General features: G+C 41.3%; 6 protein-coding genes across 7 annotated transcripts in view; 5 read left to right on the top strand and 1 right to left on the bottom strand.

The window, feature by feature from the left end:
- Window positions 1–9695, top strand: part of slc24a6a (solute carrier family 24 member 6a) — a 13228-nt gene extending 3533 nt beyond the window's left edge. The window contains exons 4-17 of the mRNA XM_080415994.1: window positions 126–200; window positions 402–486; window positions 1143–1246; window positions 1765–1839; window positions 2582–2607; window positions 2901–2954; window positions 3162–3298; window positions 4014–4183; window positions 5472–5736; window positions 5859–6025; window positions 6919–7033; window positions 7533–7645; window positions 7970–8035; window positions 8759–9695. Of these exons, the coding sequence (XP_080272120.1) occupies window positions 126–200; window positions 402–486; window positions 1143–1246; window positions 1765–1839; window positions 2582–2607; window positions 2901–2954; window positions 3162–3298; window positions 4014–4183; window positions 5472–5736; window positions 5859–6025; window positions 6919–7033; window positions 7533–7645; window positions 7970–8035; window positions 8759–8869 (1563 nt within the window). The 3' untranslated portion in view covers window positions 8870–9695. The remainder of the gene's footprint in view (window positions 1–125; window positions 201–401; window positions 487–1142; window positions 1247–1764; window positions 1840–2581; window positions 2608–2900; window positions 2955–3161; window positions 3299–4013; window positions 4184–5471; window positions 5737–5858; window positions 6026–6918; window positions 7034–7532; window positions 7646–7969; window positions 8036–8758) is intronic.
- A 1574-nt stretch (window positions 9696–11269) lies between these two features.
- On the top strand, window positions 11270–18068 carry dpf2l (D4, zinc and double PHD fingers family 2, like). The gene is made up of 11 exons (XM_080415837.1): window positions 11270–11321; window positions 12490–12650; window positions 13262–13369; window positions 13977–14173; window positions 14974–15066; window positions 15283–15367; window positions 15948–16082; window positions 16654–16785; window positions 16990–17102; window positions 17471–17552; window positions 17682–18068. The coding sequence occupies exons 1-11, from the start codon at window positions 11290–11292 to the stop codon at window positions 17765–17767; spliced, it is 1224 nt and encodes a 407-aa protein (XP_080271963.1). The 5' UTR covers window positions 11270–11289; the 3' UTR covers window positions 17768–18068.
- Window positions 18069–31737: 13669 nt separating this feature from the next.
- On the top strand, window positions 31738–38506 carry LOC308075492 (high affinity choline transporter 1-like). The gene is made up of 8 exons (XM_080415400.1): window positions 31738–31962; window positions 32346–32459; window positions 32671–32826; window positions 33346–33494; window positions 33935–34078; window positions 34348–34501; window positions 35273–35490; window positions 36060–38506. The coding sequence occupies exons 1-8, from the start codon at window positions 31779–31781 to the stop codon at window positions 36561–36563; spliced, it is 1623 nt and encodes a 540-aa protein (XP_080271526.1). The 5' UTR covers window positions 31738–31778; the 3' UTR covers window positions 36564–38506.
- Window positions 38507–38939: 433 nt separating this feature from the next.
- LOC308075877 (uncharacterized protein) lies at window positions 38940–53356 on the top strand. The gene is made up of 4 exons (XM_080415858.1): window positions 38940–39590; window positions 47875–48094; window positions 49993–50223; window positions 50446–53356. Exons 1-4 carry the CDS (start codon window positions 39330–39332, stop codon window positions 53067–53069), a joined length of 3336 nt encoding a protein of 1111 aa, XP_080271984.1. The 5' UTR covers window positions 38940–39329; the 3' UTR covers window positions 53070–53356.
- Window positions 53357–53559: 203 nt separating this feature from the next.
- Window positions 53560–59286, bottom strand: ttc9c (tetratricopeptide repeat domain 9C). 2 transcript variants are annotated; one of them, XM_080416046.1, is made up of 4 exons: window positions 59198–59286; window positions 56116–56457; window positions 55451–55633; window positions 53560–55263 (listed from the first exon to the last, which is right to left on the bottom strand). In XM_080416046.1, the coding sequence occupies exons 2-4, from the start codon at window positions 56435–56437 to the stop codon at window positions 55061–55063; spliced, it is 708 nt and encodes a 235-aa protein (XP_080272172.1). In that variant the 5' UTR covers window positions 56438–56457; window positions 59198–59286; the 3' UTR covers window positions 53560–55060. The 2 variants fall into 2 exon arrangements, with proteins under 2 accessions (XP_080272172.1, XP_080272173.1); XM_080416047.1 differs by having other exon boundaries at window positions 56116–56442; window positions 59198–59282.
- Window positions 59287–66122: 6836 nt separating this feature from the next.
- On the top strand, window positions 66123–68738 carry map1lc3cl (microtubule-associated protein 1 light chain 3 gamma, like). The gene is made up of 4 exons (XM_080416198.1): window positions 66123–66299; window positions 66498–66553; window positions 66644–66750; window positions 67109–68738. The coding sequence occupies exons 1-4, from the start codon at window positions 66242–66244 to the stop codon at window positions 67293–67295; spliced, it is 408 nt and encodes a 135-aa protein (XP_080272324.1). The 5' UTR covers window positions 66123–66241; the 3' UTR covers window positions 67296–68738.
- The last annotated feature ends 2054 nt before the right edge of the window (window positions 68739–70792 follow it).

Genomic DNA, 70792 nt, shown 5'->3' with positions numbered 1-70792 from the left:
CACACACACACACACACACACACACACACACACACACACACACACACACACACACCCACTTGCACAAAGAGCCAGAGTCAAATACACAGCCCTTTTGATAAAAATCTGTCTTCTGTATATCCTAGGCCGTCTACATGTTCTACGCCCTGGCCATTGTGTGTGATGTGTACTTTGTGCCGTCCCTGGAAAAGATATCAGAGGTAAGGACCCCAGGAGGAATCATAAGATAGTGCCAATGATGGCAATAAAACTTTAAAATTTCCAGTAGTTTCTGAATCTAAACAACACACTTTTTGTCCTTAAAATTGTGTCATAAAATAAGTACCAAGTATTTAACAAACCACAATTATTTACATCAATCTCAATTGTAATCCTATGACTGCCCTCACTGCCCTTTACAGAACCTTCAACTCAGCGAGGATGTTGCCGGGGCAACCTTCATGGCAGCCGGGAGCTCTGCTCCTGAGCTCTTCACCTCCCTGATTGGTCAGTATGATGAATGTGTAATCATCGATACGGTTTGATTCCAGTGCATTGATCAAAACTACAATCATCTGCAATCATATCGCTCTTCATCTGATTGGGACTCAAAGCTCCAATCACCTGCAATCACATTGATCTTCATCTGAATAGGACTAAAAAAAAGTAAATGTTCCTGCTGACTCAAAGAGTGGGCTTGTTTTGTGATTTGTGTGCCTGATTTTGTTTGAGAGTAATGCTGTGATCAACTTTAGAAATTGGCTTAGTTCATAACTGTAGTCCCAGGTTTCCAGAAGGTGGCAATGGCATACCCGTTTCCTATTCCAGTTCAGTTTCCCATAGCTAGTGATTTGATTTGCCTGCCAGCAGATTTGAACAGGAATCATTTGTGTTCCCTGTTCAAATCTTCTGCCAAGCCAATCAAACAAGCTATGAGACAGTGAACCGGTACAGGAAACGGGTATGCCACATTCTGGAAACCAGGGACTACGGCGACGATCATTGATTTAGGACTACCACTAGGTAAGAAATGGTTATGGTGCCTTTATGGTCTCCTAAGCAGGCAGCAAAAATAGCTTTTGGTAAAGAAAAAACCTTTACGTTTGAATGCGATATTTTTTATGATAATTCGTAGCACTTGGTCTCTTTCTCTGTTCCTTCAGGAGTGTTTATCACAAAGGGAGACCTGGGAGTGGGAACCATTATAGGATCAGCTGTGTTTAACATCCTAGTCATCATTGGCATTTGTGGCATCTTTGCTGGCCAGGTAATTTAAATGTCCACACTGGAAACTTTACTGTTGAGGCTCACTCTTCTAAGTCTTTCGATCAAATTAAAGAAGTAAATTGGTGTGATATTGATTCGAATTAGAATACGTTTTCATGATATATTAATAATATATAAATTAACAGATTCCAATTATTGGTACAGAATACAGATTGTTTCTTTATTGTAGAAATATATGTTTGATGTTCTGTAACAATAGTCTACTCTGCACTGCCAACGTTTTTGGTGATTTATTGGTGCACACCACAAAGATGCTGAAGAAGGCTTTCGGCTGAAGCGTGTTCATCCTTGAATACTGGCGTGCACCAATAATAAATCATCAACCAAAGGCTAAGTGAGTGTGGACTGTTGTTTTTGAGTCTGCATCTGTTACATAATACAATACTATGAAGTTGAGCATGCCGTTCCATTTATTCTGATTCACCTTTCTATTGCTGTAATGTTTCTGTGTGGATATGTGTGCGTGTGTGTGTGTGTATATTATAATCACTTTCTTAGCCCATTACTCTGAGCTGGTGGCCACTGTTCCGTGATGCTATCTTCTACATCCTATCCATCCTTGTGCTTATTCTGGTGAGAACCTACAGTTAAACCATGGAGCATAATTACTTTGTGAAATGGATTCAATACTCCAGTGGTTCTCAAAGGAACCCCAAATGTATATATATTTGGCCACGGACCCCCATCTGAAAATGTTTTGTGCCAGGGACCCCCAGAAGATTTGTGTTAAGTAATTCAAATGTATGCAATACTTTCAAGATTATTATTTCTTATATTCAAAAATAGAAGATGTGCAAGCTCGCAGTGAGCTTGTATATCTGCTATTTTTAGCTAGGGACCCCCTGGGACCCCCCAAGGACCCCTGCGGGTCCCCGGACCCCACTTTAAGAACCACTGAAATACTCCACTTGATTTCTGGAATTGATTCTGATGCAACTGGCACTTCACATTCAGCTCTATACTTGAAATGGCTGCGGTTAAAAACTATGATGTTTTGCATAGAGTGCACCACAAGACCGTAAAATTAATATTGTCTCCTATCTGATCAACCGCTCGAAAAATATATTGAAAAACAAATTTAAGTGGGGAAATGGAACTGTCCATCACTTGCACTAGGAAGATTAAAGTGCTTAGAGTAATCATAGAAATTGAGAGGATTTTAATGGGAGAAAAGTAAAACCAACATTTGATACTGTGTTTGTAACTATTGACTACTAAGGTGTTGTTGCTGGTGGCATTTGCCATTTCGAACATTTGATTATAGTGTTTTGGGGATTTTTGGTGTTATTAACATATATTAAAAATGTAATTGCAGGTGATCTACGATGAGAAAGTCATGTGGTAAGAAAAACACAATTATAACATAAGCAGCTGTTGCTAGGATACTAGATTAAATTTGAAGCCAAGGTTATCTTTGACGTGACAAACGTTTTGCAACATAATTCCATATAGTTAGTTTCTGTGTGTGTGTGTGTGTGTGTGTGTGTGTGTGTGTGTGTGTGTGTGTGTGTGCGTGTGCGTGCGTGCGTGCGTGCGTGCGTGCGTGCGTGCGTGCGTGCGTGCGTGCGTGCGTGCGTGCGTGCGTGCGTGCGTGCGTGCGTGCGTGCGTGCGTGCGTGCGTTGGTTTGTTTCAGGTGGGAGACCATAATTCTGATTTCTATGTATGGAATCTACATTGTCATCATGAAGTGAGTAGCGAGCAGACTGAGCACTGTTGGAAGAATGGAAACGCATGTCTGCATATTGGTTTTCTGTTTTCCTCTCTTTCTTGTCTTTTTCCTACCTCTATCTATGGTTTCTTAAGAAAGGTCTACTCTGATTGTGTGTTTGCATGTGTGCGTGCGTGCGTGCGTGCGTGCGTGTGTGTGTGTGTGCATGCGTGCATGCGTTTGTAGGTTCAACGGACCACTTCGTGGTTGGGTGGAGAGGCACTGCCGCAGAGGAGGCCAGCCTTGTCTGAGCGGTCTGCGACGGACCACCGCTGTTGGACACGTTGGAGAATGTGACACTGATATGGTGCCGCTAAAGCCAGGTGTGTGAGAGTGAGTGTGTTTGTGTAAGAGAGAAAGAGAGAAGGCCACCTTCTGTCTAATTCTAGGGACTAGCTGCTGCTGGAATGGCTTTGCTGTTGCCTGAAACCAACTAGAAACATGATACATAAAGAATGCACCTGGGGGTGTGAACCCTGCCTTCACCAACATCTTGTCTTGTCCCGTTCCTGAGATACGGCCGATTATATAATTCTAACCTTGATGGTGACCTTGACCTCTGACCTTTTTGACACAAAAGTTGAATATCTCTTTGGGGGAGACTACACTGATCACTCCCACCAAGTTTCATGAAAAGAAGCCCATCCGTTCTTGAGTTAGAAACATGGTTTCTTACCATCAAATGAAACAACACATAAAATGATACAAACATCATCTTATGGTCATGGTCTCTTTTTAGTGCCATATGTGGGATGGGAAACTCTAGTTTTTAAAACAGACCCAGTGACACAATTCAGACTGCCAATGAAAGCTAATTCTATTCTCCTGTGGATACAACCAAATGGAAGTAGTCCACATCAATTTATGAGTGTTTCTTGTCTCACTATCTACAACCCATTTTCTAACGACTTTTCTCTCTTTTCTGTAACTTCTCCATTTACTTAATCTGAGTCTTCTTTATCGCACTTTCTTTCCCTTCTTCTGCCGTCTCCTCATCCTGTACCCTCTGTCCTTCCCATCAATCAACAACACTCCTAGATGCGTGTGCAATGGCTGGTCAGGATTCGGGGGTGGTGATGGTAGATGAGCTACTGAGTCTACACCCTCATCAGCTCACCTTCTCAGAGGCAAGCCTCCGCCTTCTCATCACCCCGCATTTCTCCCCCTACACCCGCCTGCGCATGGCAGGACGCATGGTCATCAACGAGGTACACCGCATGCTGGCAAACCCGAGGTCAGCCTGTTCACTCATGACATAACATCAGAAAACCAGGGTTTTGCTCCAGGATTTAGGTAGGTGGTTAGGAATGTAAGTACAGGGAGGCATGAACAGTAGGTGATATAGAGGGTAGGTACAGTAGGGAGGCAGGTGGGAGCTTAGAAAGGTAGGTACAATAGGGAGGCTGGTACTGCAAGAGGTTGGGAAAGTAGGTACAAGCCGAATCATGGATATGTAATACCATCTCCTGGAAACAACAGTTATCAGATTCTAGTCTACTCACCAAAGGGCCTCAGGTTGGCGCAGGGGTAAAGTTCCTGCCCAGCACGGAGACTGGGGTTCCAGTCCTCCACGGTGCCTCAGGCGGGGCGCTCCAACGAACACAATAGGCCGTGTTCGCGTGTTAGAAGCCGGTTGTGGATTGCGATCTTCTGCATCTAGAGTAGTGACTCCTACAGTACAGGTTGGTCAGGGCGCCTATTCAGCAGAGAGTGGAACTGGGGAAGATAGTGTGTTCCTCCGCACACGTCCTGCATCTTCCCAGTGAAACTCCTCACTGTCAGTTGAAAAGAAGCGGTTTGCGATGTCACGTGTATCGGAGGACACACATGGTTGTCTACACCCTCCCCACGACCAAGTCGAAGGAGTCAGCAGTGACAGGAACTATACATTGGCATAACAACTAAATTGGGAGATTTTTTTAAACTGGAAAATAAAGAAGACAAAAGTCTACTCACCACAAAATACACACACTCATGTGCACTCACACAGAGAGACATAGTCCAGTGCATGGCAAAATGCATGTTAATAATGATGCAGGAGTCACCCTGGCCTCTGACACTATCCTTCAATCTTGCACTCCACTTCCTTGGCTCTGTGCTTTTGCATGCTGATCCCAACTGCAAGTAAACATGTCAGTGCCATCCCTCATCTGCAGCCATGCCTCTGTGCTATATGGTATGGATATTGACAAAATGCCTCCCTCCAGGTGTATTTGAAGACATGCCCGGCTGACACAGCTTCCCTTGATTCAGTGTTCATGTTCCTATGATGTCTGTATGATGTTCCTGCATTGCTATGCTATTCTTATGCTGTTACTATGATGTTTGGTGGTCATCCAATTTCCTACTAACGGTTGAATCCTTTTGTTTTGTTCCGTCTTCTTTTTCTTCTTTCTTATACTCCAACCTGTCTTTTGTTCCTACTTTAATTTGATTGTCTTTCTTTCTTTCCCGCTCCGCCCTCCACCCTTTTCCCTCTTCTCCTCCCGACCACAGAGGCAGAGGTTAATCCGTGCTCGGGGCCTAGAGGAAGGCGGAGCCAGCACAGGGGAGGAGGGGTCAGGCGGCGGCGGCCCATGGGGGAGGGAAAACGGGGCGGCGGCAGAGGGAGACAGGTCATCCCTGGAGGGAGAGAGAGAGAGGGACAGGGAGAAAAGGATGGCTGGAGAGGAGATCCAATGTAAAGAGGATGTGGAGGAAGAGGAGGAGCAAGACGAAGATGAAGAGGACATAGTCCCATTCAGACCCTTCACCATGCCAGGTGAGTGGGACACAAACATAAAACACACACACACACGCACGCACGCACACACACACACACACACACACACACACACACACACACACACGCACACACACACACAATCGTATGTGTCTCTGCAGATACGTGGTGTGACCGTTTCAAGTGGCTTGTATCGTGGCCTGTGAGCATACTGCTCCACTGCAGCATTCCTAACTGTGCACTTCCACGATGGGAGCGCTGGTACCTGCTCACCTTCCTGGCCTCTACCCTGTGGATAGCCCTCTTCTCCTACCTCATGGTCTGGATGGTATGAAACACACACACACACACACACACACACACACACACACACACACACACACACGCGCAGAAATGCTACTGTATGCTCACTCACAATGTCAACATTCACATATAGATACGCTCTGGAGCATTCGTGTGGTGCAGGGGTGAAGTTCCTGCCCACCACTGCGGTTCGAATCCACCACTCCGTGACTCCAATAGGTTGGTCGAGGCACCTGTTCAACAGGGCGCGGAACTGGGAAGAATTGCATGATTATGCCTTATGCTGTCTTAGTGAAACTTATCACTGTCAGGTTAAAAGAAGGCAACGTCACCTGTACTGGAGGACAGACTTGGTTGTCTACACCCTCACCAAGAGCAACCAGTAGGGGTCAGCATTGACAAGGACTATTTTTTTGCATATGACTATATTATCAGATTTGATTGTTTTTACATACAGATACACTGAAAACGTGCATTCACAGGCACACATTCCTGCATTCACACATAACGTAGGTATATGTAATACTTGCACACTCACTTCTCATTTTCTTCTCTATCTATTTTATGTCAACTTCAAACAAATGGCACGGGGACACAACTATGAAACAAAATAATAAGCTGTCAGTCTCTGTTAATCCTCATGCTGAATCATGTTAAAACACACACACACACACACACACACACACACACACACACGCACACGTCACGCACACGCACACGCACACACACACACACACACACACACACACACACACACACACACACACACACACACACACACACACACACACACACACACACACATGAATGTCAACACTGCTATGTTATGCAAAAATATTTATGAAAATGTGTGTTCACCACAGAACAAATGACATGTCAGTGAGGAACACAAAGTCACATGCAGCCTGCTTCCTCCAGGTGACCATAATCAGCTACACTCTGGGAATCCCTGACGTCATCATGGGCATCACCTTCCTAGCGGCTGGCACCAGTGTCCCGGACTGTATGGCCAGCCTCATTGTCGCCCGTCGGGGTATGTGCGTGTGCATGCCCATTGCCCAACCTTGTGTCCACCTACATACAGTAGTACACTGGTTCTCAACCTTTTCAGGCCGTGACCCCCCAAAATAATCATATTTGAACTGGGGACCCCCCACAGTAATCATATTTGAACTGGGGACCCCCCACCCTGACAAGCACTTGGAATTTTCCTCTTGCCTCTTTCTTGTATTATTTGACAATTTGACCAATGTTTGGCCAGTTTTTATAGTATAGTTTGTTGATTACTTTTGATGCAGTAATGGTCTTCTTTTTTGTTTTTTGGTATTAAAAGGTCTTAAAAGCCCCCTCCCCAAAATCATGTGGGGACCCCCCTGGGGGTCCCGACCACAGGTTGAGAACCACTGCAGATTCTAGCATATTCAGTAGATAACCATGTTGTTATGTAGACATTGTACATGGTCACCGTGTGTGTTATTATGACAATAGCTTTGCTCTGTGTTTGTATTCTTGAATGTGTATCTGTGTTGTAGGCATGGGGGATATGGCGGTGTCCAACTCCGTTGGCAGTAATATCTTTGATGTACTGCTGGGCCTGGGTTTCCCCTGGGCACTGAGGACACTCATAGTCAACTATGGATCTGTGGTAAAAAATCTGCTATTCCATATATCATATCACACAGTGTAAGCAACATAAAGTGAAAATACATCAATTGATTCAAGACACAATATGATTATTGCCAACACTATTTTTAAGTGGGGTTTATAGCTCACTCTCTGTGATGCTTTACTTATCGAGACATCTCCTTAGGATGAAACAGGAAAAGAAAGACATTTTCCTTCAATTGATGAATACACAAGATCAGATGAACCATTGCATTGTGGCGCATTGTGAGCTTGTAGATCGGCTATTTGTATAGGACTCATGGGAATACGGTCAACTAAAGTCTTTGCTCCATATGCTTTACAGGTGTATATCAACAGTAAAGGGCTGCTGTATTCTGTGATTCTGCTTTTGGCTTCAGTCATGCTCACTGTGAGTACTACTACCTAACTGTACCGAACCACCTTTTCACATGTAGAATAAAAAAAAAACAGCAAACATGTTCAAACTGTATTGGTAAATAGTTGTGTACTATAGAGCGTCGCAGTTCCCGCCCACTTCCTGTTTTTTTTGGTGCCGGAAGAAAAAACTCAATGCATTTTTCCATTGACATTTCCAAAAATATTTATATCTATTAATTTAAGCCTCGAATCAAGCCATCATGACATGACATGAATCATGACCATAAAACGTTTGATTCTGTGATAAAAAAAAATTGAAAACGGCAAAACAAAGGGTATTTATTAAATATAGTATATCATATAATTAAATATAAAATTTAAAAAAATCACAGAAAAAAACGTTTTATGGTCATGATTCATGTCATCTCATGATGGCTTGATTCGAGGCTTAAATTAATAGATATAAATATTTTTGGAAATGTCAATGGAAAAATGCATTGAGTTTTTTCTTCCGGCACCAAAAAAAACAGGAAGTGGGCGGGAACTGCGACGCTCTATTTACACTGCAAACACCTGAGTCTTCATTTAACTCTTAAGGTGCACAAAGGGAGTCTTAAGGGTATATCTTTACACATAGTAAATAATTGTTTCATTTGTGTGCGTGTGCGTGTGCGTGTGCGTGTGTGTGTGTGTGTGTGTGTGTGTGTGTGTGTGTGTGTGTGTGTGTGTGTGTGTGTGTGTGTGTGTGTGTCAGGTTCTAAGTGTCCATCTGAATAGGTGGAGGTTGGACCGCAAACTGGGGCTCTGTCTCTTGTCTCTCTATGCCGTCTTCCTGCTCTGCGCCATTGGCTTTGAAAGGCTGTAGTGGACATGCACCCACCCACACACACACACACACACACACACACACACACACACACACACACACACACACACACACACACACACACACACACACACACACACACACACACACACACACACAGGCACAAGAGTCAGATGACAGGAATACATACAGAGACCCAGTGGACCCCAATAAATACTGTGATTGTTTCTACATTCACAGCTGCCGCCGTTATTGGTCAAGTCTATGGATGGAATGCATTGAGCAGCATTACTACTACTAGTGGTGGGCCAAAAACTGTATGTTTTATCTTTGATATCTGAATATTTTACATAGTTTTATACCAGGCACCTCCAGTCCACGTTTTGAGATTTTAACCTGCCGTCAAACACGATAATGCACTATGACTATGTCACACAACAAATGTATGTGTTGTATTTATATATAGTACTGTACCTACACTTTCTGTGAACTACTTTATGACTGCCACAGCTAAACCTCAATGATCAAACTATCGTCATTATGTTTATTCAGCGTATGGCTGCTTCTCAGTCAGTGTGCGGTTATTTTATGTAGAGTTTTATTGTATAGCTCTCTGACATAGCATGGCTGACCCACATCTCCTACCTAGATGATTGCACTAAGCCACTGTTGACTTTACCATGATAAATAATACCTCTCTCTGTCCTAAAAGCTTCTTAGCACAAAGATTGTGTTTCTGTAATGACTCACTGAGTCAGCACAAACACAATGTAATTACAAAGATAATTTTATGCTAAAGTGTTTTAAGGACACACCCGCCCTTGCATTGAATGCTTTTGTTTGGAGAGAAAACTGAGTGTTTGTAGAGTGCAATAAAATCCTGTGTTCTGTCTATGTGATACATTTGTTCTACTTGTCGTATTTTTACTGTAACATATTGTGTTCAGTTTTTGAGAATGTAAACCATAGCTTCCATTACTTTAATGCAAGCTGTATGGAAGCAGACCACGCCTTAAATAAAACATATAGACAATGACTAAAGCCCAATTTATATACTTTGCTGCATGATGGTGCCACTCACCGCAAATAACTGATTTTCCAGGCCAACAAAGTGACACACTGATTGGATGCATCGCTTTAAAATATTAAATATTCAGCGAGCGACACAGTTGTATTGTGCAATAAAGTATAAATTAAGCCTAATTTAGGCGACGTCGCATGATTGTGAGATGCACCGAAAATAGAACATCTACAAGCATTTCCAAAAACTACAAGCTCGGCTTGAAGAAAGAAGGCACTGGAGCAAACTCAGACAAATGAAGCCTTTCTTTTATTGACAGGGTGCAATAAAAGAAAGGCTCATGACCTTCGTCAGGTCATGACTACAAGCTCAGCTGTTAGCCTATTACTATTTTTTTTAAAAGTGGTTTGATGCATGATAAGCAGGATTATTGAATGAAGGCAGTGAGAGGATGCAATCATAATTTTCTTCTTATAAATTATAGAATCATAACTGGTCAACATTTTCCAGCGCATAGGCCTACATAAATGTTGCAGCAACAAGTCTCGTTTTTAATTTGTTTATGGGATGGGCACATTTTCATTCAACTTTGAGGGATTGATCAGTATACTTCTCCAAAGAGATCATTAACTCTTGGATTGAAAAGGTCAAGGCCAAAATCATATGACAGATTTTCATGAATTTGGGTGGGACCTATCAGTCCCATACCTGCATTGGTTGAAAAGGTCAAATGTCAAGGTCACAAGCAAGAGATGTTGGTGCTGGCAGGGTTTGCATCCCCTGGGACATTTAATTTGTATTTTATTTTTGTGTTTATTGGTTTATCAAGATAACTTTAGAATCTAAGTGCAGATTTTCATATCATTTTGGAGGGAATGATAATAGGCATCCCCAAAGAGATAGTTCACTTTTCAGTTGAAATGGTCAAAGGTTAACCTTACAATTAAGGTCACGAATTTCACGATCAACATCAAGAACAGATAGGCAGATTTGTATTAAACTTTGGTGGGAATTGTTATTGTAGTTACTCCACTGCGCCCTCTACAGATTGACCAGATCTGTAGAAGGCGCAGAGTACATACAATAATTTCCAGCTGGTGGACATATATTGTATTTTCTGCCCCAAAAAAGTGTATCATACAGCATAAGGTGGGGTCTCGAGAGGCTTTCCACCCTGGAGAATAGTCTTTCAACAACACAAAACTGCCTTTGTTTCGCTGAGTAGCAAAATAGTTTGGTTTATTTTTTACTAAGACGGAGACCTCGCACGGCAGTGGAATGTTCGGTCTATGAGCAGAGCAGTGTGCCTGGCAGTGGAACAGCGTTAGAGAGAACTCACTCACTTAACGCTCTGGACCAGGGCTAGAGTGGAACGTGATAATAGTAGTATGCGCATTGCGCAGGCGCCGTGGCACTCACACAACTGCATCAAGCAAACATGGCGGCGGCCGTCGACAGTGTTGTGAAAGTGTAAGTTTACCCTTTTTTATTGGACAACAACAAACACAACACCGACACAGTTACACGTGCAGGTTAAAAGAACAAGAGCCCAAGCGGCCAGAAAAACGCAAATGCCGCATTCATGGTCTTAAGAAGACAGTTAAAATGCTCCCCAGAGGGTAACGTTAGCTAACTGTGCTAACTGTGCTAGCCGTGGTCAGCAATGTATTGAATGATGCTACCACTGAGTAGCTCTTTTCTCTTGCCTCGGGTTAACTAATTATAGCCAGGCAGTGAAGTGCTTTGGTGGGTTAAAACATCACATTATTACGCGTTGATAGCTTAAACATAAAGGAATGTTAGTTGTTTGTCAGTCTGGCAGTCGCATTTTGGAGATGAGAGGGGCTGCTAATAAGCCACCTTTTGTTCTGAATATCGTCTTCCACCGCTGCGCCACTTATGACAATGGAAACAGACCTAACAACTGATTTAGTTGTTGGATCTAAAAAGGTGTGACTCTTTGGTGTCGTTTATACCAGTGGTTTTCAACCCTTTTCATATCAAGGTCCATTATTTATTCGGTAATTCAGCCATGGAACTTAGAGTATTTTGTCATCGTTGGATACGATTTTGTCTTCTACATTCTAATTGCGCAGACTTCTTGTAAATTAAGTAATGCAGATGTTTAACAATCATTTAACTCTTGAGATTGTAAAATGAAACTATTTAGTCTCATTTTACACTCTCAAGAGTTAAAGATCCATAAGGGTCCATTTGATTACCAACTCTCTATCATTTCGCTGGGGGCCACCTGGAGCTGGAACCCCCTCAACTAGGACCACTGGTTGAGAACCACTGAGTTATCACAACGAGGGAAATGTAAAATGTCTAGAACAGAACGTACACCAGCATTTTAATGGTATGGGCATTTCTGGTATGTTGTGGTAAATGTCTTTTTTTTTAGGTACAACCAACGTAAGTGTAATAAAAAAAATTACCCACTTTTAAGTGCTAATGTGATGCGTTGTGAGCGTTGTGGAATCTAGATCTACTATTTCCCTCTATCACCCTCACCCAGCCCAACTTATTATGAACTCTACCTCCAATAACATCTGTTCATCACTGACACTGATTATCTATTTCTTCTGACTGTGTTGCTATTTGACGTGTCAGTGACTGTCCATCTTCCGCATTTCAGGCTGGGAGAGCAGTATTACAAAGATGCTATGGAGCAGTGTCATAGCTACAATGCCCGTCTATGTGCAGAGCGCAGCATCCTTATGCCTTTCCTGGACTCCCAGACCGGTGTGGCCCAATCCAACTGCTACATCTGGATGGAGAAGAGGCACCGAAGTGCAGGTCAGTGTTGCGAGAGAGAAATAAGCATCTATGGAAATGAGTCCAGAAGAAGCGACTATAATAGGCCACATGAGCACTTTAAACCTATACATACATCGGCTATTTGAAAATAGATCTATCGCGACGCGTTGTGAGCTTGTAGATCTGCTATTTTCAAAAAAATCTTGAAAAAAAGTGACATGGAATATTTTTGAAACATTTTAACAACTCAAATCTGGTATGGGGGTCCCTGGCATAAAATATTTTCAGATGGGGGGGGTCCGCGGTCCGCAGACAAATGCATATTAATTTGGGTGTCCTAAGCATGAACATGTTTGAGAACCATTGATTGCCCAAAAAAACGCAACCCGCAACTACCAATATTTGGAGGAAAGGAACTTAACAGAAAAACAAGCCCAAAGTCGCTTATAATAAGCGGACATGGTAACACTGGTGCAGGTGTGGACAATTGTAGATTTAAATGAGTAGAGCGTTTGGCAAAAATACACACTGCGACACCTTGTGAGCTTATGGATCAGCTATTTTTGATGAAGAGATTTGGTGTAGACAAAAAAAACTCAGGTCTGTTTTGCTAAGAATAGAGGGTTTAAGTGGACAATTTATTTTAACAGGTGTGGCTCCAGGGCAGCTCTATACCTACCCAGCACGCCGCTGGAGAAAGAAGAGACGTGCCCACCCTCCTGAGGATCCACGGCTGGCCTTCCCACCTCTTAAAACAGGTATTTGAAACATTCAGCTATACTTCCTGGCTAGCAACAATTTTTGTCCCCTCACAAATTTTGTTGTGGGTATATAACTGTCTTCTGTAGTTATATAGTGCCAAATAACTACAGAAGTATTCAAGCCTTTTGCTCCAAAAAGTTTGACTAGTAACTACGACTTTTTGAGTACTTCTTTCAGGGGTTTGATAGAATGTATAATCATTTACGAACAACATCAAGCAACGTGCCACCAATCCAATAGAGAAGTAAATCTGTGAAGAAAAAAAAGTTGAATATTAGGTTTACAAATATGGTTTAGTAATGTATATTGATGATTGCTAATAATTGACATTTCATAACACCTTTTTAAGTTGTTTACTGTCTAGCTAACAGTAAACAACTAGCTGTAAGTACCCCCTCTCCCCACCTGTGGCCAATCACTCAAATCACTGCACGAGATGTACTGTATATCCCCAATTAGCTCAGAGCATCAAATGTTAGCCTAACGTAATGATACGAAGATGCATGATAGTTGTCAGTCTCCGTCTCTTTGATTCTGTCAGTGTGTGTGTTTGTGTTGGTCTATTCGTATTTTTGTCTCTTCTTTTGTGCTTGTCCACAGCTGATGTGGAGCTGGGTCTGAAGCGTGATGCCTTGGGTGCAGTGGATGGCAGCAGCCTGGAGGCCTTGCTGAAGGGGGAGCCGCTGGAAAGGAGAGGGGGTTTGACAGATCCCCGTGGCCCTGAGGATGACCAGGCCGTAGCCGAGCCTGCTGCCGCGGCCTCTGCATCCACTCACACTTCCTCTGGACGCATCCGCAAGGTCAGGATATGGGGTCCAACTGGGCACCCCCATGAGTTTCTATGGTTCCTTTGAGTTGGGTTGATTGGTCCTTTATGGTTCTGTAGGTTTTGAGTCAGTGCTGAGGCCAAATTATTTGTTTTGAAGGTAAGTTCATACATAATGTGCCTCTTGCATACCTGTAGTACAGGAAATATAACGACTCACGTGTGTTTTATCCACTTTTATGGCATTAAATGTAGCTAAGCTAAGGAGGAGTGAGCCATCTCTCTTCCCTTACAATCTGCTGAGAGTTGCACATGCGCAATAGCAACCGTGAAGCACAATTTAGCACATAATAATGGCGGCGCCGTTTGCAGAAACACACGCATCAAAAAACATCTAAAGTCTTACAGCATTTCACCCTAAACATCGTAAAGAAAATAATTACCTGCAATATTTGTAAGATGGATGTATTTTGCTGCTTGTTAGCAGCAATTGGCTATAAAAAAGAACTCGTCGGTTTTGCAAACAGCTGACTCTGTCTGGAAGTCAATATTCTCTGCCAGTACTACAGGTGCTGTATTTAAGAGGCACATTTATGTAAAATCACATAACTTAACCAACCAGCTGTCTCCTTAGATGTACTACATTTCTCTAAGATATACACACGGGTCATGATACAGCTAAATACGAAGTAAATCATTTTAGGGCTCTGTAGCGCCCAAGGGGTTTGCATTTTCAGAAACATGGAAGTGTTCATATGTGACAGAAGGCTAGAATAAAATGTCAGTGTGCTTCGATCACTAATCTTGATTCCCCCTTTTGCTGCCTCTTTGCAGAGAGTCTTGGACCATGATGACTACCTGGATGACTTGGATGACGAGGACTTTGAGGATGAGACTCCCAAGAGGCGAGGCAAGAGCAAGTCCAAGGTGAATTTCATGTACTGTATCTTGTGCCCTTAGCAGTATCAGTTTGTTGCACATGTTGTGGTTTAAAAATGCAGCATTTAGGGTTATTATATTGGTATTATATTGTACTGTATTGGTTATTGTATTGTATTGTCAAGCCCAGATGACAAGTGCTATTTGATTTAGTTTATTGTCTTTGCCAAATCTATTATTCACTTCAACTCCTGGGTTCGGCAGAGTCGCAGTGAGAGGAACGGCAAGAAGAAAACAGAAGCAGCTGCTGCAGCTCTGGAAGAGAGGGACAAACCTTATGCCTGTGACAGTAAGAAGAGCCTTTCTGTGTTAATGTTCCTGCTTGTGTGTGTGTGTGTGTGTGTGTGTGTGTGCGCGCATGTGTGTGCACGTATGTGCATGTCAGAGAGGGGCAGTTTTGTGTGCTCCTTTTTGTTACGTTTTTTTGTGTGTCAAAAAGCAAGACGCATATCCGTAAAAGAACAGCCTGCTGCGATGCATGCTTTGACCTGAAAGAGCTCATCAGGAAATGCTACAAGTTCAACAACATAGGAATTGGAGCAGCCACAGGATATTTGTGTTCTGCTTTTCGTTTGTTCTGCTTTTCGTTTTTTCAATTCTTCAAAGTTTTAATTTTTTTTACTACTACATGTGGGTATGTCATAGCTTGCACAGACTGCACCACTCAATGTATAAGCTGCAAACAGAGTGTCAGGGAAAGTTAATCATAAAACCTTAAAAATAAACAAATATAGCCGACTTTGGTTTTTGAGGCAGTGATTGTCGTTGTTCTTTTCTTCCGCCTTTTTGCCGGTGTCTTAACTACAGCCGCTACCGTAACTGCTATATCACTGTGTGTGTGTGTGTGTGTGTTTGTGTGTGTGTGTCAGTTTGTGGGAAGCGCTACAAGAACCGTCCGGGCCTGAGCTACCACTACACACACTCTCACCTGGCCGAGGAGGAGGGCGAGGACCGAGAGGAGATCGAGGCACCACCCACTCCTCGCCAGCCTGAAGAACCGAAGAGTGAGTCGCACTCAATGTCGAGAGAGAGGGAAGGGGTTATACAGTATGTGTATGTGTGCAAGCGTTTGTGCGCTTGCACAGGGGCAGACTTGATGTTATACCCTCTTGTTTTCATGAATGAAAAAAGCTGTAGGATTAGGGTTCCTAGACTTCCCAAATCTTTGAACACTATACTCCGTTTGTCAACAAAGCTGTTGCATTACATCTATTATCTTTGGTGTATTCAATGCTGTGGTAGTAAGTGCAAAGAATATGAGAAATGTCCCAGATTAGCCCCAAAAAAAGCAGTGCATTTGGCTGACATGGCATGCAAGAGGTTGGTAAAACAAATGTACTCTCATGAAGCTGTTGATTGTAGGCTACACTAGACTACATTTTAGATGTAGGACGTCCCTGCTATAGCTGCAAGCAGTGCACGTTGTCCTATTTGCAATGGTTGCAATAGGAAATATAAAAGGAGGAAAGGAATTGATAGATCAGATATCCTTTGATTACATTTTTAGATGATGAGACCGATAGCCATATAGTGTAGTGAATTGTGTGTGTGTTTTCTTTTCACCCTTGTTCTCAGCACCTAAAAAGGGTCCAAATGGACTGGCCCTACCAAACGACTACTGTGACTTCTGCCTGGGAGACTCCACCCTAAACCAGAAGACTGGTCAATCAGAGGAGCTTGTGTCCTGCTCTGATTGTGGACGCTCGGGTATGGACCAATATGTACTCCCCCTTTGTTTGCCTGCTGCGCTTACCTTGTACCATAATTTTCTATTACCCATTCATTATCAGGGAAGCCAAACGGTGCTATTAAACCATGATGTTTTTTAATCAAGTTTAGTCATGTTTCATTGTTTTTGCTGCATCTCCTTGTGTTCTGAACATGTCTCTCTATCCCCACCCCAACCACCAGGACACCCAACATGCCTACAGTTCACAGCAGTGATGATGGCTGCAGTGAAGACCTACCGCTGGCAGTGTATCGAGTGCAAGTGCTGCAATGTCTGTGGCACCTCTGAGAATGATGTGAGCACATCTGCCTTTCTTACTGCTGCACCTTTCCAGTGTTATGCACATAATCAGCTGTACTTGATCACAATGGCAGTAAAGTTGCCACTACTGCTAGAGATGGTGCAAAAGAGAGTTGCAAGAGTTTTCATTATAACGGGGAATTCATGTTAATAATCATAAAATGCATTACTGCAAATAGATGTAGTACATGTAATAATGAGCTTTGAACTAAAACCAGCGAATTACAGTTAAATGACATGACCAGCTCCACTTAAACTAATCCCATATGGACAGGGCGTTTAGATCCCTTTTGATTGTAAACTGTATTGCCCAATAAAGTTTTTAAATGTTTAGACCCTATCTCATGCCGTCTCTGTTTACAGGATCAACTGTTGTTCTGTGATGACTGTGACAGAGGCTACCACATGTACTGTCTCGCCCCCCCTATGACCGAGCCCCCAGAGGGTAAGTTTTGAAACTGAAATTACATGTTTGGACCGATAAGTAGTAGAAGTATGAAATTCTGGCACTATACTTAATGTTTAATTACGTGTGTGTGTGTGTGTGTGTGTGTGTGTGTGTTTTCGTTTTCAGGGAGCTGGAGTTGCCACCTCTGCCTGGCTTTGCTGAAGGACAAGGCCTCCATATACCAGCAGAACCAGAGCTCTGCCCCCGAGTGAATGTCACTACAACAAGGTTCACCCTCGGCAATGGGAACCCATTCCTCCTAGTCCGCTGCTGCAGGGGCTCCGTCCAGATATGGCCTCGCCTCATAAGAATCAACTACAGAAGCATTGTTTTTATCTACTGCTTCAAATGGGGTGGGGGATCATTCCAACATAGACCAACAAACAGGGGGAAACTTAATTTATCAACATTATTGCCCTGTCAGCAAGGTGTGCTTTCATACAATTAACACAGTCATATACACACAAGTGTGTGCGCCCGCATATATATATGTACTGTATATGTATATATGTGTGTGTGTGTGTGTGTGTGTGTGTGTATATATATATATATATATATATATATATGTATGTGTGTTATATATATATTATATATGTGTGTGTGTGTGTGTGTGTGTGTGTGTGTGCGCACACACACACACACACACACACACACACACACACCATATGTGTGTGTGTTTTATATATATATATATATATATATATATATATATACACACGCACACATACATATACACATATATATATATACACACACACACTGTATATGAGAACTGTGCATGAGGTTGAATAATGAAGGCATCAACGAATGCCGGGCGATGATTTGATCACATACCCGTAGCCATATTTATTCACCAAGGCAATGAGAAAATAGCATTTGATTAACAAGCAAGGTGGACTGCTAACGGTTTGTTTTGTTGCCAAATATCTATTTTTACTCACTGGATGGGGACGAAAGAAGACCATCAAACAAATGGGTTTTCAATATAGATCCCATTTACAAGGGATATTGTTATTACTAGTGGACTTTTGTAGTGGCGTTTGTCTGCGTACTTCTGTTAAAGCGTTTCTATATTGGAGAGGTCTTCTCTGTGGGGAACCTGTTGGTGCCAAGGTACCTAGTCTGAAATACTCATTGTCATCACTTCATTATATCACTCTGCTGCTCTGGATGGTTATTCTCAAAAGCATTTTTGGTCATCTATATTTTATTCAGAATCAATGAGACAGAGATTACTTAAATATGCCTTTGGATAAAGCAGTTCCCTATTCTTGGGGCTAAACTCTAGTTTGAGCTAATCATGTGGACTCTTCCTCAACAAAGATGCAGCTGGTCAGACAACTTTTGTCAATGGCAGTGCTTGAGTGTATTGCCATAATAATCCACTTGGCTCAATAGTGTCACTTAATGACCTTGTTGTTTAGTAATGTTTTTGTTTTTTTGCCAATTATTAACCTATCCACTTTTTACATTTTTGCCATTATGGTTGAAAAGGCCAAAAGCCAGGTCAGTTCGTTTTGATTTGTGTCTAGTTACCTGAAGCTCTTGATATCAGACTTTAGTGTCAACAAACTTCTCTGGCACTGAAACCCCTTTCAAGAAATCATCCAATCATGTGAACCAAGCATCAATCCCATAACTTTATATATATATATATAAAGACCTTGAGAAATCCATTGCTGTCAGACTGGTGACTCTAGACTGAATGGTCACATCGTGTTTATTATGTAACTGCTTTTTATCATTTCCTTGTCCCACTGAGGTAGATTTGCATGCAAATCACACCCATATGAATGCACACAGACACTCAGACTATTATTTTTATTTTATTTTTTACATTTTGTATACCGTATATTACTTGATATTCCATTGGTATTGGGAGTTTTTTCTAGTAGAATTTTGTAAAGTATACAGTATAGTTAACGGCATCAATTGGGGGGGCGGGGGGGGACTAATGCATTGTATGTATTGTATTGACTTTTTCTATTTTGTTATGACGGTGACATGTCTGAATTTTTTTTTGTGGTTCTGATTCCATAATATGAGTATTTGTACTGGTAAAATGTACTTTGTCGTACTTTTATTTTTTACATTTCTTTTGGTATTGAAACTGATTTAGCGCTACTAAAATAAAAATATCCATGTATCTGAATTACAAGTGATTTTTACATTTTTGTTTGTTTGTTGTTTTAATTCAACTTCAATGCATTTCATCACACTACTGGCTCCAGTTTGCCTCTCAGTGGCAGGTGAATCTGCCAGCTGGAATAGCCGGACCAAGAAAGTTACAGGGTCTGTCTGTCCCTATTTTCTAACTATGGTCTGTCCTTCTGGTCTCTTTCTGTTCTGCTTCTACCTGTCAGTGGTTCTCAACCTTTTCAGGCCGTGACCCCCCAAAATATTGCACTGGGAACCCCCCACCCTGACAAGCACTTGGAATGTAGGAGTTGAGGCATTACATTTTGTTTGACTATGTTCCACAGATAAATATTGTGAAAATAGCATATCTACAAGCTCATAATGCCTCATTCTGCATGTGTTGTGAGCTTGTAGATCGACTATTTTCAAAATTGTTGCGTCTTATAGGCCTATTATTTGGCCAATGTTTGTTCATTTATTATAGTACAGGCCTAGTTTGTTTATTACTTTTGATGCAGTAATATTCTGAGCTAGGCCTATTAAAAAGGTCTTAAAAGTCCTTAAATCGCGACTTCACTGTCATCTGGGGATCCCGACCCACAGGTTGAGAACCACTACTTCAGATGTACCCAGCTGTTTCCTTGTCGGTGTCTTCCTGCACCTGTGTTGATTGTTCATTGTGTTCATTTGCGTCTTCTTATCCCATGTGTTTGTATAATACATGCCTTGCCCATTGATAATCTGATCGTCACATGTTGATTATACTGTAAATAAGCCTGTTGAATTCTAGTGTGTGTGCTCTTGGGTGTTATTGATGTATGCTGCCTGTACCAACAACCATGCCAGTCTCTCTCCGAGGTCCGTCCAGGTGGCGAGCAAACTAGGAATCTATTAAAAATGCATAGCCTTTATTTCCACGCGACTTGTCATGGAAGCTAGCCCTGAAACATGACTGTCATGTTATACCATGACAAACTTGTGACAGAGGACCGTAATGTGAACCATGGCTATCATGGAAGCATGCCCAACCCGACACCAGCAGTAGTTAAGCTAATTCACCAAGAAAAATGAAGATTGGATTATGTTCAATGGATATTGCTTCAACACTTTTGGAGCAGCTATAGAATAGAGGTAGGTTGTCAAAATATAGCCGAACTATTGTTGATTATCATAATTCTATATTTATTTTTCACACTATCTTGCTGCTGATCAAAGATCAAGTAGCCAGACCGCCAATCACTGATAATGATACTAAAAATCTATGTTTTCTAAATAGGCTACAGTTTAGGTGGGGTCTGGTTAAGGGTAAAACATTTTACTTAAGTAAAAGTATCAATACTGCAATGTAGATATACGCTGTTTCAAGTGGAAGTCCCGTATTCAAAATGTACTTGAGTAAAAGTACAAAAGTATCGGCATCAAAATATACTTAAAAGTACCAAAAGTAAAAGTTGTCATTGTGCAGAATGTGCCATTTCATAATGTTCATAATGTATACTTTTGAAAATAGCCGATCTACAAGCTCACAATGAGCTTCTAGCTCTGTCATTTTCAAATGGCCGAAATATTGGGCTGAAGTGGTTAATGTATGTTTTGTAATAATAATCTAAATCTACAAAGTTATGAACTAAAATGTTCATATAGTGGAGTAAAAAAATATATATTTTATTATAAAGTATTGAAAATTGGAAATACTCCAGTAAAGTAAAAGTCCTTCAAAAGTGTACTTAAGTACAGTACTTGAGTAAATGTACTTAGTTACTTTCCATAGGGCCAGTTACAGGCAGGTGCCCTGACCCCACACTGAGTCACAATGCTGTGGTTTTAGTGAATTCTGACAGATAGCCTATTCACATAACTAAACCCTTTGTAAATGACCAGTGGTTCCCAAACTGGGGGTTGGGGTCCCCAAATTATTTTGGGGGTTTCCCAGATGATTTTAGCTTGTTTTCTCACTGAAAAACCAACATTTCTAAAGTTACAATTTAATGGCTATTAAGACATTTTAATGCCAAATTGGCCAAATGTATTTTCATAATATTTATCTGTGGAACAGAGTCAAACTAAATGTAATACCTACAATTCCAAGTGCTTGTCAGGGTGGGGGGTCCCCAGTTCAAATATGATTACGGTCATGGCCTGAAAAGTTTGGGACCCTTTGCACTAGACTATTGGAGGTATGCTTTTTCACATCGGTTGGCATAAAGCATCTGGTATTAAGTCAGATTCATGGAAAATTAAATGTTAATTGTATAGCATATAGCTACTGCATATTTCAAATGAGAATTTGCCCAGAATGCCCACATTTACCTTCCTAAACCTTGATGAATATGAGTTTGGTCCTGCACACTGTCTGGAACTTGGGGGAAAAAACTCTTTATTAAGTCACAATGGAAACGAGCCCCCAGTCTTTTTGTGTTATGCTTTTAACAATCTTTGTAAACCGTATCTCTGTACAATCTGCAAACTGTTAATAAAGTATTCAATCAGTCAACCTTTCGGTCGTTATACCTTCATCAGGACAATTTTGTTTTTTAAATCTATAGGCCTACCTTTGTTAACATTTCATGTTCGTCCTACACATCTGACCTGTCACCTTTTGAGGTGTGCACCAGCCTTCTTTTCTCTTTGAGTTTGGTGAAGTGCAATAAAAAACAGACAGACAAGCCAGCACAAAACTTTACACTTTAAACATCAACACATTTTTGTAGGCTTAGGCTACCTACGTAGACTAATATTTAATCAGTTTTCATTGCAGAGATATCAGTTGGTCAAACATTAGAAAAGGGTAGGCATATAAATGGAGATGATGACAACTTGAATAAATCAGTCAGACAGACAGACAGAAGCTAATCTATTGATAGTTAAACTGGAACTTCCAGTTTAACCATAATAAAATAAAATAAAATAAAAGTCATACACAATGTTTCATTGTTGGTTTGCGTTTCACTTTTCAGAACTTTCAGATTTTTTTTCCACCAGCACCTTTTACAGTAAGCACTATTACAAACATCCTGACTTTTTATTTGCATAACCTTTTATAATTTTATGCATTTTGCTGGCTGCCTTCCTTGCCATCACTAGCTATATGCTTGTGTCTGTGACAGACTCAAGTACTCACAAATCACACTGGAGTTCATTGGAGATATTTCACATCAGTTGGCCAGATTTACATCTGGTGTTTAAGGGATATTTCATTTTCAAGCATGTTTGGGGTTATTTTAACATCTGCTTGGGCTTTTGTCAGCACCCCAGACAATTCTTAAGTTGCTTGATTCTCTATTTAGATATTTGATATTCATTTTTATCAGACACACCCCCTTCCTATACAAACCCATTGTAACTTCAAACTCAATGTTAGCCATCTTAGATTTATAGAAACACCCATCCTTGGTTCTGGTGACTGATATTGTCCTTCTAATACGGGGGGAGGGGGGTTCAAACCTGGAGAAGATCAGTCGAGCAAAGACAACCGGGCTGATGTTGGCCCAGATGAAGAAAACTGCCCAAAACAGAAGAGCCTGTACTTTACTTACTTACTGTAGCAGGAAGAAGTCAAAGTTTCAGAGCTATACATTCTGAGTTCACTGAACGCAAACAGTGAAGCTTGCTGGTGATGAGCATCATCTCCATTAGCCTGGCCCTGGTCACACTGTATACATACTATGTCTATGCAATCAAATCCAAATATATTTATGAAACACAAAAAAATAGCAATGTTGACCAAAATGCTGTAAAATCAGAAAATAAACCATAAAACGACAATAAAAAGCAAAGACTAGTTTAAAAGACAAAAAGACAATACAATAATAAAAGCAATACAACCAAAAAGAAAAAGAAAGCCAACTCTCATACTGTATTAAAAGCTAATGAATACAGATGTTTTAAGACAGGATTTAAAAACGGGTACTGTAGGGGTCAGTCTAACAGGATTGTAGGGCATCCTGTTTGGGGCTACAAATGCAAAGGCAGTATGCTCAACCTTGACTTTGGGACAACCAGTAGAAACTGGTCAGTGGACCTGAGTGACCTTGCTGGGAGGTACTAATGGTCATAAAAGGCCCAGAGAGATAGGTTGGAGCTACTAGCCCATTTAAAGATTTGTAAGCAAACAATAAAATCTTAAAATCAATCCTAAAACATACAGGGAGCCAGTGAGCCAGTGAGTCCAGTAGGGGGCAATTGTTCTCTCGTTAGCTTTTTCAAGATGAACTGCAGCATTCTGGACCAACTGCACGAGTGCACGTGTGAGAGGGAAGACTAGCAACATGAAGGGCATTACAGTAGTCAAGTCGGGTCGAGATAAAAGCATGTATAGCTCTTTCATACTAATTAAATGATAAAAAGAACTTGACCTTAGATAAGAACCTTTAGAAAGAGGCTTCTTAAATAAGGTGCCAGTTTGTTTATTTAAGATAAGGTCTGGGAAAGTGGATTCAAATATTGCTGTATCCGATACGGAACAAATGGCTGACTTGTTATAATTTCTGGCAATTACATTTTAATGCATTTATTTATTTATTATCGCTAGCCTATATAAGACAGATAAACTGTTAGATGTTCATGACATTCAGTAGCTGCTGTCTGAAGGATGTATGACCCACGGCCACAGAGTAGAACTGACCCGGTGTTGATGTTTTAATGTGACACTGATTTGTGTAATGGTGCTGCCCAAAGCTACCGCTATTTTGTTTGTGTGCAATGTGGTAATCACTTACAGCACCTTACCACGGCTTCATTTTGATAAAACTTTTTGCAGTGTCATTTCATCAAATGAGAAGTGGTGGCAAAAGTTGTGTTCGTATATTTTCATGTCTCTCTCCATGGTGCTGAAAAAGCACCAAGCTTATAGAAATTCTATCATATAATACTGAAAGATTTGTCTCTCTTTTTGAACTCGATGTAAGTGCCAGTGGGGAGCGGTATATCTAGGGTTGGCCCTCGGCAAACCCTTGTATGAAGCTCCCGGCAGCGGCACTTGCTTTGAGCACACAGGACATAGGGGGGGTCAGATTTGACAAATCAATTAATAAAGAATATGACGTAGCTGTAGTAGTGCCTGCATAGACGCAAGCATTTCTTGGGTTCTGTGACTGGAGGTGCTGAGTGCTGACTGGACCGGCTAACTGCTGGTGCAAGTTGCGCAAGTGGTGTTTCTGGGCTGGCATGTATCCTAAAAGGGAGAAAATAATGATACATGTCAACAATGTAAACAACCATGAGACTAAAGTAAAGGCAGTGTATGTTCTGACATTGGAACGTGTGTACATGTCAGTCTTTTCACACACAACAGACACAAGTAAGACGCGTGAACGCGGGAAGCGAACGCAAACAAATTTAAATAAATATGAAAAAAAATATTTAAAAAAAAGTAACCAATAAAGAAATACAAAAAAAATCTGCGTTAAAATGAGCATCTTAGAAAAATAGAAATTCACAAAAAAAAAACTTTTAATGTTTTTGAACAATTCAACAAAGTGTTTGAAGTGCCTGTTTCACCCACTTCCGGGGGGCGGAGCCAAAATCCGAGCCCGAAGTATTTGTTCGTAGACCCCCACTTAGGGGGGGTAGAAAAAGTTTCGGAGCGATTCGGGCACTTTTCATTTAACATGGGGTTTCAATGGGGAGTTTTTAGGAGCCTTCTCCGGGGCGTGGCTTCCGGGGGAAGGGGCGGGCTTAAACCTTGACAGGTGTGTTCAGTTTTCAAAGACCTTTCATTTGATGTATGGTACGTCTAAATTGGACATTTACTTATCTCAGAGGAGCTGCACGCAGGCAGTGCACACAGAGACACAGACAGAGACACAGTGCACACAGAGACACAGAGACACAACCCGAGCACGGTTTCATAGTAAGCTCCACTTGCGCGGCGCGCCTCCTTCCGCTGCGTTCGCAACCACTACATTCCTTTGAATCCTGCCATGCTCTTCATAACTCATCATGTAGCCTATTTAAAATCTTAAAACACACCTCCTGTACGCATGGAATCACAGTCATTTTAACTATTGAAGTTTGCCAACCTTGAAAAAGAAAAAAAATTGTTTAGTTATTAGAACTTGACCTCCACCTGCCCTCAAGTAACGGTGTTCTCCACAAAGCCAGCAATCTATATAATGACCATATAACAAAGATGTTTCACGTTGTTTATTTGTGTGTAACGACCTTCAATGACCTTCAGTTTGAAATAATATACAGTTATAGATACAATTATACTACTATACTTAAGGATGATTGATACAATAATTAAATGTTTTATTAGTCCTCTTAAGTGCTCACTATGCTTTAGTACTCAGTTTTCTCCTAAGCCCAGCCTTTGTTTTAGAGCCTAGGTCACACATGTATTCATATGCGCAGGCAAGTTGACTCCTCTAAAGGTTAGGGGAGAAAAAAGGTTAAAGCATGGCACATTGAGAAAAAGGTTAAAGCATGGCACAATGATAAAATCCCAAGTGCTGGACAGAAGAACAAACTACAACACCCAGGCTCATTCTCCCACTGTGAGTTGTAATAAATGACCAACGTGAGTGACGTTTCAAGCATCTGAGCCTTTCCTCAGGATAGACAAAGGACGACTGAGCAGAGACACACCTTTAAATAGCAGCTGGTCTAGTCACCAGACAGATGAATTGACGCATGCAATGAAAAGATGATTAAACTAGAAAAAGTGCTCCTCGGAGCACAGGTCTCCACCAGGTCAGGTACGTTATTGTGGCCTCCTGGTGGCGCTATAATAGGCCAATGTGAAAAGGGTGCCATTTATTCTTAGGTCGTTCACACCAATCGGACACTACATTCATGATTTGAGGCATTTTGTTCCAAAAATGTGTTTTGCTAAATTAGACCTGCAGGTGGCGCTATAACAGGCCAATGTGAAAAGGGTGGCATTTTCTTCCTTGGCCTAGTGGGAATGTGCGTGTGAAATTTCACAGCAATCGCAAGCTGCGTTCATGATTTGAGGCATTTTGTTCAAAACGGACCAATCCTGCAAACTTTGGAAGCCAACCTTAGCCAATGAGGATGGAATATGGGAAATCGGACAGATCCGTGTTGATCACATGACTATAGAGATACTGTGTACCGATTTGCATGACGTTTGGATATTTTTTTTGCACAAATTGGCCTCCTGGTGGCGCTATAACAGGCCCATTTTGCATTTGAGGCAGAGGTTCTGAATTGGCATCCAGGGAGTGTGTGTGCACAGTTTTGCAGCGACCGGGCCAACGGTGCCGGATATTAGCTGCTAATGGACGGACAGGACACACGGACGGACGGACGGACGGACGGACGGACGGACGGACAGGGTGCAAAACATACTCTCTCGCCAATTAAATCATACAGATGATTGTAACACAATGCAAACAGTAAAATGCAATGCAGCCCGAATGTATGAAAGCGAAGGTGACACCATACTCTGTAATGCATAATACAATGCACATACAAAATAAATCTTATATATACACTCAAGAGTTGTATACTGTACAAGGCCTAATTGCACCCTAAAAAGGGATGTATTCACCTATCAGGTCATAGACCTTGTATAGTACATAGAGTCGATCACAGAGCAACTTGTAAATTATGTGACTAGAGCACCTGGTACTATATACACCATCATAAATGTCAGGCAATAACTAGAAGAAAACTAGAGGAAATTTTTAACCTATCCTATTAAGAGCTGCCTCCGCTAGTCTATAATTAGGTGGTATTAGAAAGGAACGAAAGGAATTATGCCATAGCAATAGAAATAAAAGTGCTGAAGGTTATATGACCCACAAGCTGAACAATGTCAACAATGTTGACATTGTTGACAATGTCAATGTCAACAAAGGCACAGTGCAATGTATATCCTATACAGCAGGGTTGGCAAGTAAGTTTGGTCTAAGCCATTACATGGTGGGCCAGAAGATGTAGCCTGGTAAACCCTCCCTCCGGAAATCTCAATTCCATTTCATTTCAGGAGTGAAATGGAATTGAGATTTCCGGAGGGAGGGTTTACCAGGCTACAGAAGATGATCAATGGCTAATTTAAGAACTGAAACCTGCAGCAGACCAACAGACCATCTAATATAGTGCTATAAAAGTCAATAAATAAATATGTGTGCGTTATAACTGCATATTGATAGATAGGAACTACAGGGTGGCCGTAGCTGAGTGGGTAGAGAGGCCGCCTGGGAAACAGAAGGTCCTCGGCTCGCTGAGAAAGAACTTAACCCCTAACACTGCTCCCACTGCTGCTAATAGGAAGGGTTAAATGCAGATACCACATTTCATACTCCTTTTCGGACAGAGATACGAATAACAAGAGCTCTTTCATAGATCAGGAGCTCAAGGTCTCTTCTTATAGATATGGAGAGAAACAGTGTATTGTTTAAGGCATGTGAAACGCCTCCCTATCTTTCTCCCTCCACATGGATATACTGTATATGTGGGACAGACAGATATTGTAAATGATTTACAAAATAATTTGCCAGTGCAGGTGTTTTCACTGGCGGGCCAGTTCTGGCCCACGGTCTGCATGTTGCTTACCACTGCTATACAGAATATGCAATATACAATATACAAAATATTCAAAAAAGAGAGAACACTTAACACTTAGGGACCAGTCGAAATGTACAGAGGGGGGTCCCTGGAGGAAAATAGGGGAGGGTCATGCCTTTCTAATTTTAGTCCAAGGGAGGGTCAGCCAATTCTACTTTGAATCCAAGGGAGGGTCATGCAATTTTGAATTGATAAAATAGTCCGTTTTTTATATACCTTTTTAGTACAGCAAAACAGTGGTCAACAGTGGGGAAAAAGAGTGGGAGTGAAACCCGTTTTTATTTAGAACTTAATATATATTTACATTAACTTAAATAGACTTTAACGCGTGTGTGCGGGCAGGGGTGATGGCCTCCATAAGAAGAATTTGAGGGCGGAACACACACGTGTTGCATGATGAACTACATGTAAAAACGTCAGAGGCTTGACATGTTTGACATTTCAAATCTGTTTCAATATGCAAATAAATCGATCTGTATTGTTAGAAGGGTACATTCCAGATCATTTAAAGGAGTGCTGCATACTGTACATCCCTAGGTATGTGCAGAAACCGGTTTATAATTTCATGGTACAGAAAGTAAATGACGTGAATATGCGTGCAAAATGCACATGCAACGGCCACGTGAATGGCAATGACGTGCAGTACAGCACGTTAAGTTACATTTCTTTAATAAGACTTTCAGAGGTCCTCTCTCTCTCTCTCTCTCTCTATTCCAGGAGATAATAAAACACCTTTTCATTAATATTAATATATAATAGTTTTGTTTTAAATGTTCTAGCCTTGATGACCATGCAGTCTTATGCAAACGTTAAAATGTAATTTAGATAGCATTTTATTTAGACAGATGCCAGGTCATTGTTGACCTGGCATCCTAAGTGTGTGAATAGTTTCAATGTACATACTTTATTTTTATTTTTATATATCATTATAATGTTTAGACTGATGATAGGTTATTGGTTTATCTATGATCCTAGATTACTGAGTTTATCTTGCTTACTGTAAATCACGTCTGCTAAATGCCAAAATTGTAAATTGTAATTTGGCTTTTGTAATTTACACGGTGTCCTAGTTATTTGTGTTTGTGAAATAGCCTTATTTATTATTAAATAATAGGCTATGGGGGGGGGGCACCAGGTAAAATGCTGCCTATATAGGCATCAAATTCCTCAGGGCCAGCTCTGACTACTCTTACCAAATACTCAACTTTCTTCAATCTGAACAGGATTCAATGGGTTTCCCACATCGAAGTTGAGAACACTATCCATTCTGCTACCACTACTACAGATACTACACTGTGCATTTAGCAAGACTGACTACAGTAATGTGGAAAGCAAAACATCGGACGGGATGATGGGGAGGGTTAGGGGTGTCAAGATACACTAATTTCACGATACAATACATGATGTTGGGCATATGATATCGATATGATACATTATTAATGTTCTTTTCTCATGTATCATCAACATTGGCCATCATCTTTAGTTTAAACTAACTTTATAAAGCACTTTAAAAAACAATTACAAAGTGCTTTGTACACACAAATAAATACATTTGTGCAAGCTTAAGGGAGAAGTGAAGTTCTCACTAACTATAAACCCATTGTTTCAGAGGACAGATAGACTAATATAACATATAATATAATATAACAATGCATGACTATAAATTCCACAAACCTCATATTCTTGTCATCTGGACTTTACCAACCAAGTGCAGCCTAGTTATTTCCAACAGCTCAAAAAAATCTATAATACCAGATACAGTATAATACCATGTAAACCATCTTAGATTAGATGTAGGCCTATTTGAGAGTGCAGAGGCATAATTGCTTTGATTAACGAGCGTCAACGAGCATCAGCTGACCCACAACACCTCCTCTCAGCAGTGCTTTAAACTGAAAGTGACTGGAGTCTGTTTCTCCAAAATACCTTGAATATGATGGAAGACATGATTAATAATTACTGTGATTATGATAAGCTTTACATTTCATATCATACACCATACAGTAAGAACTCCTATAACTTTCATAGGCAAAAAAAAAAAGGAAAGTGTTTTAATAACAAACAAAAAAATTACGATACAGTATGACATCATGACAATACCTATCGTCACATTTAAAACTAGGCTATATCGTGGGACAATATATCGTGACACTCCTAGGCGGGGAGGGTTCATCTTTTTTTTTTAATCACTTGGGGAAGGTCATTGATTTGTTTTTTTTGTCAAAGGGAGGGTCATGCCATTTTAGATCAGGGTACATATGGTACCCTTCTTTAAAAATCGACCTGTCCCTTAAAATAGAGAAAACTGATCCAGCATAGAATCTACTTAAGACAGTAACTATGAAAACGGTCACAATCAAAGTCTTTTGACTTTGATTGTGTCAAAGTTTGTAGATCTGCTATTTTCAATATTTAGTTTTTTGAATATTTCTGGAAAATCTTTGTTTTCGGGGAAATGTCAAAATTTCAATACAGCTATATATATATATATTTTTTTTTTAATGTTTTTTTCCCCCCACTCTTTTCTTTTTACCCCTGGGCACTGTGAATGTTGTACGTGGTCTATGTAGATTTGTCTAACAGGGTGGGATTGTGTTGCTGGTGGGAAGGGGTTTATGTAGGATAAATGTGGTGCTATGTATTGTCAAGGAAAAAATCAAAACAAATATTTAAACATACATTTCAATACAGCAATGCATTGATATTAAAAGAAAATGTACATTGTAATTTGTACTTTCGAATACTTAAGTATTTGTAAAAGAATGTACTTTTGAATACTATTTTTTAAGCAAGTACTTTAACTGTAGTACAAATTTGAATGAGCAACTTTCACTTGTAGTTGAGTAACATTTGACCACGAGTATCTACACTTTGACTCAAGTATTGGGATTGAGTACTTTGTCCACCACTGGTTGTATGTATCCGACTGTTCAGAAGCCACCTTTGGGCCACCTGGGTCCTCCTCAGTGCCTTGAATGACAGGAGCAGTAGGATTGCCACTGAATTTAAGTCAGTAAGAATTAGTGCAAATGAACAATGGTGTCAGAATCTTGGCGATGTGTAGTGGCAACACATGCATGTGTGTCAGACAATGTTTTGCTGGATAAAGTAATCACATTTTGTACTTGTGACTGTGAGTCTGATAAGGATCCCTTGTGGGAGGAGAACCGGTCCTGGTGGAGATCTGGGTGCAAACCCAAACCTGCGCTTACACTGCATAACAGCAATAGAGATGGAGAGAGATGGTGTGTGTACGCAAGTGAGAGAGAGTGAGAGAGAGTGAGAGAGAAAGCGAGGGAGAGAGATAATCATATCGCAATTACGCAGCCAGTCACTGAGTAGGTAGCCTATCTCTAGAAAGACAAAATTGTCGCAAACTTGTATATCTATATCTATCTTAAACAAACTATCAACACAACAAAAGTTGGGTGCGTTACAAATCGTTACAAAGCCGTGTTAGGCACCCTTTAACAGGGTGGTTACTGGAACACACTCTGCGCCTTGAGATATCTTATCTATTCTTTTCAGGCAGGTCACAAGAAGGGCAAGATGGACTTCAACGTTCCAGGATTGATTGTAATGATATTCTTCTACTTGTTGGTGCTTGGAACCGGTATTTGGGCCTCTGGAAAGTCCAAACGAATGGAGAAGAGTTCCCCAGGAAATCTAACCGAAGTACTACTCTTGGCAAGTCGAAGAATCAACGTGTTAGTGGGTATCTTCACTATGACAGGTGAGTGCTATTCAAAGTGTGCACATTTTAGATCAGTTATAGGGTCTATGGATTAAAATGTGCTTAATATATACTGTCTATTGGTTAATAAGAGTACAGAGTAGGCTATATTTAAAATGTTATTTCAGTTGCATTTGAAATAAGTGAGGTGGCCTTTTTAACAACAGTGTAGGTAACAATACTGAAATACTATGGAATTTTGCTGGCAATGTGAATTTGCAGAAACGTGTGTGTGTGTGTGTGTGTGTGTGTGTGTGTGTGTGTGTGTGTGTGTGTGTGTGTGTGTGTGTGTGTGTGTGTGTGTGTGTGTGTGTGTGTGTGTGTGTGTGTGTGTGTGTGTGTGTGTGTGTGTGTGTGCGTGTGTGCGTGTGTGCGCCCTACAGCTACATTTGTTGGAGGTGGCTTCATTGTCGGAATAACAGAGGCAACGTACAACCCTACCATGGGACTGATTTGGAGTGTCATGCCGTTAACTGGAGCCCTGTCATTTATTATTGGCAAGTTTTTCTTCTAATCATGACCAGAACTGTTTGATATCATGTTGCAGGTTCACTGAACCCACTCATTCTCTACTATATGGAGTGATCATAGGATACATTATATCAAGAACGGCTAGAACCAAACAATGTACTGTGCATGCTTTTGTCATAATAATAGTTCATAATAGTCACTGCATGCATATCCCTCTTTCTCTTTACTTTGATAAAGGTGGACTTTTCTTTGTCGAGCCAATGAGAAGCCAAATGTATGTAACAATGATGGACCCATTTCAAATCAAGTATGGGAAAGTAATAAGTGGAATACTGTCTTTCGCTTCACTTACATCCGATATTATCTGGGTGACTGGAACTCTTATAGGCTTAGGTAAGTGACAATAGAGTCAACTTTGAAAAGGGTTTACACTGTATCATATATTTGAAATTGAAATTGTTGCATGTTAAAGGGATACTTCACTTTCACATAAAATAAACATTTAAAAAATATATTAAAAATAAATGAAAAAAGTAATGGAAAAATCACGACCCCCTCACGCATTAGAGTGTCCTACTAATGTGTGAGGGGGCCTTTATTTTGCCATAACTTCTTTCATTTTTTTTTAATATTTTTTTTTAATGTTTATTTTATGTGAAAGTGAAGTATCCCTTTAAGTAATGGACATTTGAATGTTGTTAATATGTGGTGACTTTGCTCTGGGGGTTTACACTGGCTAATATTTTGTCTCATAGTGTGAATATAATTTGAACAATCTTGTTTACTAAGCTAAATTAATTTTCACACTTGAATTTGAATATACTGTACTAATTGACTGTGTGTATTTATATACACTATGCCTATTAAATGTATGCATGTGTACATGTGTTGTGTTCTGGGTTTATTTTGTAGGCGCAACCATGAAAGTGATTCTAGATTTGCCCTATGCTGTCTGTATCTGCATATCTGCTGCAGTGGCCATCATCTACACACTCCTGGGAGGCTTCTACTCTGTAGCATACACAGACATCATACAACTCATTCTCATGTTCGTCAGTCTGGTGAGCGCCTGCAATGTGTTCACCAACAGATTAAAGCAACACTTATCGTAATACATTCTACATTATCTCTATATATCTGTTGATAAGGTATTGTTCCATTAGTCAAACTGAGCAGTCTTCAGTGTGTCTCACAGAGGTTGTGCTGAAAGGTTTAAACTATGAATGTGAACAGTGAACACTACAACACTTACGTCCTGGTGTTTAGCCGATAACCACTGTGGCCATGATATTAAGGCAGAATAGTGACCTTGCCTTAAGGAAATTAATTGGATTGATGTGTATGGTTGCCATAAAGGTATGGGCATGCCAGAATAGTGCTTGACCATAAAATGCATCAGCCAGTATGGAGTATGGTAAATATTGTTGTTTCAATATGACTTTCAAAGACTTTGATCAGATATGATAATATCTCAACATGTCAATCCTTGTGTTCTATGTAGTGGCTGTGTGTTCCCTTCGTCATGATGAACCCTACATCAGTTGACATCACCAAGACAGCTCTCAATGCTACTTTCCAGGCCCCCTGGGTTGGCAGTCTGGATGGAGAAACAGCATGGAGATGGATTGATAATTTCTTATTGTTGGTAAAAGAGTGTAGTAAATATTTAGGAATCCGGATCGACAAGAAACTTAATTTTAGATTTCATACTGAAAGTTATGATCAAATCTATGGACAAAACTCTGCTTTCTATGTAGAAATAAGAGTTGTTTTGCCATGCGCTACAGAAAGAAAATAGCTGAATCAGTGTTGATGTATGAAGAATTTTGGAGGGCAAAGTTGATAGTGATGTTATGTGATGCAAGATTCCGAGTAAGGAATTTATGAGATTGGTTTCTACTGTTCTTTCTAAAGACTTTTGGCAACCTGGGCTATCAAGTTTTCCACCAGAGGACGCTGTCTGCCCGCTCTGCAGCCACTGCTAAAAGGACCTGCTTCTGTGCAGCTGTCCTAATCTGCATCTTTGGGATCCCTTCTGTGCTGATTGGAGCGGTAGCTGCATCAACAGGTACATAATAGTGCATTGGATTGGATTGGATACAACATAATGTTAAAATAGAACAGATCGCCGTCACCCCTCCATTCTCACCTTTTGAATCTTCTTATCAATTGATATTTGTATAATATAGAATAACATATGAGTAAGTAAGTAGGAGCCATGTGGCCTGAAACATCTCTTGTTTCTGTAGCATGAGGCAGCTTGATGTACAAGTACATCTCCTGGCTATTTGTACACCCCCTGGACATGACGCTATGGTATGTCGCAGGGACTTGCCCCCAATCCAACCCGTGCCAAGCAGGAAGGCATTGGGTACCCTTTTATAGTCTTTGGTATGACTCAGCCAGGGATGAACTCCGACCTCCCAATCTCAGGGCGGACACTCTAATCACAAGGCCACTGAGCTGGTAAGAATAAGATGTAGTGTTATGTAAACCCTATAGATCCCTCTGGGTTCTATTGTAAACCTGTCTCCACCCATTCACCCAGCCCTTTGCAGCTGTCCCCATACCACCATGGATTCATTATGTCCCTTTTTTACACAGTGCCCACTGTCATTCCAAACTGTGCATTTTTAAGTATGCTCCCCAGTGGTGACTAGTAAGTAGCCTAACTTAAAACAGGATTTGATTCTCGTTGACTTACTCTTTTGTTGTTTAAATCCAGTGGACAATATTGATAGTGAAGTAACATCCCCATGCTATGCTCATACCCTCCTAAAAGCCCTTGACAATGACTGACCACTTTGTCCAACATCCCATTTATCTGTGTAAATCTCAGACTGGAACCTGACCTCATACGGTTCACCCTCTCCATATGAGCGTGGGGAGGCAGGCATGATTCTGCCCATCAGCCTGCAGTATCTGGTCCCTTCTTACATCTCCATTTTCGGCATCGGGGCTGTGGCTGCCGCTGTGATGTCTTCAGTTGACTCGGCTCTGCTCTCAGCCGCCGCCATCTTTGCCTCCAACATCTACAAGAACATCCTGAGGAGCCAGGTGAGGTGTAGAGAAGAGGGTGAGGAAATGAGAGAGAAGTCAAGACAAGGAAATGTAGAGCAAGGGAAGTGAGACGGGTTCTATATGAACCCATTTAAACAGCCAATAGGAAAAAGATATATTCTTGGGGTGAAATATCAAGCTATTTTAGCAAATAAAGTTGCTGTTGGGCGTAAATGATACACGATCAGTTAAGCCATTTTTATAATTGGTAGTTGTAGTATAGGTTGCAGTGAATGGATTGAACATTCTAAACGAGCTGAGAGTGTGAAGATGGTGAGGATGAAGAGAGGGACACGTGAGCAGAGAGCAGTTTAACCACTTGAGCCCCAGCATCTATATTCTGTGGGTAACGTTAGCCAAAAATAGCAGATCTTCAAGCTCACAACACGTTGTGAGGTCGACAATTTTTTGGCAAAGAGATTTGATGTAGACGGAAAAAAGCGTTTGGTCCAGTTTACTAAGTCTAGAGTGATTAACAAAGGCAGAGAGATGTGAGAGAAGGGGAGAGAAAAGCCCAACCTCCTTCAGCTTCTGCCATCTGAATTCCTTTTTCTTTTCCCCTCCAGGCCTCATCAAGAGAGCTCCAGTGGGTGATCCGTATCACTGTGGTAGTGGTGGGCATGGCCGGTACAGCGCTCACCTTTCTGGACAATAGCATCATGGTGTTCTGGTTCCTTGGAGCAGACATAGCCTACAACATCCTCTTCCCTCAACTTGTCTGTGTCCTCTTCTTCAGTGTCTCGAATGGCTACGGTTCTATTATGGGTTTACTGGTAGGAGTGTCACTGAGGTTGTTGTGTGGGGAGCCGTCAATTGGGTTACCGGCTGCCTTTCACTTCCCGGGCTGTACTGTGGAGGATGGCGTTTACATTCAGTGTGCTCCCATCAGGACAATCTCCATGCTGTCTGGCATCGTTGCCACTTTGTTGTTCTCTTACCTGACTTCATTCCTTTTGAACAGAGGGTTGTTTCCCGAGAGGTGGGACGTATTCCAAGTGAAGGCCCAGCGGTTGCAGCAGATGTTACATTTAACAACCGATATAGCCGAAGCTGACAAGTTGACAAACTGAATGACAAGTCTGAAATCCAAAATGAGTGTTGCAGAATTGATGCTGAGAATCCAACTGTAAAACACAATCCTCTCAATCTAGGTAGTGTTGGAGTAGGTTGGTATTGTAAATATGAATATTTTTTTTTTTGTAACTTTGTAAAACCAAACCGAATGGTTTGTTTCTTGAGGGTGGGGCTGTTACGGATGTAAGTGTAGGGATCGGGAATCAGTGGGTCGTAACATACATAATATAGCATATGCTGGAGTACTTGTTAAAGCAAGTACTCCAGTAGACTACTTTTTAACTCAAGCACCAATTTGACAGAGCAACTTGCACTTGTAGTGGATGTAGTGGATTTGACCAGAAGAATCAATTTTTTTACCCAAGTAGGCTACTGGGGTTGAGTAGGCTACTTTGTCCACCACTGATGAAGACACAAACTGAAGAATGGAGAGGTGTTTTGTTTTAGCATTCAAGGTCTAGGTCAGGCTATCCAGTAGGCCAGGCAAACATCGCCCTCTGCTGGTTTAACACTACATTTAGAGTTGTGTGTACTTAGCCAAGGGGGGTGATTATAGGCAGTGTTGGCATTTTCACTATTATTAACCTAACACATATAATCAGCACTCCAGACAGCAGTTTCAGGAGCCACAAACTTTAAAAGGAAACAATATTTAGAGCACTCGTCATAATACTTTGTATTATAGGTCTATTACACCCGATTTTGTTCATGTGTCAGATTATACATTTAGGTTTCCTGCATTCACATCCTTTAATGTTTAGGTATGCACAGGGCCCTGCAGACTGGCCCGTCTTCCTGAGTCCATGGGCCCCTGGGCCTGAGACTGCCTCAGTCCCCTCCCTCCCCCCCACACATGCACTGTGTATAACGCTCTCTTTTTATCTTTTTGTCATAATTTTTCTCCGATAGAGGAAAGAAAAGACAAGTTGTGTCAAAATATGATATAGTTTCATAAACTGTGCAGACATGCTGGGGCCCTTTAGTTTTTAGGGTCATCGGCATGCTGGTTTGTGGTGGACATTGTTTTAAAAATTCTATTTTTGCCATGGACATACAAAATGAGTAGACAAACACATAAAGAGCTAGCCCTAAATGACCATTAATGGTCTGTAACTCTGAGAGTGTACAAATGGAACACGCTCTCAGTGTACAAATGGAACACACTCTCAGAGTTATGGGGGTCCTTCAAAATAAAACGTTTGAGAACCGCTGTCCTAGTGGACTCCTTGTGCCATACATGTGTGTCATAGCAAATCAGTGTCATACATATTCTGAATAAAACCTAGACTGACATTCAGTATTTGGGTCATGTGAATAAGATCACATTATAATGGTGTGTAAAAACAAAATCTAGAATTTGCCACGGTCGAGGCCAAGTCTTGCCACGGACTCATTTGTCGTGTACGGACATATTGATTTGATAGACTGACTGATCAGCTGATTGATGTGCTTTCACTACTTTACTATGTCGTTATTGTGGGCCAGAAACCTCATCTCCTTCTACTTTGTACTTCTACTTCCGACAGTGTACGATATATAACAGTAACATATATGATAATTGAAATAGTGAGGCAGATTTTTGTTTCCAGTCTGCCCCGAGTAGTGGGCCCCCCTGACCTTTGGGCTCCTGGGTCTGGGCCTAGCATGTCCGTTCAGGGACCCACCTCTCTGTGACTGGGTATTATGTTGTCGTAAATAATGAATTTGTACATCATATGCAGTCCCAACTCTTAAAAATACTATCTTGAAGTTGTCCCATATATAAGCTAGCTAGATATAAAAGTTGCATTTATATATATTGTAATTCATAAAATGGAGAGGATTGTGTAAAAATGTCCTCCACCATGACTTCATGGCCCCTGGATTGTTTGACTGTATATCTTGTTTCAGTTGTTTGATTATTAAGTTGGATGTATACATTTTTCTTCAATTCTTCTTATTATTAGGCTACTTCTTCATGTATGATTGATTGATTGATTGACTTAATAATACTTTATTAGCAGTTTGCAAAGTTTTTTTTGTGTGCCAACAGGAAAACTACAAGTAAAAAGTAATTCTAATTGAGCAGTTTAGTCACTGCTGTGTAGACCAGGAATAATAAATATAGGCTACAAGTCCCCGATATTCAAAGTTGAGCAGTTTTCATGATGCACCCATTCGAAAAACTTCCCTAGCCATTGTAGCCAATCACATCGAGGCTCTGGTGCATTGGCTCCTCCTCACCACACACTTTTTTCCCCCTGATCCCACATGTAACGTTATCTATCTGGCATTGTTGCAAGGACTACCAATGATCTGCTGTGAACCGCACGCACAACTCCTAGGATCATGGATAGGGATTTTTTTTTCCCTAAATAAAAAGAAAGACACGCAATCTGAACGGATTAATACATGGATGGTTCGTTATCCTTCCTAGTCTAGCTACATGTGGATTTATAAATCAAAATTGCATGCAGTCAGCAAAATTGACGGTTGAAAGGCAGTGCACTAGGATGCGATGGTGATTGGTGAGCCGCGTATTTAGCCAAATATTGTATTGATTCGAGATGCAAGTCGTGTCTACAATGTTGCTATTGTCGATTGTGCGAACATATGCTGCACTGGCTGCTGCTGCTGGACCGTAGCCCATTCATTCATCCATTCATTCCACCGTAACCGAGCGACGGCCAGTGAAGAGGAGCGGAGCGGCACAGCAGTGCATTAAGCCCCCACGCACACACACACACACACACTACACCACACCACACCACACTAGAAGAAGAATGGCCGGGCGCCGCAGCTGTGTGAATTCTCTCTGGTCCGGAACCGAGCGCGTCCGGATCGACGAGCGTCTCAAAGCGACGCTGGCGGGGGTGCTGGAGCTGGAGATGCTCAGGTGCAAGCACCTGGAGATGGTGGACGCCGTCCTGGCGGACAGATCCCGATCCACCGGCTCCGTCGTGGTGGTGGACACGGTAAAACTCGAGAGCGCTGCCCCCCCCGACACCGATCAGGTTCCTGCGACAACCCGCCACCGGCAACAGGTCAGTCAGTCCGTCTGTCTAGCTTATTATTCTAGCCCGGATCTATCTATCTCCACTTGACACAATGATTAAATATGAATGCAGGGATGATGGTGATCCTGCCAACAAGCCATTTTCCATGCAGCTCAGCTGTCGCTGGCCAGGCTGCAGCACATGGCTGTGCCTCTGAATGCCCAATTGATTCAGATGGTGACAGACAGAGACCTAACCGACCATGCAGCATGATAATTATACAACAGTATTTGACCGTCACGTTTAAGTAATGTCATTCGGGTCAGAGATACAGTGCCACATACTATACTGCATGAAGTTATGTGATTTATGGGTAATCTGATACATGTATTGGAATGAATAGGACCAACAACAAAAAACACCAAACCATGACATCTTCACATGGCTGCATCATGGTACTGTCTATGTTACTTCTAAAGGTCACTTTGGTATTCTGCTTGTGGTCCTGTATCTCCATATACAATTTCCTGGTACCATCTCGCCAGCACTCATTTTTAAGCCATCTGTTACTGTAAGTGTTTGACCAAAATCTCTGATGGTTTTATAATCCAGCCCCCGGCTTATAATCTCAATTTATATTTAAACATGAATAGCTTAATAGTGACACAGGCTGTCACATTGGTACTATCACTTTATGACTCTAGTGTGAATTCTGGCAATATATTATACATACATGACTGTGAATATACTGTTACTCTATTTGACTGTGGATATACTCCATTCCCACACATTCAATACATACTTGATAACTGCTGCCAAGTAATGTCTCTTACTTTCACAAGAGACTAAGGAACTCTGCCTTATTACTATTTTATTTTTTAGTACAGACCTTATGTATATTTGATATGGTTGTTTTCTCTATTTGACATTTTCCTTTCCTCATTATTATATTCTGAAACTGCAATTTGTGGGAGCTTGTGCACAAAATAATTTCACCTACTCTTTTGCTCTTGTAAACCTGTGATGTGACAATGAACTTGAAGTTAGAATGTAGCCTACACTGTAGGCTATATTCTAACTACCATCTCCCCGGCACTCATTGGCTCATAGGTCAGCTAAGCAATGACACAATGACTGGCAATATGAGTCATTGTTTACTGGTGGAACACACTGGTCTGAACTCTGAAGACGCCGTCACTCTCTTACTGAATTGTGTATTTAATTGTAATTCTGAGTCTGACCCTGTGATCCTCTTTCTCTGGACCAAAAATGCAGGTTTTCAGTAGTCAGATGAGATAAGTCAGGGGACTGTTCAAATATCCACATGGGAGTGGGCTCTCTCGTGTAAGTACGTGTGTGACACACACACACAGGTGATAATACAATCCCTGTTCTCCCCTTTTTGCATTAACACAAACCAGCACATGCTAACACACACACATAGTATATGCACATGCTTGCTCGCCGTGCACGCACACGCGCGCACACACACACACGCTTTTGACCCCTTTCCCAACCTTGTGGTGAAAATGATCTACAGGTCTTATTGTGCTGAGAATGTGGAGAATGTGGGTTGATATATAATACACAAAGACAAGGTCTGAAAGAAGACATCCTGAACCTTCTCTGTGAGGATAGTCTGCTGTTTGTATGACCTCCATTCAGTGTGTGTGAACCTGAACCACTCTCCTCAAACCTGAACCCAGCGAATTAAGAACCTGTGATGTCACCAAGATGAAGAATTTGATCTGCTCCATAGAGACGGAATTAGGAAAACATAGCAATGGTGATTGTGAGAGCACCCAGTGGGAAGTTTCTCACGGTAAGGGTGCTTTATCCAGGTTATTTGGGTCCACGAATGACGTCAGTAAATCAGTTCTCCATTTGCTGTCTGTAGATTACCTAGACACATTGGTGAGTAATATTAACACAAAGTGTTAGTAATATTAATCTAGAAATATGAGTTGGGGTGACCTATATTAATATCATAATAAACATGATTTTATTTTCTTGGGCGGGTAAGCTTTATTTCAGAGAGGTCAGTGTAGAGACAAGGACAGAGAGATAGGAGAGGCTTGCGATACAAGAATGGAGTCAGATTCAAACACAGGTCCTTGCGCTCACTAGGAGCATACAATGTGTGCTGAGCCACCAGAAACCCCATAAACAAAATTATAATTGATTTTTAATAGTATTCCTCTTAATATGAAGCTGTGCTACTCAACACAGTAATATTGCTGTGGGTGGGTGTGAGACATCACTGAATGTTGTCATTGCCCACAGTAGGTAAATCAACATAATATGTGTGTGTGTTCCACTAGCTATGTTTAAATCAGACCTTTGTAGAACAGTGTATTCTGTTCACAGAACAATGTGAAACAAACCCATATAGGATACAACATGAAAAGGTAATGAAATGGGACAAATTACAATAACATAAAAAACAGTTTCCCTGGTGCAGTGAAATGAATCGCCTTCATTTTGAAATAAGGGCATCCAGGCAATGGCCATAATGTGCAGCCTGCCTTTCACCAACACCACCCACCTATCTTCATCTCCAGTGTGGACCACTGTGGCTTTGAGGCATCCTACAGTGAGGCAGAACAACATTAGTCATCGTCACCTCCGAAGGGAGCCGGTAATGTAGCAGAGTTGGCTGGCACGCTGCCCTCTGTCCAAGCTGGAACTTCGCCAACGCTAGCATACATTTTGCGTAAATGGAGATGAGTTATCTGTGTTGTTCTCGTTTCTGTTGTTGCCAACATGACCGTATCACCCTCTGACCAAGGTTGTGTCTGGAGTCTGGATAGAAGACATACAAAAAGTGGTATTGTTTGTGTATATGGCCAGGCTGAGGTGTATCTACATTAATGGGAGAAAATTTGAAAAAAAATTAAATATATCGCTCATAGAGCGCAAATCTCAAATTATCTCTTCCTCTCTCTACTGTCTCTCTCATATACTTTGTCTACCGTCCTCCCTCTCTGTCATACATTCATTGGGCCGATTCACTAAGCAATTTACGCCCATATTTTGAACGTACCGGCATTTATGAAAAGTTGTCTGATTCACTAATATTTAATTGTCGGTGACTTTCGCGATCCGCTCTTTCTCATGTCTGCTCGGAGGCTGACTTACATGGAACCAAAGCTTGCGTATATGTCATTACAATGCCTTATTCCAGCCAAATCCAACAGTGCCAAACCTTGTTATAAGCTTATAAATTATAAGCTTGTAGATCTGTCCCTTTTAACAGGAGAGGAAACAGTGTGCATCTGTGCGAGTGAGCATCTCCTGGTTGTGTGCGTACTTACAGGAGTTTTCTTCTGCAGTTACTGCTGTTGGCAACTTGTGAGTGCGATGTGGGGCGATTTCAACAAACAAGATGAAAAAACAGTGCAGTACAAAATATGCAGCTTAAAGTTTGTATATCATAAAAAATTACATAATTGTCATCGACCGATTTGTAAAATATTCAGGAATTGAGGTCCTTGGCTTACTGTCACCATGCACAAGAAGATATGCTGATCGGTTTAGTAGTCTGCGTTATTAGCTGCTGACACACAGACACACACACACACACACACACACACACACACGGCTGAAGGCATGATCTCCTGGCGATAATGAAACACAGCAGGTTGCTTCACCAGTTTGGTTTAGCTGGGAATTTGATACCAGTACTGGGTGTGATATCTGTAAAACAGCACTGTTGTCTGTACCTCTTGTCTGTACCTTTCTTTTGTTGGACAAACCAGTGGTACACTGTTAAGTGTTGGTTTTTCATACCCTGTTGAATGAACAAAACTCTGCCAAGCTCCAGCATTTGTTCTTTGGAAACTGAATTCTTCAAGTTAGACTGGGCTGCTTGCCTCAGAGGTGTGTGTGTGTGTGTGTGTGTGTGTGTGTGTGTGTGTGTGTGTGTGTGTGTGTGTGTGTGTGTGTGTGTGTGTGTGTGTGTGTGTGTGTGTGTGTGTGTGTGTGTGTGTGTGTGTGTGTACGTGTGCGTTTGCGTGTCTCTCTCTACCCTTACTGCCACAAAGCTGAACTCTTCCTGAGACCACATGAGTCTGTCTTAGAATTAGCTTTGGGATTTGAAAGCATCGTCTTACAAGGAAAGCTATTACATTGATCTCTGGAATGAAACTGCTATTGTCTCTGGCTTGCTGCAGGACTGTTCTGAGCTCAGTGAAAACATTATCTACTACATTTATGTTTCATTCAATCATTATGCAAATCACATTTTGTGCCCGATTGGTGTTCAAATGCATTATAACCACCTGAAATAGTGAAAGTTTAAGAAGCATGGGATGTCATGTCATGTTCTTTTATCTTTAATACAGCCTCATTAATTATGTATAAATGGCCAAATTCCGCACCATGTGCTACGAGAAAGTAAATCTCTAAATATGCTGTTTCCATCCTTTAGTTCTGCCAAACTAACAGACTTATCAGCCACATTTCCTTTCTTTCTAAAAAATAAAACGTGTGGGTGAATTGTATCACTTAATGCAGGTACGCATTCCTGTTGTATTATCATATCGGCCTATGCATTTTGTACATATTGTTCCGGTGGGGGAAATGGCTGTGCTTTCCCCTCACAGAGAGGGATATCATATTACAGCAGAGCTCTGTGCAGACCCCCACCTGCCTGTCTGTTAGCCTCTATGATTTGATCACATGCTCCTCTCCATGTAATATTATACGTCAAAACGTGCATTGCATTATGTTGCTAAGGGATAACATTGATGTGCATTGTGCAGGAAAATCATCTTTAAAATGAGGTCCTTCTCTTGAGTGGCTAATATTCTAGAGTGGTTGTAGGTACGGTAATTTGGCTTAAGTTGTGGTTAGGATAAGCGTGAAGGTTAGCCATGTGTTGGTGAGGGTTGAAGTCGGGGGTTAAAGGTTCAAAGGGTAGATGTAACTATCTGAGACTCAAGACTTTCATGGATTTTTTTTAACAAGATGCGAGAGTGAAAGAATATAGAGAGACAGCATTTGTGTCAAGGAGACAAAGATATCCATCTGAATTGAAGTGACAACATGATAAGTATGCGTTGTCAGAAATGTTAGTGGTCCAGGATGGGTTAAATATTTCACTGGGCCTGTTGTGGTGTTTTAGTTCTGTGTGGGAGGAGAGGAGAGAGAGAGAGAGAGGGTGCACCAGAGAACAGCTGTAGCTATGGTGAAGAGGGGGTGGCTGCCTAGAAGAATATTATAGAAGAGTGTGTGTGTGTGTGTGTGTGTGTGTGTGTGTGTGTGTGTGTGTGTGTGTGTGTGTGTGTGTGTGTGTGTGTGTGTGTGTGTGTGTGTGTGTGTGTGTGTGTGTGTGTGTGTGTGTGTGTGTGTGTGTGTGTGTGTGTGGTGGCGGCGGGTGTTATTTATCTAGCGGGGGTGGGATGGGGGGGTCCTTCAAGATGCCCTTCTGTCTTTACCCGGCAACCACCCCCTCCCAACCCCACACACACAGCTCCTTCACATTAGTGAGTCACTCCTTTCTTTTTCATTCTCTCCCTCTCTATCTTGCTCTCTCTCTCGTGACGTGCACTCACCCACTCAACCCTGGCTCTCATGACTGTAAACGCACAAAGTGTCAAAAAATACAAACTTCAAGTTAATGGGGACTCAAATGCTGTGACATTCCCTGAGAGGGGTGAGAGGAGAGGAGATAAGCTTAAGACAGGTTAAAGTCTAACACGCTTTCTTCCTGGCTGCCCCTTCCTCCATCCCCCTGCATCCCCTTCCCTTCTGTCACTCCTGCTGGTCTTTGTTACGTCATCTGTCTTTTGCCATTATCCTCCAAATCCACTCCTCTCTACTTCCTCTACCCCCTTGCTGTCTCTCTTCTTTAAGCTCAGCAGTGAGTCGCTATACCTGTATTGTCTCTTCAGTAGTAAGGGGATTGATCAACACCAACCGCCACACTGACAATGTTTTTGTTGTCCCAACTCAATCAGTCTAATCCAGGGGGGTCCCCAAATGTTTTTTGGGGCGGGTTCACAGATGATTTGCAACATTGTTTTCTCACTCAACACAGTAAACAAACCAACATACAGAAGTGTATATATAGGGTATCTTGTAATACAAAAAAATAAAAAACTTAAAAAACAAGACCATTATCTTCGGGGGTCGCGGACTTAAAGGTTGGTCAAGCATGTTCATGCTTGACCAAGCCCACACTAATCTGGGAAATGGTATTACTCACCTAATCAAGTAGCTAAATGGCTGCTGTTCTTGCTGTTGTTTGGGCCTCAGCAGTGGTGGAAAAACCTTGTGTACAAAGAGAGATATGCATTTATAATGTTACCTTGTTTTTGTCCTATTTACTGTTTTGCTGTTTTGTTCCGTGTAAACATAACATTAAAAAGTATCTCACTAGAAAGTGATTCTGGTAAAAGTGAAAGTCACCCTGTAGAATAACACTTGAGTAAAAGTCATAACGTATCTGATAACTACTATGTAAGTATCAAAAGTAAAAGTAAAGGCTGTTAAGGAAAGAATATCAGCCAGACTTTTCTCTCTTTGAGCTGTATGAAGTTTATTCTGTATGCTACTGTCTGTATGCTAGTTTAAATGAACAAAATTCAATTCCCTCATGGCAGACAAATACAACATTTCAGCCTATAAGAGGTCCTCTTTACTTGAATTAATTTTAACGTGATGATACCGTACATCTCTATGGCCATGGGTGATGATTGTTGCATCTACTGTTGCCAACTTCCTTGGAAGCAATAGCATATACTCACCTGAACACTATTGTTTCATTGGCTTAGAATGCCAATGTAACAAGTTCTTTGAGGGGCATGGGTATTGGAGTAATGTCTTCTTTCAAATAGTAGTAGTGTAAAAAATGAAAGTAGACACAAATGAAATTAAATACTCACATACATACTCACGTAAAGTAGATCCTCAGAAAAAAGTACTTAAAGGAGGAGTTCACCCAAAAAATGACTTATTTTCTATCAATTGCACACCCCATGAAGCCTTGAATCCATGGATTTCTTTTTGTTTTTGTCGCATTCCTAAGCTAATAATTTGATTCCCGTCTCCTACCGGCTAATGTATCCGGTAGGAGACACAAAGTAGATTCTTTGTGTCTCCTACCGGATACACACCCGGTCATCAAATTATTGTCTTAGGAATGCCACAATAACTAAAATAAATCCATGAATTCAAGGCTTCATGGGGTGTGCAATTGATAGAAAATAAGTCATTTTTTGGGTGAACTCCTCCTTTAAAGTGCAAAGTTGCAAAGTAGTTTTACTTAATTACCACCTCTGGGTCTCAGTGGTGACTTCACTGGTATTTGTGTGTATGGATGGCAATATGATGGACTCCAAACCTATACTTCTGTTCCCAATGGGCTCTAATTACGTCAAGGCCTATGAAGACATGCTGCAGACTAGCTCTGTCTGAAGCAAAGGTGCTGCTCTGTCACATTTCTTCACCTGCACTATAGTGAAGGCATGACAGACCTAACTCTTGCACTTATAAAGTGACAGGTCTTTTCGTATTTGCATGTTCTATCAAAGAAGTCCATAAAAGCTTGGGAGTCCTTGGTTTCAACATTGTCTGCCCTGGGGTTCGGCTGTCATCAGTCACCATTCAGGTTTTCATCGCCAGCTTTAAGTGCAAACAGGCTAAATTCTTTCTTGATGAAGTCATTCTTGAAGCATGGTTGGGGACATAATTAAATAACGTTTACATCTTTTAGGCGCGCATAGGTATTTGGGGGCGTGGCCGAGTCTGACATTGTCTTGGCGGTGCAAACAAATCTTTCGTAGCCTGGTTCCATACCATAGACCCCGCCCACTCTCTGAGTGGACTGCCTCTTGGTCTGGTGTCGTAAATGTGAACCTAGGACTTCTCCGGTACAAACATTTATTGTCCAATGAGAGTCGGAGGTGGGTGTGGGGATCAGACTGAAGCTCCACGCAGCTTTACATTTTCAGTCCTAGCACAAAATTATGCTTAAGTATCATAGTGCAACATGAACATTTAAGACAGTACATCCAAATATTTGTTTTTCAAGCTCCTGGGCCACAAAAAGGAGCCAAATCCACGTTAGAAGTACCTTTGTCTGCACCTCCAACACACTTGCGTGATGTCAATTCCCTCGCCTATTCACACGGGTGTGACGTCACTGTTGCACCTAGACAGTTTTAATGTGATTTTTGTTCAAGTTCAAATGATTACGTTAAAGAAGAATCACTGCATATATACCAAAGAATTATATGAACTGACTGTACAAAATTAATTGAGACTAGTCAAATCATGCTTTCTTTCAACAAAGCCTCACTTTGGTTTGTTTGTTTTTTTTCCCTCTCAGGATCTCTCTCCCTCAGATACTGTGGTTCCACCCTGTCAGACCACCCAATTGGACAGTGGAGAGAGCACAGGGGAGGGGCAAGTCAATTCCAGAAGTAGTGGGACTATTAATTCAAGATGGTCTACTTTGTCCTGGGATGCAGCCTCTGATCTGCTCTCTCCCCCAACTCCAGACCAAAGTGGTACAGCTCAAGTGGACAGTGACTCCAGACCTAGCTCAGGTACAGTAGTTATTTAGTTGGCGTTTGTCCAGTCCGTATTGAGGGTTGGGGTTTCAATATGATTTTTGCCAAATAAGAATCTACAGTAAATGTGATCCACTTATCAAATCCGAAACATCTCAAACACTTTGTCAAACATCTGGGCTAAATTGTTAGACCAGAGTCGGCAACAACGATTTCTTTGAACCCCAACCCTGTCCCTGTGTGTGTGTGTGTGTGTGTGTGTGTGTGTGTGTGTGTGTGTGTGTGTGTGTGTGTGTGTGTGTGTGTGTGTGTGTGTGTGTGTGTGTGTGTGTGTGTGTGTGTGTGTGTGTGTGTGTGTGTGTGTGTGTGTGTGTGTGCATGTGACCGTGATACACATTGTACATCTACATATCGATGTTGGTATCGATCTGTAATCTCAAAACGCGTCATGATGCAACAAAAATATTTGCCTATAATGACATGCCTAAAACGGGGGTGCGAGGTTGAAAGTGGTTTGGTCTGTCTGTGGGTTTCATAAATATTTAACCAATGAACAGTATTAACAAGAGCTTGTGCCTAAATAATAACTACAGTGGATGCATTGGAACACAGGTTCTTTTCTCAGTTTCCTGAAAATTAACGGTTTTGGAAATTAAAGTTTTCCGCCTGACAGCGACGAAATGATAGCCAATACTTTCTGTTGTTGTTTCTTGAAAGTAGCTCACCTTGGGTGGTGTGATAGGTCCCATTAAATATTAACCCAAACCTTTTCTGCCGTGTTTACTCCTCTCACCCTGTCTCAAATGTGTGCTCAGTCATTCATCTTCCTTTATTATTTTACTGTCAATGTTGCACTTAAGGTTCCAATTTGTAAATTGACATCGATTTACCCACTTAAGCCCTATATACTTAGACATATTACCCAATCTAAAAGCTCACAACATGTTTTGTCATGACACTTGAGCTTGTAGATCTGCTATTTTCACTATTTAAAAAAAGTTAAAAACACTTTAAATCCTTTAATTTTCTATTGTTTAAACTTTGCCCAAAATAGGGACGCCATGGTTAAGATGGTGCACATACAGTATATTTTATCAAATAATTATAATTATTTATTTTTGATAATTATAAAATTATCAAAAATAAATATCAAACATATCAGTCAGTTTACGTTTCCCTAAAAACATATCCCCACCTGTAATAAAACTGAACTGGACTAGCAGAGTCATGGATTTCCTCCCCAATCCCCACCAGCAAATCCAACCGTGGTTGCAGTCCTTGTTGCTCACCTCATAGCCATTCCCACTTCTATTCTTGTCTCATGTTATCTCTAGTACGCCCAAACACAACATTTGCTTTCTCTATTACATACAGTACACAGTAGATGCCAATACTCCCTTTAATTTCTTGGAAGCTTCTTAGGCTCTTAGTTCAGTTACTTTCAACACATTTGAGTGTTTTAAGTTTTTGTCATTGCTATAGGTCATAAGCACCCACTTCCTTGTTCATAGCCACCTACTTTGCAGGGGGATCCAATGACACTTATTTCTATGTATAACATAACCAACGCATCTTCATATATATCACATATAATGTACGCGTCTTGGAGGCCCCCATGCATTACTTCCTTTCCATGTTTGACACGGAAGTACAGCATTGTTGTGCCTGGAAATGTCTCTACATTTATTTCTATGGTTTTTTAAATGTCAGAATATAGCAGAAAAAAAGTCTTGCACACCATTCATAATAATCGATAATCTCAGATTTTTGCATATGAGAGTTTTTCCTGCTATGTTTGTGGCCCTAGTTCGGTCCCCTCTTATGCACCCGTCGGTGTGCCAAAGGCTCGTTTCTACTAAATGTCAGAACGAAAAGTTCGAAAATGAAACTTACGTAACATGCATGTTTATTAATTAATTTTGCCCTCCATCCAGGTTTCTACTCAGTGAGTGGGAGCTCTCTGTCAGACTCCTGCTACTCGGTGTCCAGCGAGGCCGCTCAAGGAGGCTCTGTGCCACTGGCCAAACCCTTGAAGTTGTGGGAGCAGAGGCCTCTGTCTGGTGACCACAGTGACACTCAGTGGTCAGAAGCCACAGGGCAGCAGCAGCCTGCAGGGCAGGGCAGCCAGGGAGAAGCAAACACAAGAGAAGGGAGACCAGCGTCAGGTGAGCTGGTAGAAGACTCCTGACATTTCCTTCAAACTGCCTCCTAGTTCTCTTAAAAGCACTTGCCACTGCCACGGTTCTTTAATATTGATGTGGAGCTACTACTTCTGAGCAGTGTACTTGGAACTATTGTTTGCACTTAGCATTATTTTCATTGGTTCATTTCAGTTGAATTGTTATGAATTGAAAAGACATGCCAATTCCTTTTTCTCTTGTCCCCAGTCTTAGGTGACCTGGAAGGTTCGAGCTTTTTGTCTGACCACTGCTCCAGCCTCAGTGACCCTCATCTTTCTTCCCTTCTCTCTCTCCTCGACCCCACCACTTCCTCCTCCACCTACTCCCGTCATTCAAGACCTCCGTTGGACCCACGCTACTGTATGGACCTGGTGTCCCGTCGGACCAAGGAGTTGTATCCTTACCCTAGCCCCTTACACGCTGTGGCCCTCCAGAGCCCTCTCTACAACTCACATGGTCAGGAACCGTCAGTCTCCAGCACTCCTGAAGGCCCCCTTCTTGATGAACCACCTGTCACCACGACCACACCAAGCCTGGCCCTTCCATCTCACCAGCCTCCTCCCCCTGCTTCTCTCACCCAGCTAGAGCAGTACATCTCAAGGTTGGCTCGCCAATACCGCAGTCGGGTGGGTTCCTCCACATCTGACCTGACTCTGGCAACCACGCCAGGCTCAGTCCACCACAGGTGCCTCCGAACACCTGGGAGAGGTCATGGCTCCACACAGTCACTGTACGCCTTCGAGAGCCGAGTTACACCTTCCGCCCTGCTGGGGGGCAGCATCACACCCTGCAAGTCCCTGCTGGGGAACGCAGCCCGGATGAATCTGAGTACTAGTGGAAAAAAAGCCAGCAGAAACTCCATCAACCTGGGAAACCTTCCGTCCGCAACTGGGGAAGATGTGAATATAAGTCTGCATCTCAACCTCAACTTAAACCTGACTCCTGGTTTAAATGCAAGTCAAGGTTTGGTGGACAGCTCCAGAAATGGAAGTTGTGCTGCTTTGAAAGGTGACTTTGCTTCCGCTTCCTCAACAGTCTCGTCTACTTCTCTGTCCTCCTCTACCCAGACCCCTGCTCCTAGAGCCCGGCCTCGCATCTCCACCTGTCCCTCAACCCTGAGCCAAAGGAGTCTGGAAGTTGCTTCAGGCCAGTCGGCCTTCTCTCGTTCTATGGATTGGAGCAGTGATGCTGCATCAGGGCCTGGAATGTCAGTGGTTGGTACCAACTCAGAGTCAGCTCCTGGATCTCAGCGTAGTAGCATGGTCCAAGAGCCCAGTTCTAGCCCCAAGCTGAGTGAGGACTCGCATATGGTGGGGGAGATCTCCCGCGTCTCTGGCCTGTCTAGAGCTGTGGTGGTGGGGCTGATGGAGCAAGGCGTAGAGCTGGACATTGACTGCTTCCAGACTGACACTGCAGAGGAGGGCAAGGGCCAAAGGCCACGGTCAGAGATCATCCGATGCAACTTGCCGCCCCAGAAGGAGCAGTCACATGACTACTCTAGAGTGCACCTCCTCAGTGCATCCTTAGACACCGACTTAAATCCACAGAGACCCATACAGTTGTCCCTCAGCGTCACCCATTCTCCACAGTCCCACTCCGGCCTCACCCCTCCTCTGTCACACTCCCCCCAGTCTCAGTCTAGTCCCACGCCTCCTCTCTTACACTCCCCGCTGTCGCATTCAAGCAGCCCTGTACACCCATATCACTCCGCTTATGCTCCAGCTCTCCACTATAGTGCTTCACACTGCCACTACCAACACACTCCGTCTACATCAGACCCTCCCTCCTCTGCTGCCTCCTCCCCCGCTTACCGCCCACAACACAGGGGGCGTTCCCCGCCACGCCCTCTCCAGCCTTCCCCCCTCGGTCCCACACCTCTCTCTGTGTTTCGGCGGGACGCTCCCACCCAGTGTTCCCTGCCACGGCTCCGGACTGAAGGCTCACCACTGGATCAACAAGGCATACGGCCGCGTGGAGGATCACTCCGACAAGGCAGCGGAAGCACAGGTGGTGGTTGGAGGAGGGCGGAGGGAGGGGGTCTCTACAAAGGGAAGCACATGACCCGTGAGTTGATCAGAGCCTCTACGGTTAGCAGCTTCACCAGCAACAGAGAAAACTATGCTTCTACCTGGGACAATGATGGAGAGGCAGAGGAACAAACAGCAGCCCCAACGCCCAGGAAATCCTCCAAAAAACTCTGGAGGGGCTTGGAGGGTCGCTTCCGGGGGAAAGAAGTGGGGAGCGAAAAGGAGGAGATCGACAGAGCAGAATATGGATATGGATGGAGGCGGAGAAATAGCAGTGGAAGCTGGAGGAAAGACCATCAAAGGGCGAAGGCCATGTCCAGTGGAAAAGACAAGAGACTCAAAGTAGAAGGCTCCCCCAGCTCCGCGAACAAGACAGAGAAGACCGGCTGGGAGAAGCACAGTTCCAGCTTCAGGCTAACCAGAAGGGCTCTGTTCCGGAGCGAGTCCCAGGGAATGCTAGAGCCTCGTATCCAGAGAGAAGTGCCCCTGAGGGGGGTACACTGGGTGTCTTCCCTAGATGTGGGGCGTGGTGGTCTGGAATTCACTTTGGAGGAAGGGGTGAGACCGTTAGGAGGAAGGAGGGAGGACAATCATGACTCCACGGCCAGTCTCTTCAACCTCTCTCATTCTCAGAGCCTTGAGGGCAGCTGCCAATCCCTCTCTCCGCCTCTTTCCTCGCCTTCCTTCTCTCCATCCCCTCCAAGGATGCCCCTACGGCGCTCTCGCTCGCTGAGGGACCTGGGAAGGAGAATGTTTGGCTCCATGAGGTCGCTGAGTCTCAAACGCAAATCGACCAAGAAGTGAAACATTTCGAATGAATGCATAACTCAGTTCTTTTTCAAATGTTACAATCAATTAACGTGTATCTTATTCAAAGGGAGTGCCACTACTTTCCTTTTAAGTATTTGCAGTTCGTGGCTCTAAGATGTGTAGGAGTGTGTATGTGTGTGCGCACGCTCTTCTCTGCATGCTGCTCCGTGACTTTGTTCAGTGACAATAGCTTTGTGAGAATGTGAGCTTCCTCTTTGTTTTGATGGAATTACTGCCTTTGAAGTACAATCATAATGGCCAAATAATGGCCAAAATCAAGCAAATACTCCAACTTGAAACAGTGCTCAGGATTTTGCAATGTGTAATATAAAAAAATAATTGTGACAAATGTGGCTTTTTGTGGCATATAATAAAAGAAACATTTAATGTCTGTATTGTGTTTACTGTATCTTTTATCCGATACCGTTATTTGCAATCCAAGGCTTTATTTATGATCAAATAATTTAAATAGGACATCCAAGAATTGACATAACTTTAAAAAATATTTATTTCAACTAAGTGAGCACATGAAAGGAACATTCACACAGAAATGTATACAATCACAATTTTTGAAGGCATGAGAGGGCTTTGAGCAGTGCACTAAACAGTCTTTTCAGAAAGTCCATGTAATGTTTGACCCTTGATTTTAATTTTTTCCATCTTTCAAAAATCATCTTTTCTGCCCTGTTGCTAGGCAACCAGATATCTTGTATGCCCTTTCTGAGCCATCTTCAGCAGCACCATCTTCTCCACTCTACCTGTCCCAATATCCTCCAGAACTCCCTTGAGTGTAAACCTCCTTCAGCTCAGATACAAAACTCTCTTCATGCACACCTCAAGGCTGTAGGAAGGTGTTAACTCATTCAGTGCCCGGCTTATTTATGGCAGTTTGGCTCTGAGTGCCACAGCCAAAATTCATTGTAAAAAATAAGTGCTTAGGAGCCGATACAGCCTTTTTCAGTAAGAAGCTAAACAAAGAGTGAATGGAGCAGAATATTTTCAAATCATGATATCTTGGGTTCTGAACATTTTTGGGCGGTGTAGCCGCCCCTATAAGTGGGGTTGGGACACCTCATTAGTATACCCTTCACTGTACTGTGATTGGCTCATAATTAGTACACCCCTAGCATTAGTACACCTCTAGCTGTACTGTGATTGGCTGACTCTATTCAGCACTGTGATTGGCTAGCGAGACACATGGGGCGCGTTCGAAAATTACGCACCGGAGCACACTCGCCTATTAGTTTGTATTGGCCAGTGCGCTCAGTGCTGTATTTTCGAACGCACCCAATATGAAATGAATAACCTATAAATAGGACTATGCGCTTAAAAAAGTGAGCTTCCATCACTGTGATGACCACACCGCCCACTTCACACTGGGTGTGATTATATATATTTTTTGACGTCTTAGACGTCCAGTGGCACTCAGGGCTTATATTAGCGGACGTCCAGTGGCACTGAATGAGTTAGGCAAAGATTTGTTGTGCGACATGTCACTAAATCACAAAATGTGAAGGAAAAGAAAATGGCACTGCGACTCATGTCAATGTTTTTGTTGAAAAAGTACTAGCTGGTCTGAGACCTTCACAGATAATATGCAACATTTGCAGGGTTAATGCAGTTTGATCCACCCATCCCTCACTGTATCTGTCTGTAGAAGGCAGATGGATCACATTTTCTCCCAACTGAGTGGTAAGCCGGATGCACCAGATTCAAACCCCAAGTCTCGACGGTAGTGGGCAGAAACTTTATCCACACACCTTGCAGACGCAGAGGTCAAGAAGTTTAAGAAGAAATCAACAGGGTGCTCAAATACCAGTACATCAAGCTGTCTAGCGACATGTTGCACAACACTTCGCTAAAGCATAAATTAGCCTTTAGCAAGCTGGGACAAGTCATAACAATATCACAGTCTTGTTTTGTGTGATCTGCTGTATCAAACAGTCTCTCTCTCTCTCTCTCTCTCTCTGAGAGGGAGGCTTGTTTTACTTGTTTGCGACATTTAACTGGCAGACCCCCGTCACCAGCTGGCAGACTCCCTCACCAGTCCCATTGCTCTGGTTGACCCCTTCTGCTAAGCTGGTCCTTGAGCTGGAGGAGAACATGCCTTGATACATTGCCTTCTCCTTCACCAAATCCTGGTTCAGCTTCTCCTCCACCCTCTGCAAGTGTTTCCTCACATTAGCATCTATAACAGACGGAAAGTAGAGTGAAGTTGCGCCTATCAACCTACTGTATGTCGTCATTGGCAATCAGCTGCCATTCACACTCTGAGACATGCATACACAATAATCCTTTCATTTGTGGAGACATTTTGCATGAAGCCCCTGTTCCCCTGTTAAACACAAAATAGAAAGTGGCACATCCTTTCTTACCATTCGGCTGCCCCCTGCTGGCCTGGACGAGATACTGTTTAGCAGTCTGTGCATCCCCTAACTCCAGAGTAGCCACACCAGCCCTGTAGAGCGCTTTGACGTCTGCTGGCCGCCACTGCAGGACACGCAGGCTATACTCTTGAACACGAGCATAGTCAACACTTGGTCTCTGGAGCAAACAGGCTGAGATAAGAGAGGGGAAGCAGACACATGGGGAGGGGTGATTAAAGAAGTAGTAGGAATTGGCAACAAATCTTATCAACCCACGCATTAGCTACTCTACACGTATGCACAACAAGATAGCATCGTTATTTTGGCCAGTGAAATAATGCAACAAGTTGGCGAGGTGCATTTCTACCCATGTTAAATAGTAGAAAAAAGCGCACACTGTCTTCACTTACAAAAAAAACAGCCATCTGATGCCTGATGAAGGTTCGAGCGAACCAAAACGTTGTACCTCTACCAAAAATACATTTGTAAGTGAGGACAGTGTGCAGGACTCCCACTTTTTTCTGCTATTCAAGTTCATTACTCCGACGCACCTGTCCATCTCCGTAGGTGTACAAAGGACTTTTTTCTTCTACCCATGTTAAATGAAATCCTCTACTTGACAGTAATTGGGATTTCAGAGCGAACACTGAAAGTATTCATAATTTAGTACATGCCTGCCAAGTTGTTGTAGCAGTCCACTTGTGTTTTTCTCAGCAACTCTTCTTGTGCTGGTGAAAGAACGGGCATCTCCGGTCCAAACCCTTTCACTGCCATCGTCACATCGGTGTCGATGGCTCGGAGGAGCAGCAGAGCACGGTGATAACGGCCGATGGCTGAGCGGAGAGTCTTCTCTTGGTAGAAAGCGTTTCCTTCCATTTTAAGCTGGGCTGCTTCTTGTAGCAGGGCATCAGGTTTGACCCGGGCGGATTTAGGCTTAATCTTTGTCAGACAAGAACTGTTGGCTGCCTCTGTCCCAAGCACCTCTGGACCTTCCATGTCAGCTGTGGACCAGATTCCTATGAGATTATAGTTAGGACTAACTGAATCTAGAATAATTTGTTTTGTGGAAAAACACGTTCTGTAGAAAATAGTGCCAATATGCTCATTTACACTTTGAATAATAATCAAGTCTCATTCTTCTGAGGTCACGAGGTCAGTTTGATTTATTGATTGAATACTTAAGTTTGCAAAACAGTACTAGACTTATACAATGGTGCTAAAAGGTTAACACAAAAGGCGCTAAGGGACCAGTCGAAATTTACATAAGGGGGGGCATGGAGGAAAATAGGGGAGGGTCATGCCTTTCTAATTTTGGTCCAAGGGAGGGTCAGCTAATTTTACTTTGAATCCAAGGGAGGGTCATGCAATTTTGAATTGATAAAATAGTCCGTTTTTTATATACCTTTTTAGTACAGCAGAACAGTGGTCAATGACCCCTCTCCATTTCAAAGGATACAAAGAATTCAAATCAAGTAACACCTTGTCTATTTAGAATCAATGACGGTCGTTAACAAGCCATCAACGCACAGTGAGTGTGAACGACCCAGTCAAATCTATTCAGCGTCTTAACGATGGTGGTTGAACAATTAAGCAAAACTTCAACAGGCGTTATTGGAGAGATGCATTATAAATAGGCCTACTATAACTGGATATTCATAATCATTTGAAGTAATTCTGTGCATGTGATTAATGTGGATCTATATGGACAGTTGTGTATAGATGCCTAGCTCCACAAGTAAAACCAGAAGCATCAGGCCATAATTGATAGCCTAATTTGTTTTATGTAGGCAACAGTGTAGTTGTAGTCACTGTAGTTGATAATTAAAAGGGCAGAGTGACAAAAGTTTTAAACTACTGGTTACCAAATATTCAACTTTCTTCAATCTGACCAGGATTCAATGGGTTTCCCACATGTAAGATGAGAACACTATCCATTCTGCTACCACTACTACAGATACACTGTGCATTTAGCAAGACTGACTACACTACAGCAATGTTCTAATCAATGTGGAAAGCAAAACATTGGACATATCAGTTTTAAATGTCATGTTGTATTTGATGGGGAGGGTTAGGGGTGTCAAGAATTTCACAATACGATACATGATGTTGGGCATGATATCGATATGATATATTATTAATGTTCTTTTCTCATGTATCATCAACATTGGCCATCATCTTATAAATAACGTTATAAAGCAAGTTAGAAACAATTACAAAGTGCTTTGTACACACAAATAAATACATTTGTGCAAGCTTAATGGAGAAGTGAAGTTCTCACTAACTATAAACCCATTGTTTCAGAGGACAGATAGACACTAATATAACAAATATAATATAATATAAGACTGCATAACTATAAATTCCACAAACCTCATATTTTTGTCATCTGGACTTTACCAACCAAGTGCAGCCTAGTTATTTCCAACAGCTTAAAAAAATCTATAATACCAGATACAGTATAATACAATCTTAGATTAGATGTAGGCCTATTTGAGAGTGCAGATGCATGTCACATTAACGAGCGTCAACGAGCATCAGCTGACACACAACACCTCCCCTCTGCAGTGCTTTAAACTGAAAGTGACTGACTGGAGTCTGTTTCATTTCTCTCCAAAATACCTTGAATATGATGGAGGACATGATTAATAATTACTATGATAAGCTTTACATTTCATACAGTAAAAACTCCTAACTTTCACCGGCAAAAAAAAAGAAAGTGTTTTTTTTGTATTAAAAAAACAATTAAAAAAATATTACGATACAGTATGACATCATGACAATACCTATCATCACATTTTAATACCACGATAGGCTATATCGTGACACAATATATCGTGACACTTCTAGGCGGGGAGGGTTACTCTTTTTTTTGTAATCACTTGGGGAGGGTCATTGATTTTTTTTTTTTGTCAAAGGGAGGGTCATGGCATTTTAGATCAGGGCACATACATTTCCTCCATGCCCCCCCTTATGTAAATTTCGACTGGTCCCTAAGGGCTTGTTTCCATTGTGGTTCTATGTATTCAATTCATGGAGACATTTAAAGACATACAATGATAAACATGACATCATCAACACTAGCGATACAAACGTATACGAACTTCCCTTTATACAGGGACCAGTTACAAATTGCAGACAGGTTTTATGGCGGTTTTGAAGGAAGGTAAGGGATATTAAACTCTTGTTTGTTTCTTTAATCATATTTATGATTTTTCGTAACCTGGCCTGTTATTCTAAGTGCAATTCAATACTACACTTAGTATTATCATTATTACTTCCCTTGAAAGATTGTGCATCTCAAGTGGTTTATCCCTTATTATTTTGAAAGTAATTGGTATCCTCACTCAGAGTCATGACGTGTTTTGCCCACAGTTCATCAGACATGACTGTCATTCAATAATCACCTGCGACAGAACCAGCTGTCACCAAAACGTCTGCGATATGAAAGCATTGCAGAACGTAAACAATAACCCACCTCCAACATTGACAGGACCTGCATGGTGGCACATGCTAGTTTGTGGTTGTTTGTGTTCTGCGAGTAAACGGTTGTAAACCAGTGGCCATAGTTTAATATATTTGGCTATAGTCCAAACACCAAAACAATCATTATTTTTCACAATGATTGTTACCAACAAAAGACATCAGAACTCGCGTCCTCACACATATTTGCTTGCTGTAACCAACCGTGCATAATGCATGCATGCTGAATTTACGTCAGTGATACTGTTTCGATATAAAATAATAACAGAACCTCACCTTGCAGACAAATGTGTGAATTTTACAATGATTTACAAACAAGTTGTTCACGTTGACAACATGATGGGTTGATCTGTTCCTGGTTGTCTTCTTCAGTGGTTGAGACGTCTGAACCTGCTGGTTTATACTGCCACCTAATGGCCTAGATGTGTCATAGCAGGGTACACAGCAGATAATAAAATTAACAGGGGGTACATTGATCTAGCAAGTGTGTCTATAGTATAACACCTAGATTCGAACCCGGGAGGGAAACTAAACATACCGCTAGGCCCAGAGGGAATCCCCCCTTGGCCAGGGGGCATTAGGCTTTTTGGGCTTCAGGCTCTGCTGCTCTGCAACACAAGCACTGACAATATGATGCCTGCTATGACTTTTATTTACAGTGTATACCTCCATGCAGTGGTGGCACATCAATCAGCTGATCAGTCAGTCTATCAAATCAATATAAACTAAAGGGCCCCAGCATGATAGTCCGGTTTGCAAAACACAGTATTGTACTGCAGAGCTTATGAAACTATCTCATATTTTGACACAACTTGCTTTTTTACCCTCTAAATTATGACAAAAAGTTATAGTTATATGGCTCTGAGCCTGACCTCAGACCTAGACCTTGAATGCTAAGACAAAACACCTCTCCATTCTTCAGTTTGTGTCTTCATCAGTGGTGGACAATGTAGCCTACTCAACTCAACCCCAGTAGTACTTGGGTCAAAGACTTTGACTCAAAGTATTGACACTTCTGGTCAAATATTACTCGACTACAAGTGCAAGTTGCTCTGTCAAATTTGAGTTAAAAAGTAACCTACTCTACTGGAGTTTAGCTTTTTTGGTTAATTTGGTTAATTTTATTGCACCCTGGTGGTGTGTCCATCTGTGATCATCAGCTAGTAATCTTCGGCACTGTTGGCTTGATGGCAGCGAAACTGCACACACACTCCCTGGATGCCAGAGCACTTATAGCGCCACCAGTAGGCCGATTTTTGCAAAACACTTTTTTTTTTTTTTACAGTAGCCCACTCCTACAGATTTTGTCCAAACATCACGCCATTAAACAAAACAAGTCTTTCAGATTTTTCATGTGCCATCCTAATTGACTAAGATTGGCTTCCAAAGTTTGCAGGAGTGCTCAAATCATGAACAAAGCGTGAAATCTTGCAGGCACATTCTCTCATGATTGTATGGCATTATGGTGTGTATATCTGTCTGTCTCTTATATGTCATCATAATGTGTGTACATGGGGTTCTCATCTTAAACAAGCTCAGTGCTTAATGAGTCTTCCAGTTTAGTAGACCTTGTATTGTGAATTTGTACTTCCATGTACTGTTATTCTCATGTCTTACTAAATAAAAGTACATCAAATTTCGGTATTCGGTACACATGATCTCTCAGTCATGTGATCAAGACGGATCTGTTTTTTTCTGATTTTTCATATTCCATCCTGATTGGCTAAGATTGACATCTGAAGTTTGCAGGAGTGGCCCGTTTTGAACAAAATGCCGCAAATCATGAACGCAGCGTCCGATTGCGGTGAAACTTTGCATGCAGATTCGCACTACGTTGAGGAACAAATGCCACACTTTTAACATTGCCCTATTATAGCACCACCAGGTGGCAGATTTTTGCTAAACTTTTTTTACTCCTAGTCCTAATTTGTCCAAACATCACGCAAATCGGTACACACTATCTCTATAGTCAATTAAGTGATCAAGACGAATCTGTTTTTCTAGTTCATAATAATGTAGTACTTTTTCCTTCATAGAAATATAGTGGAGTCGAAAGCCTACCATATTTGTCTTTGAAATGTATAGTGGAGTGAAAGTCAGAAGTATCCAAAAATACAAACATTAAAGTAAAGTACATCGATACTAAAGAAAATTACTTAACCCTTTCACGCATAACGGTCACTACACTGGACAGCTATTAAAATGTCATTTTCTATTATAAGAATAGGTTTTGATGTCAGAGTTGCATACTAGCCTATACAGGGGACGCTAGAGCATCACCTCAATACTGCCATCCAGTGGCCAGGTGTTGTAACTGCAACATAATTTTTTCAACATCCAAGATGGCTGACAGAAATGTAAACAAGCCCAACAGCTCAGGAATATCTATCCATTCCTTCTAAAGTAGGAGACCCCTGCAGGTAAAAAAAATATTATTACATCAAGTAACATCTAATAAGCACTATAGTTGTGAAAAATTCCAAGTATTGATTTTATATTGGGAGGAACTTATGATTATGATTATGATTCATACTTTTGCTGCCACAGTTTGCTCTTGAAAATGCTTCATCTGCAGTTACCTTTCTGGATATAAATCAATGTATTCATGTTATTAGAAAGTAACCTGCATTGTTTGTATCAAAAATAATATTTTATGCATATTTTTTTACATTATGGGAGTACATTTGTGTCTATTTATATTTTGTAGAGGTCATGTGCAGCTTATTATAGACCTAGGCCTACAGGATAGTGGAGTAACTATTATATGACTAAAGTGAGGATGATGATAGTGGCCAGTGGTGATCAGTGGCTGCCAGAAAAAGAAGGATAAGCAAATATGATTAGCAGTGACAGTGAAGCTGTATGATGATGATGATAATAATATAATAATAATAATACGGGTAATAATAATAATAATAATAATAATAATAACCTATTTGAACCTACAAGGGAAATTCAGTTTTGACCCAAGTGGTCAGACTTCAGCAAAAACCTAACTGTGTGATGGGTGATGGTTGATTGAAGTAGTCTCACCTGGCCTGAGTCAAACTAATTGGACTCACAGTGCCCAACTCTGAGTCCAATTAGTCCAATTAGTTTGACTCAGGCCAGGTCAGCCATCCCCCATCCCACACAAACAAAAACAATCCCCATGGAGCTATTTGAATTGATTACAGTTGTAATAAAAACTGTTGCAGTAGGTTATCAGCAGTCATTACTGTTGGAACACATAACATGTTGCCTATCCAATCATTTTGGCATATAATCCTTTTTGCTAAAATGCACAGAGAAAGAAATAGGTGTGTGTGTGTGTGTGTGTGTGTGTGTGTGTGTGTGTGTGTGTGTGTGTGTGTGTGTGTGTGTGTGTGTGTGTGTGTGTGTGTGTCTGTGTGTGTGTGTGTGTGTTTTGCATCATCAGGCTATTATTGTGGGTAGCCTACTTGTGTTGTGGAGTGGAGCTCTTGCTATAACAAAGTATAGGCATATAGTAGTGTCATTACTGTAACCTGGTATCTGGAATGTGATGCTGTTGCTGCAGGGTGAACTATATAGGTAGCTTATAGTATAATAGATTTCTTAGCCCCCCACCCAAAATCACCACCAACCGCCACCATTATTTTGATGAACATTTTCTACAAAAATAACAGAGGACATTGTGAGTAACTCTCCCAACACTCTCTTTCAGATGTATTTCAGTAATACAGTCTCTTCAGTTTTACTGACCTATATCCTGTACTATATCGCTTCACCAAGTCCATCTTGTATGAACATTGTGAAACACATTGCCGTGTCCAAGGCACCCCTGAGACCAGGTTTGCCCCTGGAAACCACTGGCCCCAGCATACAGACACAAAACAATGCAAACAGATGCCATGATGTTGCATGCACAGGAACATCCAAGTACATCTGCATAAAATGCTTGCAGGCTTTGTGCCCTAGGTGCTTAGTCAATTTAGTTTGACTCAGGCCAGGTGCGACTACTTCAATCTAGCCTGCACTAGTCTGGCCATGCCAGGCTAACTTCAATCAGCCATCACCCATCACACAGTTTGGTTTTCACTAGACAGTAAGCACTCATGTTGGTGTTCAATTTAGAGTTATTTTGGTTTTCACTTGACAGTAGAAACACTATTATTTATGTGTTTTGTGTTTGTTGAGCCGAGGAGTCAAGAGAAAGTTAATAAATAGTATTAGAATATGTTAGAAATGTGAAAAATGTAGTTTTACAGCATTACAAATATATTTGATTTGATATTATTAGATTTTTATAATTGTATTCATTGGTTGTATTTTATCCTTATTCTTTTCAGTTAAAAACACAAATGCATGCTGTCCTCCTGAGTGGACAGGTCAATAACTCCTTAAAAAATTGTTGTTTAAAAAAAAATTAAGTGCAGTTGTTATATTTATGTCTAAAGACACATAAAAACACTTAGTAACATTTTTTTTTCTCAGGTTATCATAATTCATGCGTGAAAGGGTAAATGTACTTAGTTACTGTCCACCACTGGTCTTCATAGTACCACATGGGGAACCATTCTGACTGTAATATGGTAAGACAGTCTGTTTTAATGTTCTATGTAGGCTAATGATGCTCTGTTTCTTAAAGAAGCATGCTATATTATATGCTTGAAGATCACATGGATGAAAATATGGTCAAGCATTAAGCAAGGTATGGCACTACAGAAAAAAAACACATATCACATCCACTTGTCAATACAATTAAGGACAGTAATTCTTCACATAAAAACTTAAGTGACAGTGGCCATGGCCAACATGTCAGGCAAAACAGACAAAACATTGAAAGCAATTAAATAAAGAAACATTTTCTTATCTTGGGAACACAGATTGACTTAAGAACAGCTAGTGTGATACTGGGATTCCAATAATAATGATATAATGATAATAATAATAATAATAATAATAATAATAATAATAATAATAATAATAATAATAATAATGATAATAATAATACAATTAATCGTATGCGTTACACCTGCTCAGGAAGGGTATATTTAGGTATAAAATTCTGATGAAAAAGGAGGATCTGTTGTCCATGGTTTTAGATTCTAATCTAGACTATGGGTGTTATGATGTGGATGCAGGATGTGGGTATCTGGATGTGGGTATTTTTGTTGTTTTCTCTTTCTTTCTTTTTTCCTTTTTTCTGTTCTCTTCTGTTAGATGTGTTCAAGTTCTGGCGTGCACTAACCTTCTGTCTCTCATCTACAAATTTAAAAAAGATAAATATATTTTGATATTATGTTTGTTGGTTACTTGCTTTTATTTTTCTTTACCACTGTAAATATTACTACTACTAGTACTACTACTACTACAACTACTACTATTCATAATAATAGCCTAATAATAATCATATAATTATTATTATTACAAATAATAATGATAACAATTATAATGATAATAATTATAATAATTATGTCCTGCTGTATGTCTGCCAGCATGGGTGAGGTCTATTCCCAGCACAGCAACCAATGGCTTCCTTTACATCATTTATGCCTCACAGGAGATGTTTGAGGCTCACCTAGGGCATTGGTTCTCAAAGTGGGGTCCAGGGACCCCCAGGAGTCCTTGAGGGGGTTCCAGGGGGTCCCCAGCAAAAGTAATTAACAAAGCATCAGAATCATTTTAACCACTTCCTCCATTTATATGTTGGCTATTCAAAAATAGCAAATGTACAAGCTCATAGAGCGTCACTTGCTGCGAGGTTGTGCATCTGGTATTTTTGAAAATCTTGGAAACTTTTGAATAATTTAGATTTTTTTTTGACATAAATCTTCTCTTTTGGGGGTCCCGGGTACAAAACATTTTCAGATAGGGGTCTGCGGCCAAATACATAGCAATTTGGGGGTACTTGGCACTAAAAAGAGAACTACTGCCCACCCTGCTGAGCCTAGTGGTGGTGTATAGTAGTAACAAAGTACATTTACTTGAGTATTGTATTCAAGTAAAACATTTTTGCAAGCACATGACTTTCACTACATTTCAAATGGAAATATTATACTTTTGACTCGACAAAATTTCTTGGAAAGGACCCATGGGACCCAACCTATGAATCAACCCCCTAAATCCTATTTCAAATATAGTGAATATTGCCAATCTACAAGCTCACAACGCTTGTGAGCTTGTAGATCTGCTATTTTCTTTTGAATACTTGAGTATTAACTTGAGTATATACTTTGTCCACCACTGGCTGAGCCCAGTGCCAAGTGCACGTCAGCAGAAATACTGAATAACTGAATTGAGCCCACTTTCACACCAACCTACCTCAAGGGACCCACTGGCACTTCATTACAAATCACTGTACCTTGATCGATGGTCCCTTTCCCATCTCCTCCTTTCCTCTCTGTTTAATGAAGTCCATCATTCCTCATTCATTGTAAAGCTTAACCTTGTGGAGTTGTAATAATGTATTATTTTTGGCAAGCGACACCGTTGTGCCAAAAATATAAATTAACCTGAACTATGTGGCCATTGGGCAGCTATGGCTGAAATGTCCGGGGGGAGGGTGGGGGAGTCTTCCTGATGGGCCACATTTTGGACCTCAAACCAATTGATGGGGGATGCATGTCTAACTGGGGACATAATTGTTGTTCCTGGTTTGATTTGACCAGAGTTTCATAAAGGTATTTGTAAGTCAATGCAATGTCTGATGGAGGATAGATAGTGGAGCAAGGTTTACTGGTGGTGACACTATTATCTAACGGCCTTATTATTATGTTCCATTTTAGGCTTCTCAGTGGTCAGGATGCCCTAATTACATTTGCATGGTTGGGATGGCCTAATTAAATGTGTGTGTGTGTGTGTATACATGTTTGCATGTGTATTTGTGTGTATGTTATGTGTGTATGTTTGTGTGTGAGTGTGTCAGCAGAACCAATGTCTCAGCTCGATGTGAGAACACTCTATGAGGTAACTAGTATGTGTGAAGCTGGTCTGAACTAATGATAAGGGCAAGAACCCCCCCCCACACACACACACACACACACACACACACACACACACACACACACACACACACACACACACACACACACACACACACACACACACACACACCACACCACATGCTGGTCACCAGGACAAGGAGTGTGCCTTTGTTTGTTGGTGTCACATTTCGATCCCTCCCTGCCCTGGGCTATAAAAGCCAAGTGGAGCCAGCAGTCCAGTGTTGGTTTGCTGCCTTCCACCCGAGGGGACTACTACCGTCAGCCCGGGCAAGACCACCACAAGTCACACGACTACCTCCATCACCTCTGGTCTCAGCAAACCGCCCCAAGCAACAAGCAACAAGCAACAAATATGGCACCCTTTGAGAAATCCATGGAGATGATGCCCTTCAAACAAAGAAAATGCCTTGGTAAGTCATTCAGAAAAGTTCTTATCTCAGATCAAGAATCAAGAATGGTTTAATTGTCTTACTCATACAGGTCCAAGCAGCAAAATGTTGGTGGGATATGTTCCATAGAGACTGAGCTAACAACACACACACACAAGTTTATTCTTTGAGTTTTGTCATTGGGTTCTTCTTGATGAAACCAATTTCCTTACTTTACAGCAACAAGACAAGATGAAGTGTGCAGTATTCGCTCCAAATTCCCAAACAAGCTGCCTGTGAGTAGCTTGTATTTATTTGATCAGCAGTTAGATTATGCTTTGTTGGATTGCACTGCCAGTTGATCACCAATGTCTTTGTGTTTGCAGGTAATTGTGGAACGTTATATCCGTGAAAAGACACTTCCCCTATTGGACAAGACAAAGTTCCTTGTTCCTTTCGAGCTTACAATGGGTCAGTTCCTCTGCCTGCTCAGGTAAGGATATGAGAAAGATGTGAGTGGGTGTACGTGCATCGTTGTCTCAGCTCTCAGTCTCAGTCCATAGTGTTTGACCTTGTAATCAGCTATTTGTTACTCTTTTCACAGTTTTCTCCTCAGTATACTCAATATACAGCACAGCAATTATCCTGAGTGTTAATTTAACTCTGACACTGAGGTTGGGTCTTTACAGGTTTATGTTTATATTGCAGAGTTAAATTAACTCTGGCTTTTACTGTGTAGCATGGACTTGCCATTAGTTATTTTCATTCTCACTTTGTTTGCTCGGTCCTGACATTAGCAGACCACATATTGCTCTACATCCCTCTCACACCTTCCTTGTCTTTCCTATCAGGAATAAGATTTATCTGGAATCAACCCAAGCTCTGTTCCTCCTGGTCTCAGAGAAGAGCATGTCCTGCATGTCTACCAGCATGGGTGAGGTCTATTCCCAGCACAGCGACAAAGATGGCTTCCTCTACATCACTTATGCCTCGCAGGAAATGTTTGGGGCTCACCCAGGGGCAACGCCACCCTGCTGAGCCCAGCACCAAGTGCACCTGAGCAAGAAAGAAGTAAACTGGAGGACTGGAGTAAAACACACCGAGCTGAGACAGGCAGAACTGAACTGAACTGAAGTAAACTGAACTGAACTGAACCGAACCGAACCAAACCAAACCAAACCAAACCAAACCAAACCAAATTGAACCAAAACAACCCAAGCTAGTCAGGTTTTGTCCACTCTCTGCCCTACCTGCATACCAACCTACCTCAAGGGACCCGCTGGCACTACAGCATTACAAATCAATGTACCTTGATGGTCCTTTTACATCTCTTCCTTTCCTGTCTGGCACTTTGACAAGCTAAGACCAGACAGAACGGACAGGACAAAATGATAAATTATTTGATTGATTGATTGATTGATTGATTAATTGATTCATTAGATTGATTGGACTGATTTGTTCCATTAGGAGGTAATAGAAAATATACTCTTAAGATGGATTGCATGGAAAGTCAGTAGATTGATCCATTGACCAGACAAGACGCTTTGTGGGGCGTTAACGCCACCACAGCCTGCAAATCATTTTAGATAGGAGTTGGATGCTCTACCAAAGACATACGATGAGGATTGTGTTTTGTGAGTACTCTGTGAGGTCAGTCCTGAAGCTTAAAGAGATACTATGACTATGATTTTCTTTCTCTTCATGTGTGCTGGTTACAGTGAGGATACCAAAAGTTCATACGACAACATTCACTACATGTAGATAGCATTATTAGGACTACAACTGTTGATTATTTTCTTTGCAATTCTATCGTTTCTTTTTCGATTAATGAATAATGGCGAAGCCTTCGTCGCACAATGGTATTATGCAAGAATAGTGAAAATAGCCAATCTACATGCTTGCTTGCGTTGTTATGTGACGCGGTGTAAGCTTGTAGATCAAAGTTTTTTAATCTTTTTGAAAATGTTTGCCTATAATGACATACCCAAAATAGTAATCGATTATTGATTTTTATTATATTATTGTTTATCGATTAAATTGATTAGTTCGGTTAACTGTTGTACCCCCAATCGTTATTGTAACCAGTGCCTGTCCGATGACGAGAAATAACAGCCTGAAATTCTAAGTATCGAAGTAGCCAAATATCCAATTCAGCCCTGTCCCTGCCTCCTCCTGAACCTCCATTCCTCCTTCTCCCTCTCCTGTCTTCTGTACCGTCATCCACCCCCTTCTCGAAGATTCACTGAGCGTCTGTTGGTCATCGGACTCGTTCGTAGCACTTACTGTGTTTTCTCCCTCCTATTTTCCATTCTGTCATTCCCTCAAAAAATGTGAAATTGTGCTCTTGTCTTGTCCTGCACACGGTTCATTGGAATACACTCAGTGATGACTTAGGCATTGGTTTTATGTCAAGCTGATGTGGTTTCTATCCAGCTGTCAAAATTGAAAATAAAGAAATTCTCATTCTTTTAATATATTGGCCTTGATAGTTTGATGCTTCACTTTTTTTTTAAATGTATGTGGTGTATAAGATTGTGTATAGGTTTAACCACTTCAACCTCAGCATCCGTATTATAATTTTGCTAAAGTTTTGCAGATCAACAAGCACACAATGCGTCGCAATCAGCTATTTTCAGCGAAGGTATTTAATGTAGTGTGAAAACAGAAAAGACACTAGTATAGAGCCCTGAGGGACTCTGCTCAACATATGGGGTTTAAGTGGTTAAAGGCCTTGCCTTTGTGACCACCGATTTTACATGAGACTGTACTTTTATGTTTCTACAGCTAACTGATCTGCATTTATTTAGTCCACATTTTTTATCCCCATACCTGATGATAGTCAAAGTGCTGAAAAAAGGTTTTATTCAAACCACCAACAGCTTGAGTAAGACTGTTACAAAAAAGAACGAATAAAGACTTGGTATAAATGCTGTTTTAGAACATTCGTATGTGTAGACCTTACATGTATGAATGTTCTAAAATAGAATTTTAATCAAGTCTATGAACTCTGGATGAGCAGAAATGGCCTGTGTTATGTAAAGCTATGCCTGTGTTACCATGGAAACCCAGTGTTATTTGAATATCGTACAACTGCATTCAAACATGACCACATGCAAGCAGACTTGCGCGCACGCACACACACACACACACACACACACACACACACACACACACACACACACACACACACACACACACACACACACACACACACACACACACACACACACACATTCCTCACCTGGGTCTGAGATGCCATCTCTGTACACATAGCCATGTTATGTAAGCCTGACCTAGTCAACTATCTGCAGGGGTCAGTGTGTCAGAGGGGGATGGGTAGAGTGCAAGAAGGCTGAGACGCTGGAAGTATTTTTAGACATTTCAAGGACAACTGTGACCCATAAACTGGAAGAGAAGGGGAGATTGACAGAGAGAGACAAAATAGAAAGGAAGGGTGGGCAAGAAAGGGAAAAGGAGATGAAACAGAAATGGGGAAAGGTTGTGACCCATAAACAGTGAAGGAAAGAGCGGGAGAGAGAGACAGAAGATGATATAGACGTACCCATAGATATATATAAAGGCTAGATGACTCACCCGCGCTGCTGGCCAATACAGACCGACGTTGCCACTTGGCGGCCATCTTGAAACAGGCAGTTCGCTCATTCATAACATTATGTCTATGGGGCATGTACTATTGAAATAACCATAGCGTGCTCAATTTTCATCCGATTTTCAAACGGTTTGGTTTTTTATAAACATCAAAGATGTAGTTATGATACTGCAAATTTAAAAAAATATATAGATAGATAGAAAAAAGAAAAAAGATAGATAAAGCAATAGCTATACACACACACACAGGGTATTTATATTAAATATTTACCAGTGTATATGTGTGTATATATATATATATATATATATATATATGCATATATGCATATATATATGCATATATATATATATATATATATATATATATATATATATATATAAATATAAATATATAAATATATATATACACACATATGTATATATATATATATATATATATATATATATATGTATATATATATATAAATATATACATACAGTATACAGTATATATATATATATATGTATGTATATACATACAGTATACAGTATACATACAGTATATATATATATATACAGTATACATACAGTATATATATATATATGTATATATATATATATATATATATATAAAATAATTCCATTTATTTTTATTATATTGTTAATATTTATAATATATAACTTTAAAATATATTTTATATATACATATCTCTCGTGTTGCCACAATTTAGCAATGCCTTAGCTTGAAGAACAGGGACACAACTAATGACAATAGCATATGGTGGTATATTATTTAGATATTCACACCTTTATCAGAACAATCAAACCAACATAAAATTATCTCACAGACAGTAGGCCAGTTCTGTCTCATTTATCACATTTTTTTTTTACATGAAATCTTCATATCGTCCCAGTCCTAACCAAGACATATCCTGAAAACTTCTACA

Source organism: Gymnoscopelus braueri, assembly GCF_963280865.1.
Source record: "Gymnoscopelus braueri genome assembly, chromosome: 20".
In the NCBI taxonomy this organism is placed as follows: Eukaryota; Metazoa; Chordata; class Actinopteri; order Myctophiformes; family Myctophidae; genus Gymnoscopelus; species Gymnoscopelus braueri.
This window is presented reverse-complemented; position numbering and strand designations above follow the sequence as displayed.

Excerpts from the sequence above, each read along its gene's own strand:
- ttc9c (XM_080416046.1), bottom strand. The coding sequence starts at position 56,437 with ATGGAAGGTCCAGAGGTGCTTGGGACAGAGGCAGCCAACAGTTCTTGT. Across the intron at positions 55,634-56,115 it reads CTGCTACAACAACTTGGCAG|CCTGTTTGCTCCAGAGACCA; the intron begins GCATGTACTAAA and ends CTCTTATCTCAG. Across the intron at positions 55,264-55,450 it reads CAGCAGGGGGCAGCCGAATG|ATGCTAATGTGAGGAAACAC; the intron begins GTAAGAAAGGAT and ends CGTCTGTTATAG.
- map1lc3cl (XM_080416198.1), top strand. The coding sequence starts at position 66,242 with ATGGCACCCTTTGAGAAATCCATGGAGATGATGCCCTTCAAACAAAGA. Across the intron at positions 66,300-66,497 it reads CAAACAAAGAAAATGCCTTG|CAACAAGACAAGATGAAGTG; the intron begins GTAAGTCATTCA and ends CTTACTTTACAG. Across the intron at positions 66,751-67,108 it reads CAGTTCCTCTGCCTGCTCAG|GAATAAGATTTATCTGGAAT; the intron begins GTAAGGATATGA and ends CTTTCCTATCAG.
- dpf2l (XM_080415837.1), top strand. The coding sequence starts at position 11,290 with ATGGCGGCGGCCGTCGACAGTGTTGTGAAAGT. Across the intron at positions 16,083-16,653 it reads CCAGCCTGAAGAACCGAAGA|CACCTAAAAAGGGTCCAAAT; the intron begins GTGAGTCGCACT and ends CCTTGTTCTCAG. Across the intron at positions 16,786-16,989 it reads CTCTGATTGTGGACGCTCGG|GACACCCAACATGCCTACAG; the intron begins GTATGGACCAAT and ends CCCAACCACCAG.
- LOC308075877 (XM_080415858.1), top strand. The coding sequence starts at position 39,330 with ATGGCCGGGCGCCGCAGCTGTGTGAATTCTCTCTGGTCCGGAACCGAG. Across the intron at positions 39,591-47,874 it reads CAACCCGCCACCGGCAACAG|GATCTCTCTCCCTCAGATAC; the intron begins GTCAGTCAGTCC and ends TTTCCCTCTCAG. Across the intron at positions 50,224-50,445 it reads AGAAGGGAGACCAGCGTCAG|TCTTAGGTGACCTGGAAGGT; the intron begins GTGAGCTGGTAG and ends TCTTGTCCCCAG.
- LOC308075492 (XM_080415400.1), top strand. The coding sequence starts at position 31,779 with ATGGACTTCAACGTTCCAGGATTGATTGTAATGATATTCTTCTACTTG. Across the intron at positions 31,963-32,345 it reads GGGTATCTTCACTATGACAG|CTACATTTGTTGGAGGTGGC; the intron begins GTGAGTGCTATT and ends TGCGCCCTACAG. Across the intron at positions 32,460-32,670 it reads AGCCCTGTCATTTATTATTG|GTGGACTTTTCTTTGTCGAG; the intron begins GCAAGTTTTTCT and ends ACTTTGATAAAG.